At 42.1% G+C, this 71397-nt stretch overlaps 3 protein-coding genes across 6 annotated transcripts in view; 1 reads left to right on the forward strand and 2 right to left on the reverse strand.

Moving 5' to 3' along the window:
- Positions 1 to 600: 600 nt before the first annotated feature.
- RGS10 (regulator of G protein signaling 10) lies at positions 601 to 21405 on the reverse strand. Of its 2 annotated transcripts, none has more exons than XM_021529271.4 (5): positions 21252 to 21405; positions 15627 to 15745; positions 14107 to 14193; positions 7230 to 7373; positions 601 to 3923 (listed from the first exon to the last, which is right to left on the reverse strand). In XM_021529271.4, exons 1-5 carry the CDS (start codon positions 21298 to 21300, stop codon positions 3777 to 3779), a joined length of 546 nt encoding a protein of 181 aa, XP_021384946.1. In that variant the 5' UTR covers positions 21301 to 21405; the 3' UTR covers positions 601 to 3776. The 2 variants fall into 2 exon arrangements, with proteins under 2 accessions (XP_021384946.1, XP_021384947.1); XM_021529272.4 differs by lacking the exon at positions 21252 to 21405 and adding an exon at positions 20194 to 20322.
- An 8247-nt stretch (positions 21406 to 29652) lies between these two features.
- TIAL1 (TIA1 cytotoxic granule associated RNA binding protein like 1) lies at positions 29653 to 49578 on the reverse strand. 3 transcript variants are annotated; one of them, XR_014956192.1, is made up of 13 exons: positions 49325 to 49578; positions 43292 to 43388; positions 39957 to 40106; positions 39578 to 39632; positions 39180 to 39267; positions 37206 to 37281; positions 35188 to 35296; positions 34815 to 34910; positions 34646 to 34730; positions 34231 to 34354; positions 34014 to 34106; positions 33617 to 33756; positions 32384 to 32760 (listed from the first exon to the last, which is right to left on the reverse strand). XR_014956192.1 is itself a non-coding variant. In XM_021529275.4 (12 exons), the coding sequence occupies exons 1-12, from the start codon at positions 49351 to 49353 to the stop codon at positions 32643 to 32645; spliced, it is 1116 nt and encodes a 371-aa protein (XP_021384950.1). In that variant the 5' UTR covers positions 49354 to 49578; the 3' UTR covers positions 29653 to 32642. The 3 variants fall into 3 exon arrangements, 2 of the variants coding, with proteins under 2 accessions (XP_021384950.1, XP_021384949.1); XM_021529275.4 differs by lacking the exon at positions 34014 to 34106 and having other exon boundaries at positions 29653 to 32760; positions 39957 to 40055; XM_021529274.4 differs by lacking the exon at positions 34014 to 34106 and having other exon boundaries at positions 29653 to 32760.
- Positions 49579 to 61560: 11982 nt separating this feature from the next.
- The window catches only part of BAG3 (BAG cochaperone 3), a 16165-nt gene continuing 6328 nt past the window's right edge, over positions 61561 to 71397 (forward strand). Inside the window, exon 1 of the mRNA XM_021529277.3 lies at positions 61561 to 61739. Within this exon, the coding sequence (XP_021384952.3) occupies positions 61569 to 61739 (171 nt within the window). The 5' untranslated portion in view covers positions 61561 to 61568. The remainder of the gene's footprint in view (positions 61740 to 71397) is intronic.

Below are 71397 nucleotides of genomic sequence, written 5' to 3' on the forward strand. Positions count from 1 at the left end.
AAAAAAAAAAAAAAAAAAAAGGTAGGACTTTGTAAGCCTTGCTGTCCTGTTTTAGGATGAAAAGAGTTATAAACAATTTATAAAAAGGAGTATATATATCACTTTTCAGCTTTGGACCAGTCACAGAATTATATCGGACCTCTCTGCATCACCAACCTAATGAGTTTTTAGCCCAGAAGCAGATGCTACCCACTTAAAAAGTCTGAATTGTAGTAAAAACCCAAGAACATCCTAAACCCTTACCCAGACAGGAACATTAAACTCTTTTTCTCTCCCCCACTCTGATTTTTCAAACCCTCCTTCTCCACACCAGTGGGCTGGCAAGTACAATGAAAGAAATGCAGCAGGAACAAAAGAGATGGGAGATGGGGCAGCTACGAGCAGCATCTTCCCCTGTTCAAGTGGCTGACTGCAATTTGTTCAGAGCCCAGTCAGAAGTGAGCCCCACTGTGCCATTCCTTCTTCCAAGGGAAAAAAATCCCTTCACACTAGGGCAGAGTGTAAACTGTGAGAGATGAAAATGGGATAATTATGGGACGGACGTGAAGCCATCTCGACCCAAACTCTGTTCAGAACATAAAAGAGTTGTCAGCACGCAGATTTTGGTGTACTTATAGAATGTTTTTATTTTTTAGCTGAGAAACACAAAATAGGGTAGAGTTTAAGGCATGCAATCAGGCATGAAACTTCTCTTGCTTGTTTTGTGTGCTCATACTTTCAGTGTAAGTTCTGTGAAAGGAAGTAGATCCTATCTTTAATCTCTACTTAAAGCAACTCTGAGCACCCACTTACAGCCTGAGGTTGGATGCAACGTTTACAGTTGTTCCTGGAATGAAGTGCTTGCTCCTACGGGAACAGTTCTTTTTCTGTCTGTGTGATTTGTTCTGTGCCACGTGGAGCAAGTGTCACCAATTTCCAGGAGCAAGTTTATCATAATACCAACTTTCCCCATATATACACAAATTGCAATTACAGACAACTTGAGTGCCCTTCTACTGAAAAATACAGATAATCTAATGAATAGGAAAAACATCTTTGCTTTCTGCACATCGCAAGTCTACTTTGTTGGTGTTGTAGAGAAATAAAACAAACCCAGACACCACAAAGAGAATGGTGCAATCAACTTTTTACCTCTGAGGTAAAAGAACAACTCAAAGATTAAGAATTTTGTGGGTTAAGTTACATCAGGTTAGAAACATAATAGGTATTATTGAAATAAACATCACAGGATTAGAGATGCTGCTAAAACATCCATTTCCATTTCAGTAACTTTCATCTCAGGGTAGTGTAAAGCACCTTTGTGTCTACTCATGTGGGGCATTTGCTCTGAGCAAGAAAAGACAGTACCTGAAAGGGAACATATTGCCAAGGAAAGTGTGGTTCATTAGCAGCTACTAACTTATTTTCCCCCTTTAACACCCTACCTTTGTTCATAAGGCTCCTGGTTTTATTTTCTATTATTACAATTTTAAAACATGATAGTCAAAGACTCTTTTCCCTTGCTCATTTTAAAAATCAATATGATTAAAAATGAATCTACTGTGCATCCATGTGATGAATGTGGTAAGAGCTCGTTCTGCATCTTTCCCATGAATGTCCCCATGCTGAATTGTTCAGTGTCACTGAGACTAACGCATCAAACACTGGGAAAATACAAATCCCAAATTCTAAACTGGTTAAGCTGCCCACTCCCAAGGGCTTCAATGCGATCAGAAGTTCTGTCCTTTGCTGTGGTAGGCATTAAGAGTTTGATATTACAGTGGATTTTCAAAAGGGGTAATCCTGAGATAACAGTTGGCAAGTCCAGAACTGGATGGTCCCATTTCCTAGACCCCAGCAGAGGGGGAAAAAAAAGATTCATGCACATGTTCAGTTCATTCTTATTCAGTAAAACATTGAAATACAGCTTAAGCATGAGGTCAAATACCACTGAAAGTGCCTGAAGTAATATAACTTCATCATTAAATCTTTTGAGAGCATAAAAAGAACATTAACTCAGTGCACAAGAATTACATCTTACAACATGCATGTTATGGAGGCACTGACCTCTTCTTTCTTTGAGTTCCTAAAAATGAACAGGGCATGGAGCTCTAGGGGAAGAATCAGAACTTCCAGCCCCACTTTTAACTAGGGAAAAGCCCACGGAAATAATTTTCTTTACAATACCTACAAGAGTGGCACAGGGTTAAATTAAATAATCAAGTCTACCAAGGGAGTTTGCATTCTCAAAAATGACAAACTAGACTTAAGAGTTTTAAACATTGATTGTGACAGCAATGTATGAAATATATCTGGCCTTTCTGACAAAAAAAAAAAAAGTACAAAATGTTCAAAAGCTAACTGTGCATTTAGATTAGCCAGCACATAAACAAAAGTTCAAGACAAGCACTGCAAAAAATGGAAGAGTAAATAATGAGAGAGTGGGAAACAGCCAGACTACAGCTGCAAAGCTTGTAAATAGAGCAAGCATCTAATGCACTTTCCCAGCTTAAACTGCAATTTAGTAACACTGCAGTGAATTAATCACAAAATACATGAACACATGAAAAACTCCATGTCAAAATGTGCCTGGCAGTGCTGACACATTCCCAGGACAACAAGGAATGCTCATTGGGAATCTCCTTCTCCACCAACCTTTGATGGCACAGGGCATAAATAAATTCCCCTTGCTCTCAAGCTTGATGTGAGAGTGGCTGAACCCCAAACCCAACTCCCCGTTGCACTGCAGCTCTCCAAAATCACAATTAGGACACCCTGAAATATTAGAGTGGGGCAAACAAAATTCAGCAGGAAAAAAAAACATTGAGTAAAACAAAACCAGATTTGGTTTGCTGGTCCTTTGCCAAAGCACTGTTGCTGCACAGAGCAGGATTGTTCAGGAGACCTGGGAGAGACCAGATGCTTCCTGACAGCAGCATCTGATGCCACACTGGTGAGAGGGACAAAGCCAAGCTTTGATGAGATCAGTGTGCCCTGAGAGGGATATTTACTTATTTTCTGTCACATTTCCTAATGGCAGTTAGGAGTTCTTCAGAGATTCTGCCTCTTTTAGAGCCTTTGTCCCCAAGGGAATAGAGGTTATCCCATCCTCTGAAGAAGGTGATTGTCTACTGCAAAAAAAAAAAAAAAAAAAAAAAAAAAAAAAAGAAAAAAGGGGGGGGGAAGAAATTTAGGAGGTATAAAAATGAAAATCATGACTAGGGAAGCGTTTTGATTCAGCAATAAAGGCAAAGCAAAACAGACATCACTCTGAAAGAACAAAGCCACACAGGAAGGGATTGGATTCTACTGAGCTTAACCCTGAAAGATGCTGTCCCTTTATGATTAAATTTGCTATGAATGACTCACCCACAAACTAATGTGAAATGTTCTCCTCAGCTGCTTCTCCCAGCAGTTCAGGATGTAAAAGCTAGTCCCAAATAAAATTACGAGGCAAAAATAAAAACCCAACCACGCTACCTCCCGTTTCTCATCACCAAGATGCTTCAAAAAAGGAAAAGAAAAGAATTGAAAGCATTTTAACTTGTGAAGTATGAAAGGAAATTCATGCTATGGAGGAATACCTCAGCCTTTCAGCTGGGAAACAGCCCTTCCACGGGTGCTTGGTTAATAGCTATCATGCAAAAACAATTAGTCATTCAAGCAATTAAGAAGGTAAGTATCTCCTAAAAAGGTTCTGAGCTTTCCAAGCTCTAAATGCAGCTGCTATAAACCTAGACTGTTCCTGAGTGTAATTTCCTTATTGTAGGGCCTCTCCTGAAGGGATCCATTGTGTCTCATGTGTTGTAAATTCTTGATGCTCTTTTAGCTGCAGTCTGAGCCTCTGGTGAGTTCTCCTCTTGCTCCTCGCTCCTCTTGTGGTTTAGGAAGATGTCTGACTTCAGGAAGCGGCTGTAGCTGTCATATTTCATGAGGTTGAATATCTGGGAAGAGGGGGAAAAAGAATACAAAGCAAATGAGCTCAGTAAAATGAGATTTTTAAATGAGCAGGATGCTTTAATTCCAATGTACTTTCATTCTGTCTGTACTAGAGCATTACTACAGAGATTACATTTTTAAAAATACATTTCCAACTCTCCAAGGGGCAGCATGTAGCCAACAATGCTGTGGGTTCCATGGTCACTGTCTGGCAGTAACACCCACATTAGCTTAAAAATCAAATTATACTTTTCACAATAAATTTGCACAGCTAATACTGAAGGTGAGAGGTGCCATGCCTGGGTCAGGGGGATGATCAGATCCTCCTGGCAGGGTCTGGAAGGCATCCAGAGGGACAAAGCAGAGCTCTGAAGAAAGAGAGGTACCTTTTATGCACCTTGCTGACTGCAATGACTCCTGAATGCTGGAGAGCAACTCAGAGCACTAGAAAACTAAAGAAAGCCTCTGAATAATTTGCATAAATACTGAAACAACTGGTTTAGCCAATATTCCTTAAATCTATGTCAATCTTCCCATCCTTGTTAGACAAAATGCCAAAATTGCTCTAAGGCCAGATGAGAAATGTTGCAGGAACCTGCCACAAAGAGCTGACCTGGTACAGATGTATTTTGCCAGTTAAAATGTGGGTTTAAATTGCCAGTGGATTAAATTTGTGTAATTGCACTTTTCAGTAGGCCAAGAGCTTCTCACAGCCAGCATGGAAACATGAAGTCAGCCCCAAGTAGAGGGCTTGAGCTCAGGCTCATCCCTCAGCAGAGCTTCTGCTCTTCTATTTATACCCACTGCAGACAAAAAAAAAACCCCTACAACACTTTTGGAGTTTTCTGAAAACAAAAGGGTTGGGAGAGGAGCCTGGAATCTGTTCAGGTGTCAAGGTCAGGACTATATTTTGCTTGGTGTTGAAACAGAGGGGAAGGGAAAAAAGTAAACTTCAGAACTATAATTGAGGCAAAACCAAAGCCAGCCTCACTCTCAGCCTATTATTTCACTGGTGGAGCCTCTCTGAGTCATGTGTCAGGACAGATTTTGGTTTTTTTAACACTCAGAATAACTGAATTTCCAAGACAGATTCCTGGATTCTCACCTGCAGATGTGGCTACCTCATCTTTACCTTTACAGGCCTCACTTCTAACTGATAGTATAATCAGGTAACACAATTTTTTGCTAAGACAAAAAACCAACCTCAAATTGCTTCTTCATTTCACATCCACAAGGAACCTGGACAGATACAGGCAACCACCTAAAATTTGACTGTTCTTCTCTGTGCATTTGCTGAAGTAGCTCACTTACAAATAAAAATTACATTAAGGATTTTATTAACCTAAATCTGTGGAAATATTATTCTTTGAGATACATATTGGAATATGAATAAAAATCCCAAAACACCCACTCTGTGTAGAGCCTGATCTTCAGGGTCCGAGCTCTTCCTGAGTTAAGCAAAGTCAAATTATACCTCCTGGCACTGGATAGCTACAATATAATGAAATTTATCCAACCAGCTCAAGGGAAAAAAAATTGTAAGGAAGACATTTCCTGCTAAAACATCATGCCTGTGTTAAGAACTTAGACCCCTCTTGTTTCTGGTATCACTTAAAGCATCTCCCAGAGAGAAAGAGCACTGAAGATCAAGATCTGCAGCGACCAGCCAAATACACAGAGCAGAGTTCACAATCCTGTGCCAAAGCAGAATCCACTTTTCCCCCTCCCTCCCTCCTCCCACTGCCTGTGTGGAGCAGGAACTTTCACCCCACGAGTGTTCTGGAGCCCATGGGTTTCTGTGAACCACTCTCCCCCCACTTCTTTCAGCACAAACAAATGGCCTGGGGGCAGCTAGGGCCACCCCACGGAGCAGCCACATCCCACCAGTGTCCCCAGTTAAACCAGGAGCTCTCTGGAGAGCTGAACTCTCATTACCAGCACTCCTTCCAGCTCTGCCTTTTTCTCCTTCAGACCCACAGTGCCAGCAGTGCTTAATGCTGCTCCTCAGAGAGCAAATTACACCACTCTTCATAACTTTATAAGGATTGAAAACTGGAGAAGACCATAACTCTTCTGAGCCATTATCTAACAGTAATAAACAGTAGCTTCAAGCACTGGAAACATGCAATGACCCATAAATGCTCTGCATTTGTTTTTAAAAGCTCACAGATTTTCTTCCCACACTAGTGGGATTCCTCTACCACTAGTCCAGTATGTTTCCAGTTCAGGTATTACTGAGCCTTGGCTCTCCATGTGCATGCTATTTACAAAATAGCAAATATTTTAACTCCAGTATTCTCTCCAGCTTCACTCTTATAGTCACTCACCCTGACCTGCAGTGCTTAGATCTACCAGAACAGGTCCTTCTCTTTACCCACATCAGAACTTTTTCCATTAAAAACTCTTTTTCTTCACATGGAATTTAGATTTCAGGTATTTCCACTGCTAATGTCTTGGAGTCTGCCTGAAAAACAGCAGAGCCTTTGCTCCTCAGACCCCTCCAAGTGACCCAGCCAGTGCCCAGCCAATATATTCAATACCTGATTGAAATGGGCTGAAAACACTGATTAAATCACTGTGCTGTTTCTCCACAAAAGGAAAGAGCCAAATGGAAAATACAGGTAGTCCTGAGGATGGTACAGGAATTAAAAATAGTACTGCAAGTGCTGGAAAGCTGCAGATAAGAATGACTCACTTCATAACTTATGCTTTGAAATCAGCTGAATATCAAGAAAATTTACCACCTAAAGACATGCCTGCAAAATTTCTAATTTCTGCCAGACCTCCCAGGTTCTTTAGGGAAAGGCAAAGCAGAGACCAAGTCCTCTAAGTCCTGCGCGTTGCAGAAGAGGAGGGTTTTCAGAAAATTGTGCTATATTCATATCAAGATAAATACCAAAGCAAAGTAAAATGAAGAAATTTGAGCCCTCAAGGCAACCAGGGGCAACTACAGAAACAAACATCAGCAATGACTCAGAACAAGTGAATACACAGGAAAACAAAGGCACTGAGTTAGTCAGGGCGATTCTCAAGCTACCCACGCAGGAATTCAGCAGAAAACTCCATCCATTTTTCCAGGAAAGTCCTGAGTTGGAATTAGAATGGTTCTATTGAATCTCTTAATTAATTGGTGGTAGTGTGATGAACCTGGAGTATCTCAGAGCAGCTGCATTAATATCCCCAACATGGAAGCAACCCAGCTCTCTGCTTACCTGTTCAATCATGGCTAGAAAGCAGAGGTCACTAAAACCAAAAATGTTCACTTAAGACAAAAATGAATGAAACTTTGTTATTGAAATTAATAAGTTTACCTGGTCCTGGAGCTTCTGAAACATGAGAGGGTGAGGTGTCTCCAGGATGGTCTCACTCAAACGGGACTGCCCTTCAACATTGACTTGGGAGGAAGCTTTGCTGGACAGGAAAGTCATGTAAATCTCTTTAGCTTTTTCCTGCATCTGCAAAAGGACATTTATTTAAAGAATTATTTGCTGTGGGAACATTCTCTGCATCAGGTTTATCTCACTGGTCGACATTCATTGGTACTGGAAGAGGAACACCCCTGCAGGCCAGAAGTCACACTGGGACCAGTGCAAGCTGCCAGAATTCAGCTCACAGGGCAGGTTGGCATGTTTGAATCCCAGCAGCCAGTGTAAAACTGCTCAGCAGCATCAACTACACCTTGTCTCTGCTCTTAACACAAATGTTTTTCCCAACAGATCCTCAGTATGGACAAGAAACCCAGAGGAAGAAAAACTGGGATCTTGCTACAAGGGAAAATTAAGTGAAGAAAACTCCAACAGCTTGGCTTGTTGGCAAAGATAAGACTCTCAATAGCCTCTGAGAGGTGATGAATAAGGGCCTGACCTGAATAAAGCTGTTTGTTTGTAGGTATTTGCCCTATTTCAGAGCTCTTCCCTTGTCAAACCAGTAGCAGCAATAACATCTTGGCCCCACCAGCATCTTCAAGCTTCAAAGCAGTGAGTGGCCACAATCCCCTGAAGTTCAAGGAAAGGCCCCTTGACAGATGGCTGGATAAGGGGGAGGCAGAGAGGGAAAAGAGAACCACGCCAGGCAAGAGGCAAGCCCCCTGCTGCAATCTGAATTCTGCAAGCTGAGAGCAAGCCAGCAGCAGCTGCTCTGGGCCATCCCCAGCCCTGGGCACTCAGCAGTGTCCCCAGGGTGCCTCTAATGAGCAGCCAGAGCTCCACACCAGCTAAAGGGATGTGCCTTTGATGGGAAGGGGGCTTGAAGAAGGAAGCATTTAAATCCTGCCCATGAAGGAGCCTCAGAATTGCTTCCATGTTTTACAGCTGAGGTACATTTACACTTGGGGGTAATTAGAAGAAAAGCTGTATGTGATTGAGCATTCGGGAGGCCTAAAGAGAGATGAGGCTCTCTCACTGCTGAAGGGGACAGCCATGCTCCAGTGTTCCTTTCTAAGAGTCATTATTCATCTGGTGGGTAGAACATTATGTGTCAAGTGCACTAGGTCACAATGAACGTTTCTCACAATTTCCAACTTGTTTCACAGCTCAGGGAGGACTGGGTCTGCCACTTCTGTTCTAAATGACCAATTAATCCAAGGGATCAAAGGTGTGACTGCTACAAGTGGCAAAGTGAATGTCCTAACGAGGGCACAGCCTTCAGCTATTATTGCATGAGCAATTGCATTGCCAGTCCCACCCAAATGACTTTTGAGCTCGCTGTCCAATTTCAGCCATACTTGAGAGAGGGGCAAAGGACTGAGAAAAAGAAATTACCCTCCTGCTGAGCCAATGGAAAATCAGCAGGAGAGAAGAAAGGGAGAGGAAAAGCAGCACATGCACCAAGGGAAGAGCTGCAGTATGTGCTCAGAAGTTCTCTGCCAGGATGTTCTTTGCTGCTGGCTAATCAAGGCAGATGTGGCTCCTCACCAGCCCCAGCACGAGGGGCTGCTTGCCCAAGGACACAGGAGCAAGCTGGGCACTACAGAGAGACAGCAGAGGGAGGCTTGACAGGGAACACAAAACTAGAAGTGAGCGTGAGGAAGTTTAAAGAGCATGGAGAGGAACAACAGGACTGTGTGGGAGGCTGGTGAAACAGGGAGGATCTTTGGATTTTGTGAGGAAGAATAACAAAGAAAGGAAGTGAAAGAGCTGTGGTAGGGAGAGGAGGCCACTGCAGAGACACAGAGGACCTGGGTTTAAAGCAGTGGGGAAATATGGAAATGCACAGCTGAGCGTTACAGGTTCTGCTGCAAATAGAACTGCTCTGCCACGTCTGTGCTTCAGCAGTACAGCAGCTGATTAACTACAGCTTATAATTTGCTTTAAAAAGAAAGAACAGTTAAAGCTGCCAGTGTGCTCATACACCCCCCAAGTGTCACTCAGCAGAGCCAGGTTCAGGTGGAGGAGGCAGAGATTGTCCCTGTTTGCTCGGTGCCATTCTCTGCTCTGCACCAGCCTGGAACTAAAGCCTCAGCACAGGGGGCTCAGCTCTGGAGCTGGAACAGCTCTCAAACTGGGATCTTGTTCACAGGTGGTTATTAAAGGATTTCTGGCAGTCCCCAGTCCCAGCTGTGTGCTCTCCCCAGTGTCCGTGCCAGATTCCCGTTTGCAGCATGAAGTTCTGCCTAGAGCACCCCCTCGCTATTCCAGAGGATCCAAAATTCCCCCCACTTCCTTTCCTGAGGTCAAGCTCAGCTCCCAGATGAGGTGGCTGGGAGCCCCAGATGCTCACCAGAGCAGGCTCCCAGCACTCAGCAGCTGTGCAGCATTACCCTGCTACATTCCACATGGGAAGCACCAGAGGAAACTCCTGAATGTACAGGGCTTTGTTCTGGAATCATTCACTACAAAACTTCAGTATGGATATTTTGGTGGGTTTTAGCAATAGCTGAAAACATTCCCTGTTGTTGGAAGCTTTTATTACAATCTGTAATTTATTTTTGAAGCTCAGCTGCAAGAGGAGAAACATTTATACCCTGGGAAGCAAGCACGACTGACATGTTGTTTATTTCATTAACAGTCACAAATGCAACAACATATGATTAGCTCCAACAAAATATTTAAAGTTAAATTTTATTCCCTCATCCCCACCACTCCCATTTTAGTAATTAAATATGTGCCCTAGCACAAGGGCCACGTGGGTGGCAGCAGAACTCACTGCTATGAGTGGTCTTGACCCCATTGCTTTCTCAATCTTCACTAAACATTAAATCTGTATTTTAACTTCAATTTTTAAGTAATTTTTTTTTTGAGCTACAGAGATGTGTCTTGAGCTGAGGGGGAGTTTTGTACCTTCCTGTCAGAAGAAGATGGGCTGAACTCTACAACCTGCCTAGGGCAGCAATGCACTCTGCAGCTGCCAAAAATCTCCCCTGAATCATCCCTCTGGTGGAACAGCAGCCTGTACAAAACCAAACACTACCCCAGACTGGCAGAGAAAGGATAACAATATCCCTGGCACAAGGGATGCTTAACCCACTGCTCATGTGGCAACCTTTGGGCAAGTTTAAACTGACCAAGTAGAACCCCAGGCCAGAGCTCTCTTGTCCAGTAATGAAAAGTTTATCTCATCCTTTAAAAATAGGGGGGAAAAATCCCATTCATAGAATCATGGAATAGTTTGGGTTTGAAATGACTTTGAAGTAATTTTGAAATACAGTAAGTTTGAAACTACTTTTTGAAATTATTTATGCAGCTAGTTCCAACCCCCTGCAGGGACAGGGGACATCTCCAACTTGATCAGATTGCTCAGAGTCCCAGCCAGCCTGGCACTGGATGTTTCCAAGGATGAGGCATTGATCACCTCTCTAGGAAACCAGTTCCAGTGTTTCACCATCCTCACATGAAAGAATTTCCTCCTTATGCCTAATCTAAACTTGCTCTCTGTGAGTTTGAAGCCATTTTCCTGTCATGTCACTCCATTCCTTTGTCAAATTCCCTCTGCAGCTCTCTTGAAGCTCCTTTAGGTGCTGGAAATTCTCCCTGGAGCATTCTCTTCCCCAGGCTGAGCTACTTCAGCCCCTGGAGCATCTCCCTGGCTCCTCTGGACCCCCTCCAAGCTGGGTTCAATTGATATCAGCTCCATCTGACCAAGAGCCTCAGTGTCTATGAGCTAATCTCTGTGGAAAACCAGCTTGAAGGAGAAGTGAATTACAAAACAAGCAAAAGACTGTTTTTAGAATACTGTGTGCACAATAGAGAAATGCAAAGGGACTTCTGCAAGAGTCACTTTCAAAAGAAAAATCCACGCTCCACGCTACCATAAACACTGGAAAGATTTCTATTTTTAGTGCTTTTCCTAGCTTTGTAAATTATCTAAACAAAGCCACCCATAAGCAGTAGCTACAAAAATTTATTGTAAGTTTGTGTCATTCTAAAGCATATTTATTCAGCCAGTTATAATAATTTGGGAAACCCCAGACTCCAGGCTGACCATACTTTGGAATGACTGAATAATTAACCCAAATAGAACCTAGTTAAGTCTCTGTCCATTACTTGTCAATTCATTGAAGAATTTACCAAGCTCCTAACCCTGCACATCACTTCAACATTTTCTCTACTGGCATCCTAAATTAGCAATCCTAAATCAGCTAGAAATATGGAAATTATTTAGCAAGGGAAAATACGATTATTATCCCACTGAAAGCGTGGGACTTTACAGAAAAGTCGACTGACTGGTTGTTCTTTCCTCAAGACTTTCTGTATTCCTGGACTTTAATGAAGGAGGGAAGCAGCTGAATACACAAAACTGGAATTACTAAATGTTACAAAGTTCACAGACATATTGAACATTTCCCTCTTCTTGCAAAAAAAAAAAAATAGTGTTGTTGTATTTTTATGGATTTATCACTACCCAAAAATACTCACAGCTAAACCCAGCAAAATTGTTTTGAGGGGAATTTTTTTTCAGTGCAAAACACAGGATATTTATAGAAAGTAGACTCCCCTACCCAAAATACATTGTTTGGAAAGGCAGGGAAGCTTTTGGTTGTTGAAAACCTGCTGGGAAACTGTTTAAGCTGACAATATTTGACTGAAATTAAGAGAGGAATCTGCAGTCTGGACACAGCCCTCTTACACCTGCACTTCATAACACCTCTCCTAGCCCAGCTCTCCTAGCTGATTCCTATCCCTGGTTGTTTCTGGTGTCCCTCCAAGCACACATCATCCCACAGCACACTCCTGGAAAAGCTGCAGCCCAGGCTGGGCCAGGAGCTCTCTGTGCTGGGCTCAGAAATGGCTGCATGGCCAGCCCAAAAGTGCTGGTGAGTGGTGCTGCATCCTGAGGACAGGCACCAGTGGTGTCCCCCAGGGCTCTGTGCTGGGCCAGCTCTGTCCAGGTTTTTATGGATGACATGGATGAGGGGATTGAGTCTTTCATTACTAAACTTTACAAAAAAATAAATTTCATTTGTGAATTTGCAGGTGACACTGAGCTGGGAGCATGTGCCCATCTGTTGGAGGGTAGGAGAGCTCTGCAGGGAGACCTGGAATGGTTGGATGGATGGGCAGGGTTTAACAGGATGAAGTTTAATAAATCCAAGTCCTGCATTTTGGCCACAATAACCCCTGCACTGCTATGGGCTGGACAGTGCCCAGGCAGAAAGGGACCTGGGGGTCCTGGTTGGATCAGGAATGGTGTGGCCAGCAGGAGCAGGGAGCTCATTCTGCCCCTGTACCTGTACAGGTGAGGTCCCACCTCGAGTGCTGTGCCCAGCTCTGCCCCTCAGCTTGTGGGACACTTGAGTGCATCCAGAGGGGACAACGAGGCTGGAGAGGGGCTGGGAACACAAACCCTGTGAGGAACCCCTGAGGGAGCTGGGGGTGCTCAGCCTGAGAAAAGGAGACTCAGGGGTGACCCCATCACTCTCCACAGCTCCTGGAAGGTGCCTGTGCTCAGCTGGGGTTGGGCTCTTTCTCCAGGAACTGACAGAACCAGAGCACACAGCCTCAAGGGAAATCCAGGTTGGATATCAGGAAAAAGTTTTTCACAGAAAGGTGATAAAGTTCTGGAATGGCTGCCCAGGGAGGTGGTGGAGTCACCATCCCTGGGTGTGTTTAACAAAGCCTGGATGTGGCACTGGGTGCCAGGGTTGAGTTGAGGTGTTGGGGCTGGGCTGGACTCAATGATCTTGAAGGTCTCTTCCAACCTGGTCATTCTGTGAATTCTCTGATTCTCTTGGAAGAGGTTCAAGGGGCATTTTCCCACTCTCACATCCTTATGGTGCCAACTGCACCCTTTGGCAACAAGAGCTGCACTCAGGTAAAAAGCATAAAAGTGGGATTTCAGAAAAAAAAAGAGCTTTAGGAGTCTGACTCTCAAGGACAGGGATGCTCACTTGGAGTTTTGATACTAATATCATACTCACAGAATGAGCTCTTAAAGAGCAGATAAATTTGAAATTTCTCAAGAAAACAATAAAACATTAAAAAAAAACCCAGGCACAAAAATATTTTGAGAAACAAGCAAACATAACATGGTACATATTTTAGGCCTGACTCTATGGGCTTCAAAGTCTAAATGTGAAAGTGTATCCTGTGTTCCTGGTGGATCTAAATGTAAGCCAAGATCCAAGCAGTGGGGAAAAAAAAACTTATTGGAGGTGTCTGGTTGAAAATTTTTCCACTAGATTATTTCCTACTAGAAAGGTGGAGCTGCCATCAAAATGAAAAGGCTCTGCAGGTATACATCAATTTGGATAAATATTTAAGCAAAGAAGTTTAAACAGAGCCTTTATGTTTTGTAACTTGTAATTTGATAAGGCAAAATGCTTCATTTTGGTGCTGTAAAATATTTTTGTTTGGGTCATTTGTTATTTTTATGTTCCACTAAGATAGCACAGTGGTGTAAATTTCCAGCTAATCATTGCTATGCTCTAAAAAAGTTCTGAATGAAACATCTTTATATTTGCAAACAAAATGATGCAACATCACTGAATTAATAAAACTTTTGCTACTCCCTAGAAACTACAAAAAAGTTCCATTTTCAAAACATGGGAAACTTGACAATTTCAGTACTTTGTTTTGATTTGAAATAAAACCAGCTTTGTTTCCAAACAATTCCACCAGGATGGTTTTAGTGCCATTTCTTCAAATATATTTATTTGCATTCACGCAAAGGACATTATGCAACAGAGATGTTTTAGCTCCAGCTCTGCTAAGTAAACTTTGTTGACAAGTAGAATTTATTTAGGAAACATACCTGCTTTTTTCCCTGTGTTTTCTTAAATTCTTCACATGCTAGCCAGAACAAAACGTTTTCTTCACTAAATTCTTTCTTTAAAAATTCCTAGGAAAGAGAAAAACAAACACACAGAGGTTAGGATCCAATTTCTCCGTTGTTTTTCCCTCTTCCTACTACAGCTGTTGGAGCTAGAAGCTGCCCACAATTAACTTTACCATGAGTTTACCCAGCCCAGTGTCACAGAACCACTGCATTTGTGCATCTGCAGGACATGGAACACTGATATTCTGCTCTTTGAAAGCACATTCCAGGAGGAGGATGGGCTACATCTAATCTCAGACCATATCAGTAACTAACAGGAACAGCTTCTTCAGCCTCCCTTAAATAACTCGAGCACTTTTACAGCCACTGCTCAAAGGGAAATCCAGAAAGATATGAATTCATCACCACGTGAGCAACATGAACCATTTTAATGAGAGTCACAAATCACTTGGGATTCTCTTGTAGTATCTCTCTGCCTTTTGTAATGAGAAAAGTCTCTACAAATAAAAGTGTTTCTAAATGTGATCGTCAATGGCAATAAATTCACTTAAACAAACTGAAGCAGAAGATGTAACTGTGCTGCTCTCTGTGCTGTTTAAACACAGCACATTCCTCCAAAAGTGAGGCATGCTTTCAAAGGGGAAAAATGAACATTAAATTTATTTATGAAATATAATGACTGAAACTTTTATAGCTCTGAGATCATCAGTTTTCTCTTTCAAGTGTTAAAAAATAGAGACTAAGTAATGCCAGGAATTAAACAGCACCAAGATTACTTTTCTTTTTTTTTTTTAATAATTTAAAATCAGCATTTTGTTATTCTTGTTTACCTCACTTTTCAAACCAGTCTGGCAGGAAACCATTTTATCCCAGTGCATTTTATCAGTACAGTATGGCAGAAGCACGTTGAAGTAGGCAGTTCCTATTCTTACATCCATCATGGCAAGAAGGCCTTGAAACACCAACTCACCACCCTCACCTAATTAAACTTCAAGCCATTTTGAGCTGCACCAGCCCACACTTTGTAGTAAACTGAAAGGGAATATTTTCAGTAGAGCTGCTAAACACAGAGCAAGAGCCGCAGAGTCATCAGATTGCTCCTGGTAGCTCATTGCTTAAGGACAACGTGTGAGAAGTGAGAGCCCAGGATCTCAGTGATAAATAATGCCTGGCAGGAGGGCTCAGTGGCCCAGGGACTGCAGTTTGTCCAACAGCAAATTGTTAATCCTTGCAAGAGAGGGCAGATCCCATTAGGAAGGTGCAGCCAGAAGTTTTGCCCGTGCCTTTTGAGCCCAGGCTGCAGTGGCAGGGGGCAAAAGGAGCCACCTGGGAAGCTCTGCCGGTGGCACAGCTCCAGCTCTGCTCAGGGCACACATCTAGAGGGATGTGTGCCTCTGCTCACAGTGCTGGCACAGCTGCACCCTTCATGCTGGGGCTCCTTCTGCTTCAAAACCTGAATTTTGCTTTATGTAAATATCCATATTTAATATATCGACCCTAAAGCGTTTCACTCCTTCCGGGTCTTCGAGGAGGTTCTCCAGTGACGTGGCCCATTTCGAGGTCCCTTTCAAGGTTTGCTGGCTGCTGCTTGGGTGGCCCTCACCATCATTTATCTCTGGAAAAAGAATAAAATGAACAAAACAGCATCTTCTTTAGAAAAAGACAAGCATCAGGCACGTGGATGTCTCCCCCATGTCCCCTGCACTCCTGATTTCAGCTGCTCTCTGTGAAGGAAACTCCATAAGAATGAAAATGAACACACACACACACACACACACACACACACACACAGACACTTGAATTCTGCTTTGCCTGTAAGGAGGCAAAAAACCCTTACAGCCACATAATTCGTGAGCATGTAAGGAGGCACTGTCACTGCTTTATAGGGCTTCAAGCACCTCCTGCCTGGGGAACACAATGAGCACAGACCAAATTTTGCTCTGGCACTGTCAACAGTGTTGGCTTCTCTAAAGGAATTTCTGGTCAGTCACACACGTGAAATTTATTTTTAAGAAGAGAATCATCACTGGAAGCTAGATGCTCAGCAAAAGCAGAGAGAGAAAGAAAAATAATGGTTTGTTGAGCAGGAGAACCAGTCCAAGATATTAATCCAGTGCAATGGGAGGAAAGACACACAACAGAACAGCATCACTCCAGCTGAGTCAGTCAGGTTTTGGGCAAGAGGGTGATTTTACTCTTTGCTTCCAAGTCCTGAAATTCTTTTATAAGGTGCAGTGGACTGTGCCCACATCTGATCTGCCAGCCAGCCTTCTCACAGACAGGACAGATGGAATGCAATTCCTATTTTCTCTATCCCAGGAACAAGTGCATTTCATTCAAGGCTGGTGATGGCAAAAAGCCCCATTTGCTGGTGACCCTTCAGAAAACCTATTACTTGGCACAACCCCAGGAATGCTATTGCTCATCTGAAAAACTCTAACACAGACATAAAGTGCTCAGCCTCCTCTCCTCTAACACACAAAATGCCCTGGGAACACAGGGGGGAAGTCAGAAGGATAAGAGCTGCACTTCAGGTCACTGTGCACTGGAGAGATGCACAAAACTCTTACTGCAACCAGTAGAGCTTCTATTTTTAACTCCTTCATTTCTCCCTTACCAGCTCACTGGAAATCTGGGTTTTTAAAAGCTCTGCTTTTAAAAACCCTTCTTTCACCATGAAACTAATCCTCACTAGGTATCTCAAAAAACTCTCTATGCAGAAATACATACGTATATATATTTATATATAAATACACACGAGCAGATGCCCTTTCCAGCTGGTGACTGGAAATAAAGCTGAGGTTAAGGCCTTACAGAATATTGGCATGAGAGCAGAGCTTCAGTTGGTCAGGACCTGTGGAGCCTGTTTGTTTTACCAACTGCTCTAAACGAATGAACATCTCTCCTGCCTTGATAGGGAGGGGATTTTGTTTTAGAAACTCTCTGCTAACTTAAAACTCAGGAGCCAGAACCTAAGGATTGTGTTCAAACCACAGCTGAGCCTTCAGATGTGACAGGAGCACAGCGAGCTGACACCGCCTCAGTTTGCCCCCCTTCGTGCAAAAGGATGTGGTTCTTGATTAGCACTTGAAAAAAATTGTTTCAGAAACCTGACTCAAAGTATTTGGGCACTTAATCTCAGTAAAATCTGTGAGATTTGAGTGGGAATGGCCAAGTGTATTGCAGCAGAGTACAAAAGCCTCTGAGGAGCTGGGATGTGTAGCTGTGTCCACGCTCACCTTGGAGCAGGATGCAGCCCTGGGTGTGCAGCTGCTGGAGCTGCAGGACCAGGCCACCCCCTCACTCAGCATGGTTTAGCACACAACACAAGGGGACAACATTTGATTTCCAGTGTTTCTTTCCAGCCAAATCTGAGGTGGACGCTAATGATGACTTTGAAAAGCATGTGTTTCAATGAGCCAATGCAGACCCAGACCCTTGAAAACCTGAAAAAAAATGCTGGTAAGCAAAGGCCAGAATAAATCCTTCCAAAAACCCAGAATCTGCTTATCTTCTGCTGCTTTGACTGATCTCCCATTTTACTGCTGGCCATTCTCTATTCTCCCTGATCATCATTTCCCCCATTTTCCTCTCATTTCCAGCCTACCCAGCACAGCCCAACTCTACTCTTCCCTTTGTGTTTTGTCCCCCCTCCTCCTTGTCAACCTCCAAACCCTGCTCCCTCTATTCCCCTTTTCCCTGCACTCTCCTCCTACAGCCTTAGCTTCAAAACCAAAATTTGCTTTTGAAGGGAGGACCTACATGACATCTTCCTAGTGTCCATTCTGCTGAGCCTTCTGCTGAGATCACTATCACTCAATTTATTTCCTCACTTAACCAGCTCTCCACAACCCAAAGAATACCATGGTACAGAGACAAGGGTTGTCTGTCCACTGCAAGCCTTCCATTTACCCCTTGCCTCATTTATTCCATTTATTCCTTGCCTCATTTATTCCATTTATCCCTTGCCTCATTTATTCCATTTATTCCTTGCCTCATTTATGCCCCCAGAGCAGAGGCTGAGGGATGTCTCAGGTGCTCTGAGGATGTCTCAGGGCAGCTCTGGGTGCCACCAGAGGTGCAATCCCAGCTCAGCCCAGCCCCAGCACTGCCCACCCCAAGGCTGGGGACACCAGGCTAAGCATCATTAATCCCAATGTCCAGAGTTCCTCTGCAACCACCATGAAACATCAACATTCCCCTTCAGCACAAACATAAAATAGGCTGCACGTGATAATTTCAGGAAACACCCTGAAATTTTATGAATTTTATGAGGCTATTAAAACTGCTGGGTATTTTTATTATATCCCATTAAATATGCCATCACTAACATTTATTCTAATACAAAAGTGACCCGACATCCCCTCAGTCAGGATCATAACTTCCCTCTCCACATGCTGGTTTCATGTAGCAGATTTAATATGTGATTTTCACCATTTTTTTAAAAGACAGGAAAGAGGTTTTCCCCACAAATGACTCCAGAAGTGCAAATTAATGAGCCTGAAACAATTCATTTGAGGTGGAAATACAGCAGTGTAGTTACATGAATGATCCTCCTGACACCTATTTATATATTTTTAAAAAGACAACTTTCTCCTGTTAAAATCATCTGCTGACAAAGCTAAGTAATACAGCCTTGGAAACAACAAGCTTGATCCCATTTTTTAACTAGAACCCAAATGTACATATATTTGTATGATCATTTAAATGAGGAAGGCAGACATTTGCTGTTACTAAAAAGTGGGAGATGATTTTGTGCATCACAAAGGGCATTACAAAATGGCAGTTCTCCCACCAATATTTCTGTAAAAGTAACACACAGAATGCGCATCAGATGATAAATAAACCAACTACATTTCTTACATCACAGTACATTTATTACATTATGACACGGTAATTGAATTTCAGAGCTGAGCCTGCTTTTACATGGGTTGGAAAGCAAGAGGAGAGGAAGGCAGCAAGGCACGCACAGCAGAGCACAGCTGTAAGAGTTTGTGCTGAAGCAAACTTTCCACTGAGTTGGAAATCTGCTCCAGAGACACAGCGGCTCGCAGGGCGTGCGGGGAGCAGCCAGCTGCTCCTACCAACGCAGCAAATGATGAAGTGCTTCTTTTAGCAGCACCATTCTTCAGAGGCACTCCGTGCTAAGCCAGCAGACAGGCAGTTGCATTATCTGGAGCATTGTTTTAGGGGGAAACCTCGCAGAAGCTGCCTTCCCATCACACAATGGCACTGCAGCAGCAGGCTGCGGATAAAGGCTCTTTGTGCGGTACGTGCAGCACTAATAACGCCGTAATTATCAGCTGAAGAGTGCTATCAAAAATGCCAAATATTTGTCCCCTCCAAAGAGGAACTTGGACTGACATCCCAGGAGGCATCCATACCATCAATATATACAACTTTGTAGCTCAGAACTCACAATCCTGGCCCTCGTTTCTGACAAGCACGAAGAGAAAAAACCTGCGGGAGCCCATCAAGCTGAGTGATTCAGACACAGCTAATTGAGTTAGCCACGCTGATCACTCTGCCTTCCAAAGCACTGCACGCTCCAGCCGTTTCCCAGGCTGCTGCCACTCTCCAGCTGTTGATACCGTGGCCTTTGTGGCAGCATATCAGGCAGAACAGACTCACACCCTTCAGAGAATCCTGCTGAGCACATCCCTTCCCAGCCGCCTGTCCTGCCCATCTCCTTCCCGCACGCACCTTCTGCACCCTCCCTGACAAACAGCAGCCCCACAATGACAATGCGCCACAATGACAAAAGCGCCATGCAAACAGCACGTTCCTCACTCCGCATTTAAGCATGGATGTACAACAGGAAAAGCCGCTTCCATTTCTTTTTGAAGAACTTCTCACCAGTCGTCCCCTCATCCACCTGGATCATAAATCTGCAAGCCATGAGTCTTTATTATTACTTTAAAAGCACTCTGTATACCTTGCCTTGTCCTACAGTCACCAGAATGCCTACCCAGCAACAATCACCAGTCTGGAATTAATAAATCCAAGGTATGAAGCAGTGGGAAACTTCATAAGCAAGCAGCTGAAAAGGGAAAATTCCCTTACTTTCCATGTATCCAAGCACCAGCGGATGAATCCTCACACAACAATTTTTTCCTAGTATCAGCTGAATTTTAGAGAGCTGTCCTTTGAATGCGTGGGGTGTTCAGAGCACGAGCTTCAACATCCTCTTTTGACTGTCTCTAGCAACAGATGGCTACTGGATTCCACTTTTAACTATAAGGAAGGAAACTAAAGGGACGTTCCTCTTTTGTAGCATCTCTGGAAGTGTTCACCAGACATATAGCCTTTAAAATACCCCCTTGACGCCTCTCCTCCCCCCCTCAAAAAAAAAAAAAACAAAAAAAAAAAAAAAAAAAACCAAACAACTATAGACAAAGATCTCACTTGGCTCTTCTTATAAAGATTGCAACTTCTTCCTGCACACCGTAAAACACAGTGTTATTTTCTAGGATTTGGAGGTTGCAAGAGTTGCCCCAAATGTCTCAGCAGCGACAGATATCACCCCGCGGAAGCGACAGCCTCGCAGCATCGGGGCTACAAAACACAACCGCGTTACACCGCCTGTCTGCGGAGAGAACCGGGATGCCCTACATTATTACTGCCTGGAAATCTCCATTCCAGCTTGAAACCTCCCCAGGCAAACTCCTCAAAGTCAATTTGGAGTTGGAACAGCCGCGCTCTGGCCCCGGTAAGAGCAGCAGCTCCGACTGAAACTTGGCCGCCGAGGCACAAGCCCGAGCAGAGCCCAGTTCCCTCTTCCGCGCTCGGCGGGGCGCGCATCCCGCGGCCCCGCTGCGGGGCGGACGGGCGGCCGAGCAGCCCCGGCCCGGCCCCGAGCTCCGGCGGGGCCCGGGCACAGCCGTGAGCCCCGCGCTTCCCCCGGCGGGCACAGCCGTGAGCCCCGCGCTTCCCGCGGCGGGCACAGCCGTGAGCCCCCGGCGGGCACAGCCGTGAGCCCCGCGCTTCCCCCGGCGGGCACAGCCGTGAGCCCCGCGCTTCCCCCGGCGGGGCTCGGGCAGCGCAGCCCGGCCCGGAGCGCAGCGCGGCCCGGCGCTTCCTCGGCGGGAGCGGCCGCGGGGTCGCCGCCCCGTCCCCGTTACCTGAGGGCGGCCGCTTCCTGCTGAGCCGGCTCACGGCCCGGTTGAACATCCCGGGCGCCGCTCGGCCCCGCTGCCGAGCCCGAGGGCGGCCGCGCTGCCGCGCCCCGCCCCGGCCCGCCCCGGGGAGCGGCGCCAGCCCCGCACCTGCCCCGAGCGCAGCCCCGCGGGGCCCGGCCGGCGGCGCGGCGCCGCCCGGGATTCGCCCCCCGCACCTTCCCCTCCTCAGCCGGGCCGGCCCCGCTCTCACAGCGCCCGCATCCTGCTCACCCGCCCCTCCTCGAACTCTTCCTGCTCCTGACACCGTGCTCGGGGACACGGGGGAGCACTGTGCCCGCCCGGCATTAGCCACCAGCCACCCTCCTGGCTTTGCTTCAGCCACCTCACACGTTGTGAGTGTTTGTGGAGCAGGTGCAAGAAGCAGAAACACTTCCCCAAGATGGGCACCTTGATGAAATTGTGTCCCGGCTTGCACAAGACGCACCAAGCTTTTTTGTGTTGGAGTGACTCCTTTGCTCTTCCAACACTTTGAAGGACAATTATTTCTGAATAGAAAAGCGCAACTGCAATTTTAGCAAACATACTTTCACTTTCAGAAATAATGTTTTTACCAACGTATTTGTTCTAAAATCCAGCATGTGAGAAGTTAGTGTAATTCTGACAAAGCTGTGAGCCATCAAACAGACAATTACCTCAGCAAACAGTAGTGGGAGGCAATGGGAACGCTCAAATCCCACTGGAAATATCACCAATACACAAAAAAATACAGAAACCACTGCTAGCAGACAAGTCAACAGTTGTTTTATTTCCACCTCAGCCAAATCCCATCCTGAATGCACAGTAACACATTGCTAAGAAGCTCCGATCACAGAGGGAACTTGGATGGGCTCCCCATCTCACTGAAAATTATGGATATTTTCCACTTATATGCACAAGGCCAAGATCTCATTCCTGGGAACTGGTGACACCAGAAGACTGAACACAAGAATCAATTGCATCTGTGCTTCCAAAATAAACAACAGCACAATACCTTCCAGCTGAAGGGATTTGGCCTGCACCCCCTGGACCTCTGCCTTCGGCACTGGGGCCAAAGGCTGTATTAGCTGGTAATGATTTCTTGGCTTTTGGGGTGGATTAAAAAAATATAAAAGTTTGCTGCTCTGCTGAGGGAAGTGCTCAACAGCTGCATGTGGTGTTTCCAGGCAGATGTGTGATACAGGCACATCTGGGACACAACTGGAAATTCCATGCAAGCATCAGAAGAGCGGGCAGGGTGTAACACCCCAACAGCAGCAGGGCCCGGGTGGCACAGCTGGGAGAGGTAGAGCAAGTGAAGAGGGCACAAGGGAAGGGAGCAGGGGGCAATGTGGGAGAAGACAGCTTGGACATGCACTTCCCAAAGCTTTTTTTAGTGATATCCACTAGTGCCAGGTATTCCAGGCAGAACATTTACACTGAAGCAGTACAGACATCACCAATTTTATTTTTCTTTCAGAATCAGGTCACAAAGCCCAAAGTTTCTATTTTAAGTCTTAGGAACTCATACTCCTAGGACAACTACATAATCTTTGAGCCAGTGTACTGACAAGTTACCAGATTAGTTTTAAGACTTAACAATAAGGATTCGGGGCTGAGGGAGTACGTAAGAGCTGTGAGAATGTTTGGAGGTCAGATTGTGCTCATGGTGTGTGTGCTGGTGTCCCCAACAGACTCAAGAGACTTCAGCTCCTTGTCCATCCATGTAAAGGGACACCTGACCTACAGATCTGCCACAAACTGACCTCTGGAATCCAAGGTTCCTTTTTCCAAGATTTGTTTCTGCCCCTTTTCCATGAAAATACTGCTGCAGAGGCAGAATCCCAGGTGGGCACACCAGTGCCTGCCCTCTCAGTGTCGTGTTCCCAACGCTGCTCTATGTGTTCTGCTCTCTTGTTCAAGAGCCAGTGCTTCATCAGACAAAACAACTTCAGGAAATTTTCCTTCCAGGTGAATTCAGTGGAGATTTTCAGGCATAGTTCATTTCCTGGTGTTTGTTTGCATCTTTTTCCACAAATAAGCTGCAATACCCATATATAGCAAATTATGATTTAATTCAAATAGTGCCAGTGTCCATATGCCACATCACCACCTTTTCACATTGATTTTTAGACCTTGCATGACTTTTACCAGCTCTTCCTTAATTTCACAAGGCAAAATTTCCCTTACAAATGAACCCACACACGTTTCACAACCTCTGGCTTCAGGCCAGGCAATATAGTGAGGATGATGTACTCTGAGTACTTACCACACCTAATGAACTGGGTACCATTAAAACTGAAATCTGGTCAAATAGTCAAGTGCCCTTAAAAGTGACCCTGAAAGCTTTTGTGAGCCTCCTTCTGCTCCATTCTGCACATGCATGTCTTGTTAGCACACGGTGTGAGAGCAAGCTTTGGGTTGTTCATCATCCCAAACCAGGGCAGCTTTTTGAATTTGGATAAAATTCAGCAAATTTCCCACTGACACCGGTAGGAACAGGTGTGAGTGTATGTAGGGGGAAAGAGAATGTGCAAGACACCCAAAAAGGCAGACACACGCTTGATAATGTGATTTCAGACAAAGATTCTATTTTAAAATTTGACTTGTATTCTGAAGAGTAATTTTACTTACATTTAAATAGCTGGATTTGAAAAGAAATTAAATGAGTTGTGCTTAGCTGTTGCCATTGCAAAAATCTATTCTGGAACATGCTGAGCTATGAATAATACCACAGAAAATTCATAAAATGCACAGCTCATTTCAATGCCAAATTGCGTTGAAAGACGCAAAATTAATCAATAGTCTATGAGAACCCCAACTCATGATTTAAACGTGATTTCATTTACATCCATATAATGCAACTGATTTCAGTAGAGGTGGAACTTACTTATGTGATTATAAGAACTTAAAATTAGAAATGTCAACAATGAAGAGAGGAGGCCTTCAAAGTAGGAAACTCTCTTTTCTCCGCAAAAAAATCCCAGCCCTTTAAAATCAATTATAGACTTTAAAAGGTTAAGAGTAGAAAATAAGACTAGGTGCTGCACTGCAAACTGAACACTGGCCAGAAAATGAGGCATTTTCATCAAGAATTTGTGCACAAAAACCATACACTGTTCAGAGAATCAGAGGTTCAATAAAAGCAGGTTTCAAACTTCTTAAGTGTTCATCTTAATGTCTTGATGTTCATGATGGGCTGGCAAACACGGCTTGAAAGCTTTTCCTTCCACATCAGCCAGTGCTGAAATGCACAGAGTATCACGCAGGGACTCATTTATGGGGTTTTTACCTAAATGCTTCAGCACAGACATTTTCAGTTTCACAACAAAGCAACGAGTGACTGCCTGCTGGAACACAGCAGTGTGATTAACCCTGGTCCTTTCAGAGGAAGCAATGGGACTGGATGCTAAGATCTGGGGTGGTTTTTCACAGTTCAAAGCCAGGGATCACTTCTGAGTTTTATTAACCTTAAATCAACAATTTTTAGATTCAAGCCAAGGTTTGTAAGTCTTAGCTAAATGCGGTCACTGTCTGAAGATTCACAGATACCAGAGTGAAAGAGCAGATAATAAAAGGTTTTAATCTTTTAGTTAGATACACACAAAGTAAATCTAAACATAACCTTCCTGTAAGGTATACAGTATGAAACAGCCTTGAGAATTCTTGAAGAAAATTATATTCTATTTCAGGCTTGCCTAAATAAATCAGGGGAATTCGTCCAGCACTCCTCACTTTGAACTCACAGAAAGCTCTGACTCACTCCTTTGCAATACTTTCTAGTATAAAGAGGTTCACAGGGTCAACTTTTATCCCTAATCTTGTGGAACATTCCTCAGTACCTCCAATCCAGCAGCTTTATGTGTGCCAAAATACAGACTGCAAAACTCTGGCAGTGAATTCAAACACGTAGAAACTGAATTACAGGCTGAATAACTCCAGTAGCGCTCCCAACTTACATTACTTACACAACTTTAATTCTTCATAAATTGCACTCAGAAAAAAACACAAACACATGTTTCAAACCTTGAAATTTAGGTGTGACTGATTTTTTTTTTTACAGTTTTATTCTCTTTGCATCTGTCAGGGAAGAAAATGTTTCATTAGATTAGTAATAAATGCATATTTAAGTTTGATAACAGCCTTACTACTAAACCACTCTTGTTTTCTTCAACTTTATTCTATAAAGAAGAAAGAGTTGTATTTTCCTTTTATACTGCCTTTAAATATCAAAGGCAAATGCCAGTTTTTTTACCTGCAGGACTTAAACCCAGCTTTCAGAAAATAAAGCAGCACTATGAATTAAGTCTTGAGATGAAGAAATATGGTTTTCAATGAGCAATTTCACAACAATAACAATCTTGACTTGGTAAAATATTCATATATTCAAGTAGAAATGAAGTAAGAAATTGTCATCAAAATCTTAAAAGCATTCTAAGGCCTTCTGGACTGCACACAGGTAGAACTGACTGGGAGGTACAGTAAAGAAAACCCAGCTTTTGTGAAATGTTCAGTCTGGTATGGACCTGAAGATGAAAAAAAAAAAAAAAAAAAAGATACTTAACACAAGCTTTCAACACCCATCTATAAATACTAAAACAGGTATAGACAACAGAAATTAAAGATTTTTTTGCATTACAGGGGAATATTAAAAATGATACCTGAGGTCAGTGTTTCTGCTAAGAACCAGATGCAAATACAACAGACTTGTCTCCTGGTGCATGAAAAGCAAGTACAGCTCTGTTGACTAGAAACACAATTAAAGTGAGAAACACAGCAAAACAGGGTGTAGAAAATGAATGAAGCATGGCCCTGACAGTAACTGACTCAGAACTCACAATTCAAGCATCCATAGGCATTTTCAACAGTGAAAATAACTACAGAGGAATGTCTGCTTCTACAGCCTCAGTAAACTCAGACCTACCTGGATCCCTCTAACAAGTATCTTGCATCTTGTCTTCCTTTTACTCAGAAGTCACTGACAGGAGAGACTCCAAAAATAGTTTTCAGTAAGGTTTAGCTGTAGAAGCATTTCAAGGAAACATCAAGTTCTAAGTCATGCAGCTTGTCAGACACTCGGCAATAGACACTGTGACCTTGGAACATGAATTCAAAGTAAAATGTCACATACCTTAGCAAATTTCTATGCACACATCTTGTAGGACAGTTCCTGTGTTCTTCCACAAAAACCCACAGAACAAAAAGGTGCTGGAAGGAACTCTTTCAGAAGTCAATGTGAACACAGCATCACCCCATGTATTTGCCTTAAGTCTTCAAAATGCAGCACACATTCAGCAATGGCTGTTGGTCCTCTAACCTCAGGTTTTGACCATTTCAAAATGTATCAGCAATACATGTGAACAGCTGTTACACTTCTGGAACAAGATCTTGTTATATGCATACTTCAAGTTTATACAGATTTGCTCCCTTATGAAAATATCCATTATAAATGATGTGAGACATGTTTTTGGACCTTCATACCCTTGTTCCATAGAATACATAAATCCAAGTAGGAGGCAAGATTCACTTAGGAATAGTATCCTAGAAACATTCACGTTTTATTTTTCTTAGTCTGAAAAGAGCCACGTTTCTAGCTAATGTCACAAACACAAATTCCTCCTACAAAACCACAGCATGTACCTGTAAATGAAAGAAGCCCCAATTCACACCAAGATAGCAAGAGTTCAGAAAACACTGCACCTCAGCTTTCTGAGTATTTGCAAATATTCAGAAGAAATTTATTCTGTACAGAACACAAGATTTGCAATTTATCAAAGAAAGGAGCAAGGCATAAATATTTCCAGCCTTTGACTGTACAAGATCCAGTGCAGCAGCTGTAGGATGGAACAGCAGCTTGAAGCAGTTGAGTCCAAGGTGCATTTGTGTAGACTCCTTGTGCTTTCTGGTGCAAGTAAAACTCAAACAGAAATGGTTCTACAAAGGTATATTGCAAATTTAAGTAGTCCTATTAAATTAAATAGTCCTGTTAATAACTAAGAGGGTAATTTTTTCCCCAGTCAGTACCTGAGTTGGAAGATTTAGAATCAGCAATAAATATTATCAATCAGTCTTTCCCATCACGCTTGACAACCCAGCATGAAAGGAAACAAATCATTTGTGGAGTGTAAAAGATCTGCCCCATTGAAAGGAACAAAAACCCATGAAGAGCATTTTTCATGGAACAGCAGCCCAGTAATAATTGCCCATTTATTAAGGTCAAAGAACTAGCTACTCAAATGGAGGAGAGCAGCTTTTCATCATCCCCTGTGATATTTACACTTTTACAGAGTTGGCTCTAGTAAGTCAATTTCCATCCAGGAAACGTGAGCATTATCCAGTGTTTCATGTGGTAGACTTAAAATTCTTATTCAGTTCTTATTCATCCCTGTTCCAGAAGTTGTCAAGCATGGGAAGATGTTCAACAAGCAGCTGTGCAGATCTGAAACTACTTCAATTATACAAACAAAAAGGTCAATATAGACATGTAACAGAATGCCAAGCTAAGAGGCCTACCTTAAGAAAAAGTCTACAAATTCAGACACTTAACACAATTTCCTCCTTTGTTTTGTTTAGTCACCTTCAGTGTTCTAAGCTGGCTGCTCAATATGCACCTATTTCTGAGGAACCAAAGAGGCTATGTTGTTTCTACTTTTGTAATTTTAAAGCCACATTATTTTAAGCAAGCTGATAAAGCAAGTTTGTGTCTGAATGGTCACAACCCTTGGGGTACTGCTGCAGTGCCTGTGTAAACCTGTTGTGATCTTAAATTTTGTGTTTGACAGTCTGCCTTGGCACTGCTGTCCCAGACACACTGGGCTGTCCCACAAATTCTCATCATCTTTCCCTTTCCTCCTCCTCCCTTCCACACCAGCAGCTGGGAAGCACAGCTGCTGAGAATCTGGGATCTGAGAGCCACGTTCATGCAAGGAATGGTAACTGAGCCCCTGTTTTAGAAGGGAAACATTCAGACACCATCACCCATCAGTACAGAAAAGTCAGTTTACACTGAATTCCCTAACACCTCCATTAAGTGTTTTTCTTCTAAACAAAAAACAGTCTGTGCAAATCTGATGTCTTATTGACAGCTTCAACATTAAGATAGAAGGCAAAGCCATGTTTCTTTCCACAGCATATCAAGAATACTTTAATAACCAGTAAGATTCAGATCAGCTTTAATCAAAGCATAGGGAGCTGTGTATTTAAGCAAGAATAACTTGTATTCAAATAATCATTACTGATGTCAAATTAACGTTCTGAGTCATTACCCTTGAAATGTCAGTGAGCAGAGCATGTCATTCACACATCCATGATCTACATCAGCACACAGCCTCAGAAGGACAACACAATCAGTGTTCACTTGTCAACATGAAGTCCTGTTTCTTTTTCAAGTAAAACATTCAGTAAACACTTCAGCATTTCCTTTGATTTGAAATTACGGTACAGCAGGATGGGATTTTATCCATGTGATACTGAAAAAGCACAACAACTTTTAAGGGTTTTTTTAAAATAATCAACTGGATTCATAGAAGTCAACTGAAATGAAACCCGATAAACACCTTCCCAGAAGCTACTGCCTTGCATTTGCCTTTTTATGAACAGAAACTTCATTACATAGTGAAACCCTTGAATTTATCAATGTGGGACAGGCACCACACATGATCAGAAAAAATGAATTCTAACTCAACTTTCAAGAGAACTTTCTTTTGCTCTTACAGCCACAATCCAGATCCCAGATTATATCTATATATGAAAATTCAAGTTGGAACAAGGCAGTTCTTCAAAACCCCATCTATTTTTTGGAAGTATATTGAACAAAAGATTGCCTGTATCTTGCAATGTAAGAACAGTGCAACAAAATCTTTTATTGCTGACCAGGAAACAGTTTCACGTGATTAAAACAAACACTTGTGCCCTTGTTCAAAAACAGTCAGATAATTAAGAAGTATCAGACACTAATCATGTCCATACAGTTTAAGTCTGCTTCCTTGTGTACAAACACAAGAAAAACAAATCACTATTTTTTCTGCAAAACTAAGCCTTATTCACTGTGAGACTTTTTTGAGTGAAATGAAGGCAATGGTTCTGGTACAGTGAATTGCTTCTCACGAAATTATCTCAGTAAGAAGAAGGTTCTGCAGGTATGTCTAAAAAGTGTTAGCAAATATACACAAGGAGGCAGGATTGATGAGAAGCTACACGTGACCTTAGATTTACAGCCTTACTACTGCAACTCTGCAAAATACAAAATGGTTTTGTAGGAAAATTTTTTAAATAAAACATCTTTTACATGATTGCAAGTGCATAGTTTACAAGTTCAGCCTTGTCTGCCTGTTGTCAGTTTTACAGCAAAGAGGGACAATGCTTTGACAGATGACAAATACAGGATAAGCCCTTTATCACGTTCCACTTTTATTGAACATTTTCTGCAAATGCAGATTACAACCTTGGTTTAGGTTGCACGCATCAACTTAAGCCATAATATATCAGTGTTTCTGAAATCCAAATCCTAGTGGTAAGGGTTAGGTAGTGGTCGATTTCTGTAGTTAGAGAAATTACAACAGTGTAAGTGTCACTCATAAAAGCAGTATGGTGCAAGAGGCTCTTTGGTGCCAAAAAATTGTCAGTGATGCATTTATGAATGCTACTGAGTAAAAAGCAATCTAATTTACAACTCCTCCTCGCAGTGCTAGAGAAACATTAAAGGACACTGGAGACCCCCACACCTTGAGCAGTCTGCGAAGAAATTATCACCATTACAGAAAAGCTGTATAAAAATCAATGACAAAAGACTTAAATCAGAAGGTATATCCTATCTTTCACCCTGAAATACAGGTCAGGTATGGCCCAGCTCTACAGCAGGCATATTAAATAATCAGATTTAAAGTGATCTACACATTGAGACCTGAAAGATCACTGCCTTAATCTCACACCCATTTATATGGGCATTTATCTGGCAATGTACTTGCATCATCTAAATCTTCAGTAGCGCCTAAAGAACAAACTGCCTCCACTCCAGCATGCACCCAGAACAGCCATATGGCAAACACCTAGAAGGATGTAGAAAACCCAGATTTCAAGTGAAGCCTAAGAAATCCTAAAGGAACTCACATTTCGTATCTCTACTGACTCGTGACTTATTAAAACCAGCTGAGTGTAAGAAAAACATAGACTTACTCGTGAGGTTTTTTCCAAACTACAATGTATAGGCCGATCCTCGCGTAGATATACACATATGTACAAAATGTATAGAAAAACAAGAGTCCTGTAGGCAAGATTCCTATCTTGAGTGGAAAGACACAACATATACCATAAAGGAGAAAAGGAGATAAAGGGCCAATTCTGCCAGCACGAGCACTCGTGGTTCCACACTAACTTCAGCCATTATTGCATGCATTAGATGCCCAGAGTCACAAGTACCTCTGGTGCAGATGAGCCAACTGACTAAACTGCTCTTCCAGTACATCTCACTCTCAACCTGATCTAAAAGTCAAGGTACTACTTCACACATCAATAAAAAGAGGGGGAAAGAAAACCCTCATGTGATTTTGCTACAGCAATAAGTGTAGTTATTTGCACAACCTGGCTGGGTTTAACACAACTGCAAATCGCCATTTCAAAACAGACTACTCCACCTCGCAACACCTGCATGGTCAGAAACAGAAAAGAGAAAATACACAGCTTCTCAGACACTCACTTAGAACTACCATCTCTAAAAACCAAATTCTCTGTTTCTTTTAAAATACAAGTTTGCTTCACTGAGCTACCACTGCAAATCCTACTCTTTCCCTTCCAACCCTGCCTGCCTCAGCATTCCAGATGACAGCTGAGGCATTTGCACCCTCTAGCTGTCACAGGGAGGACACATTACTTATATCTAACTTACATTCATTTTCAACTTCAGATTTATTGAGGCAGTTTATATCAATGTATCCATAAAATAATTCAGAAATAACCCAAGTATACCATTTAAACATCTTCATGGTTTATCCATTTACACACTCAGTACACAAACAACCCAGCCTCTGTACAAGTTCATCACATGCAAACCACCCATAAAGACAAAAACTTTAATTAAAAATAAGTCACAACTCAGTGTACTGTTTCAACTGCATCTCCATTTACCAAATGGCACATTGAATATTCTCTAAAATAAGATGTTTTTAACAATCTTGTTAAAAAATTCTTGGGCAAAATATTTCTAGACTTAAAAAACATCAAGATTTTTCAAAACACTCAAGATACTATACAACTTATAATAACCTTGAAATAGGTTTACAAGGTTGTTAACCAAGGTATTTACATACCAAATAATGTAAAGCAAAAAATTTGTATTTCTAATGACAAAAAGGTGATGCATTAAAGATTTATGAAATTAAAATTAAGGCTCTTTGTTATAGTTCTTTATGTAACTTTACATAATAGCCAACTTTGGAAATGTCAGTCTTGCACATTCTTGTCAATCTACTGCATTTAAAGCAGTAGGGTATATTAAGTATTACTTTGAATAATTACATTGCTACTTCTATGTTTGAGCATGCTTTTGAAACACTGTAATTATGAAATATTTACAATGTGTAGCCTTCAAACTTTATGTAAAAGCTCAAGTATGACTGTCTGATTTGAATACAAACAACATACTTGTAAAAACACTTTTACTTCTCAAAATTAAATGTAAACTACAAGAGTTTTAACAAGCAAACCAGGTCTGAAAAGTTCCAACGTGTGCCTGAATGTGGACAGTAAAAGTTATGTGAAATTTCTCAGACAGTACTGTTTTTCATTTCAGACTGAACTATTCATTGTATCAACTGTTTTCTGTAAGCATGTAGAAAAATTAAATATTTTTTTAAAAAAATTATTCCAAGACCTACATATACTTTGAGCTATGTCCATAGGTTTCTTGAAAACTCAATACTGTCTCGCAGGTTGTAGTGATTGGTCCACAGTTTGTTTCAGGATGTGTGTTCAACTAAAAGCAACTCCCTGTTTTTCAACGTCATTTCTTTTGAAAGCACAACGATATAAAACACTGAAGACAAAACAAAAAAAAAAAGGAATGGTAACTTCAAGATCAAATTCATTAGCCATTTCTCCTACTATATCAAAATTTGTAGTCAGAATTGTCTTTATTGACTTTATTTTTCATTTTTGTACACAAAGAAAAACATGTTCATATCCATCATGAACAAAAACTTAAAAAGGCAGAACTAGAAGACATTTGTGTCCTTCACCAAAGCAAAGCTGTGCTAAAGGTTCCAAACATTTCCATTTTTAAAATAAATATTTTCTTTTTTTTTCATTGTCTACATTCCAGTCTTCAGAATGTCACTGGAAACTGCAGCCTATCATGAAATACACACTTTTGAACAGAGTCCCAGCTCACTGCGTTTGGTAGCTTGCCATACCATATCCAGCTTGGTTAGGTATTACAGGAGCACCTTGTCCCTGGGCAGGCTGAGCACCAAATCCACCCATCCAGGCAGCAGATGGAGATTGGCTTAAAAAGAAACAGGATAGTTAAAAAAAGTGGGGAAAAGCAACTTCAAAAATATATATAAAAACATACTTCCTACACAACTACTTGTATCAAAGTAGAACAATTTCTTCTTCTTTTTAATGAGTAATTCAGGTTAAGCTCTGCAACATGTGATTCCTGAAAATATGATGAGCTTTTTAAGAACAAAAGATAAAAAACCCCACAAACCTTGGGTACCAGTTGGATATGGCATCTGCCTCCCAAGGCATGAACACACACAGGTGTCTGGAACTCAACATCAGTGATGCAGAAATGCAAGAAATACCCAATACCTCATGGCCATGAACACCAGTGATAGGTCTATCAGGGCTTAATATGTTTAACTGGCACCAGATAATGAAGAACTAGGCAAACAAGTTATTTCAAAATTATGTTAAAACGAAGAGTTCTTTTGAAGACTTCAGCCTTCAAGAGATCCATTATTAAAAGCCCACCCAAATTCTGAAACTGCACAAGTTAAAGTGTCTGTGTGTAGTTCCTTCTCTCCCTGTAGGCAAATACCCAAGGCTCCTGGCTCAGACTCACCACCTTAAGTCAGAACCCAGAACAGATTTAGATACCAGACAAGACCACCACCCAAAACCTTTCCACACTGGGTGGTCTTTGTACCTATATCACACACAAAATGTGCCATCAGGTACAAGTCTGAGCAACTCACCCCAGCATCTGCTCACGGCAATCACTGAACATAAACTTTAAGCACACAGAAGCCCCTCTAAAGTTTGAAACCTTGTGCAATCCTTGACCCAAATAAGCCTGAAACTTAAGCTACAGCATTCTTGGAATATGCTAAAAAAAATTAAATATAATTACTCACTCTACTCCAAAACCCTGTTGATTCCATGCTTGGCCATACATTCCATACGATGGTACCTGCCACCCATTAGCCATATATTGCCCATACTGTTGTGGGTTTCCATATACTTGGCTCCATTGCCCCCATTGACTGTAATCCACCTGCAGAAAGAATAATCCATTGTACTTCAGATTCTAGAGATGGTTTATATTGCATTTGTGCTGCTGAAGGCAAAGTTTTGGCTATATCAATCAGAGAGCTAAAACAAGCAATAATGAGATCTGAAAAATAAGATGTCACTATGACTTAATTAGATCCTTGTACTGAAAAATATATTTGTGTGCTTGAAACCCCAAAGACTATTTGGTTGGACAGCCACCTAATCTGCAGTTAGCAAAACAGCAAGAATTAAAATTACCTCAAAGTTTCTCCCTATCTTGGATCATATCCAGAAGACAGTAACAGATATTCCATCAAAATCACTAGCCCAATTTGATGAACTGGAACATAACTGAGACAGAACATGGAATTTCATAAGAACTCCACCACAAAATTTAGCCATTATAACTGGGAAGTCATTACAGGTATAAACACAATTGCTTTTGTAATACAAAGAAAAGGTTAAGTGTAGTTACCTGTTGGAAGTTCTTAGTCATATCAGGGGATTCTTTACCCCAATAACATTTAACAACATGTCCTTCAATTGTGGTTCCATTAACTGAAACAATAGCATGTGCTGCACTTTCATGGGTTGAAAACCTAAAAAATGTAAAAACAAACTAATGTTATGTTTTACAGTACTTCCACCTGATTACTTAAAAAACAAGGACTCCATACATACAGAAAATCCAGAGAAAAACATCTGCTTTCACAAACATTCATCTTCTCAGGTAAAAATGTTGGTGGCCCTTTTTACAAGTTCCAAATTATTCTACGAGTATATGGTGACAGCTTTTATTGTATCAGAACAAGTTCAATCAAGTAACATTACAGGGAAATGAAGTATTAGTACATACACAGACACAGAGATTTTGCTTTCTCTGTCCATACCTGACAAATGAGTAACCTTTTTCTGGAAACACCCTTATTTCCATAATCTGTCCGAACGGTGAAAAAGTCTGTCTCATAAGCTGATCTACAACATAAGATGTTTTGGAATTAGCAATCATCCTGGTGTCCAAAAAGTTTCAATTATAAAAAATAAGAGAACACTTCATACCTGTTAGCCCTGAGGCAATTCCTCCACAGTACACAGTACAATTTTTAGGACTTGACTGATTTACTACATCTTCAAATCTCAACTGTTTTGTATTATCTATAAAGAGAGAAGGCGGGTTTTCAGCAGTGGGCTGACAGTAACCTAGACACTTACCTCACACACAAGCATGAATTTCACATTTAACAAACACATTATTAACAAACATTAAAATTTTATGACTATGTTGATACAACATACCAAAAAAAAATCTAATCAAGATCTGGAAGGCAAGCTAATATGTGATTTAAGTGACATGATTTTGGCTAATGTTTTATTCCCCCACTGAACAGTGGAAAGACAACAAACACAACACAGCATGACATGAAGCTCTTACTTTCTTGTGTACTTTTAGGGGCTGGTGGTTTCCTTGTTGCCCAGTTAGTTCTGATCTGGCGGCCTCCCAACCACTGGCCTCCCATGTGTACAATAGCATTTTCTGCATCCTGAAGACATTAAAACAGAGATTGTAGCACTTCCACAGAAACCATGTACAAATCTACTCCCAAGATTTGGTTATCAGTTAATTCCACTGACAAAATCAGTAACAGTACTAAGAAGAGTATGAAATTCTGAACAGTCATAGCAAGCAGACAAACATTAATTAACATGAAGGCAACTGGTTATGGAGAAGGCCCTCAGAAGTAATTTGGTAAAGACTTCCTCCCACCCATCTTCTACACAGGATAAAAGCCAGATGCAGTCATACATATACTACCTGTATACATACATGTATACACACATTTATACCATATCCACGTATACTATACAAGCATCTGCATTAAAATGTTCAAAAGTTGCCAGAAAAAGTGGAAAGGTCACACAGATGCCAGGACTAATCATTGAAATAAAACAGCTATGCTAAATATTTCTTTTGCTTCCTGCAGGTGTGCAACAGATGCTTTTTAAGTTCTCCACACGTTAAAGTCATTGTATGAACACACATGAGAATCCATGGCTCACTTTTTATCTTGAACATGAAAATGAAGACAATCTTTAAGTTCCCAGTGTAAGCAGAAGCATCTGGTAAGCAAGGGTAAGTTTGGTAACAGCTGCAAGAAGCAATTTGTCTCCCAATTGCTTTGGAAGAAGACAGGCAAATAGGCACGTTTAAAATGCTTTTCGAAGGGCATAAAGCTTAAGGAAAAAAACTTCCAAGCACAAGGGACAAAAAAAACCCAAGTGGACAAGTTAAAGGTGAGCTGCTCTCAGCTAGAATTCTGTTCTCAAACTCAGGACCTTGATCTTTCTAGGTTTCAATTCTGGATACTCATTTTGAAAACACATAAATACAAAAATGAAATTGCAAAACATAACCAATAAGAAAAGAAAAATCCAATCTAAATGATAAAAACAAACCACTAGATAATTAAACATCCCAATTGATTCAAGCACCTTTGGCTCCTAAAACATGGTGAACACATAAAGAATTGACTAGGAAAGGAAACACTCTCTGATGAATCTTGCTGCTATCCTGCTTGAGGATCACAGCTGAGACAAAAATGGAACAGAGCCCAAGCCATAACTGATCCAGTCCAATGCAGGAGTTCCATTTTCTCTTAACTGTGTTATGCATTAAGAGCTCAGGCTGGAGTACCTGAAGTCTGGTATACATCCCATTTCCCCAAATATAGCAGAATGATACAGTCTAAAAAACAGGCCTTAAAGGACCAGCTCAGGACAGTCACACCATAACTCTACAGGTGCAGCTGCTGTGGGAGTGAACAGCAATCAGGACAGGAAATTTAAGACTACTTTTTAGTACTGTGTCTAGAATTCATCCATTAATTTTGTAGAATTAGTAGAAATTTCAAATTGGAGTTTTTATTGCTCAGTCTCAAAAGAATTCACTAACTTTAATTCCATGACTGTTACAGTTCCCCTCTGGTCACAGGAACCAAACAACTGTATGATAAGGGAAGAGGGGTACAAGGAAATAACAATTATTCCTTGCTTTTTCAGCTGAAACACAGAATAAAGAAAGTGTAACTGGAAAAACACACTAAATTAAGGCATTAAATTGCAGTATCTTATGGCACTGGCAAATTTGAAGAAATGAAAACTTTTTCTCTAATTATGACAGCTCTAGATAACTGTTACAGAACCATCAAAAGAGATCTGACATGTAGGATTTCTGACCACACAAACAGGCTTTATATGCCTAAAATCCTGAAACTGTGAGTTTTTCCTATACAAAATGATTCAGTTCCCCTATGTTGTCCTAAAGACACATACAGTTCCTGTACATGCAAATTTGCTTCCCTGGGTGAAGTCTAATAAACAGTAAATATATAAACAGGCAAAACTAAAAGTGGGAAATAGGAAGTATTTTAAACCTGCATTGTGATTACTCACCAGTTTGTTATAAAAAGATACAAAACCATAGCCTTTTGACTTTCCAGTTGCCATATCTTTAACTACCCGTGCATCCCTGTGAAAAGAAGCACAGCTATATGAGGGTAGTATTGATAACCTGCAAAATAAAAACTAAAAGGAACCACACACACTGTATTGTGAGCATAATTTTTTCTTATAAATTCAGTTAGCCCTAAAACTACAGTCATTCCTGAACTCTCCCTATTGCTTCTTTACCTGTTAGAAAAAAGCAGTAGGACAAAAAAAATAACATGTAATAAACATGCAACCTATGCACATAACCTATACTGGCTATAACTAGAATGTTCAAATTTGAAGTATAAGAGAAACAAAGTTTCCTTTTCTAATATTCTAATGGCTAGGGTCCTCTAAGGTTTACTGTTCTATAAATTACTGTAACAATTCTATCTAATTTACCATGCATTTTCTAAATAGTTAAATGTCTTCTGCCTAGTGATACAAAATATATGAAATATTAAAAAAATCGAAAAAGAGGAAAAAATAGGAATTAAAAGGCATACATGGCCTGTTAACAGATTTCTTTATTTTTCTTGGTCAATTCTCTACCATCATTTTGGAGTTTGGGTAGCTGTAAATTTTGAAAAATTGACATTTTCAGAAATTTAAGAAAGGAGAATAAAACTAACAACAATGCTAAGCACACCAGTACGAAAACAACAAATTTACACAGAAATTTTAGTGAGTAAGTTAAAATGATTGGAAATATAGAACTGCACTGAATATAGAATGTTAAAATGTAAATACTAAAATATGTATATATAAATAATGTATAATAAGAATAAATAGAAATGAGAAAAAATCTACAACTGAGTTCCAGTGTGCACAGTTCCTTGCAGTTAGCCTTCAAGATCCTGTCCATTCTTATGAGCAATTCTGCAAAATAACCAGAATGCTATTACTTTTAATTGTGACTTGGACTTTAGAAAAACTGCAGGTCTCAGGTATAAATATAGATTGAGAAACAGAAACCTGAATTATTCTTTTTAAATTGATTTTTAAAACAGTACTACTTACCACATTAAGAGACAAAAAGCAAAGTAAACAAAACAGCAGAGGTAAGAAATAAGATTTATGATTCATTTAAAAATATGCGTACAGAACAAGAGAAAAATAAGAATTTTGTTCTTAGAAATATATTCCTGTAAAGTAGTACAAAACCATTCATGTGCAACTTTGATTTTTATAAAGATAAATTGATAAAATATAAACCAGACTTTTTTTGTAGCAGTACTCTTTAGGACATATATTTACTTTAGCACTCTCAAGGATTTTGTAATGCTAAATATGTTCAATTAGAACACCAGGTGATTTAGTATCACCTGAATTGTCCAAGAGAAGTTTAAAGAAACATTCTCTTAACTGGCAGAAATGTGCACATATTGTAAAGCCACCGTTCTTTCATTTAAGATATTATAATTGTAATTCATCCCATTATCATCCAAAAAACCAGATTTCATTCTCATAAATATTAGCTTTTTCAACACATTCCCAAGGTATTAACTAGCTGCTTTATAGAATTATATTTCAATTGCCCAGTTTTCCACACTGCCTATGAAATGCAGCAAAAATGCACATAAAACACACCCAGGATACAACATAAACCACTTGTCAAGTCACTACTCTGTACACATTCTCAATACCAAAAAATCACACTTAGAGCAGTAATTAAATTTTAATAAAAGGTTGAAAGACATTAGCATATAAATTAGGTTAAAAGCACATTTTTTTCAGCAAACCAGAGCACAATTACATTATTGTATTTACATTGTAAAACACACTGAGATACAACCCCTCTTTACTACCCACCCACCACAAGGTAATGAACAGCAGAAAAGTTATCTCAATATATTAGAAATAGCATTTCAACTTAGAAACACATTTTCACTATCACATTTTCTGACTGATAATGGAAATGTTTATGATGATACTTACGATATTTTACCAAAAGGAGCAAATGCTGACTTGATGTCTTCTGTTGTTATTTCTGGACTTAAATCCCCAACGAACACATGGAAGTGATCTGAAAATAAATAATTTACTAATCAAATATTTAACTGCTATCTAAAGTTTCAACTCCTGAGAAAGTGATGCTCTGCACACAGCTCTGGGAACCAGGAACGCTCAGGATTCCATGTGAAGAGCAGCAGCAATTTAATCTGTCCACTCCGGTTTCCCCAGGTGTAAAGCAGAAACAGAAGAATTAGTTTGCAAAATTCTATTAAACACTAGATGAAAAGGAGAGAAGTTATGTTTAAATGCATTTATGATAAATTATTACCACTTTGTGAGGTATTTGTGTAGAAGTGATACTGTGGCATTACATTACTTACTGGATGTATCTTTTTTCTGGCTACTTGGTGTTGTTGCCCAGTTTACTTTGACCTCCTGAAAACAAGTATAAGATTTAGTACAAATTCACAAAATTCTTACATTTTATAAGTTCATTCAAGGGTGGGTTACAATTGTCAATGTTTAAAAATCATCATTTAATATAAAACACCATCATAAATAGAAAATGTAATATATAACACCATTATAAACAGAACATCACAAATAATAAATTTCCTAAACAAGACTTACTTTTTATATCAAAACTTTTAAAATATGCTATCGATATTTAATCTTGGTAAAACATTGTCAACCATTTTATTAATATTTTCACACAAATCTATATTCTTTAAATCTAAGATTACCATGTGAGCAACTTACCTTTCCCAAAATTTTTCTCCCATTCATAGCAGCTAATGCAGCAGCTGCATCTCTGTGTTCATAAAATTCCACAAAGCAATAAGGGTCATTGCTTGTATGCTGCAAAACAGAAAATCCAACAGAAGAGTTGACCCTTCTGCTATCGGGTTGCTGAGAAGAAAATCCAGGAAAATATATTACTTATAGCTAGAAACTTTCAGAATGATTTGCATCAGATTTATGAAATAGCCTTTGACATTAAAGTTAAATGCAAGAATTCTTAAGATGGATTTTTTATTAAAGGTCTAGCAGTTTCTGAAGGATAGCTTATTTTGAACGAGGACTGAAGTTTACTGAACTAAAAATAACTGATCAGAAAAGTGATCTGCATACTGGATGGAAAGGGGGGAAAAAGGGGAAGAATGGAGAGAAGAACAAAACTGCCTCATGCATATACTCAAAGCTAGAAAGGCTTATTCCCTGGACACATTTTCACCAATTTTCTCCTGCCCTACTTAAGAAATCTTTCCTTTAATTTGACTGAAAACCACCAGCAGGCAGCAACCTGTAATCTGCAGTGTCAGTCTCAAGTGAAAAATGCCATAGCAAACAACTGGGAAATAGCCTTTTAAAAGAACTCAAAATAGTTTGAGGGAAAAGGATATTAACCAATTGACTGTTAACTCTGTTAACCTTGAGTACAACCTGTTTTTGTAGGATGGCCTATCAAATCACCTTTAAAAATACTCACTGACAGAGGTCACTGAAGTAATACATGTACCAGAGTATAAAGTGCAAAGAACAGAAGAGTTTTTTGAAAAGCTGATCAAGTGAAAAGGATGTCGAGAATGCCAACATGAACACTGGATTTGATCTACCTCCAAGATGTAATGAGCACAAAAACTCTAACCAAAACATTTCCATTAACCATTCAGCACATGCATGGACCAGAAGATGATAAACACTAATATTACCCTCAACATGGATAGGGAAGGGTCTAGCATAGAGGAACTGCTCTGGCATCAGTATTCTCACTAACAACCTCCCCCAGTGCAACTAGAACACAGTTGTAACACAAGTGAAGAGAAGCCTTTTCCAGCATTCCTATTTAACTTCTGACAACCCATACACACTTACACTGATGAACAATTCCAGTTCTTCCCCCTAAAACTGGATTGTACAGCTTAAACATAGCTCTGTCTACTTCTGAAGCTGTTAAGATGCAACAGTTGAACAGACCATAAGACTCCTACAGTGATCATGGAGTCTGAAGTCATCCTCCTGAACACTCTCAGTACTTGGGGCCTCTAACTGATGCACAATGAACAGATGAGGAATTGCACCTGAGATCATAAAAAAAGCTTCAGTCACAAAGTTCTCCACAAGCACACTCACCTCAGATGCCCCAAAAAAGAAAACCTTAATTCACCCCTCTTCCCACACGACTTTGGGAAACCCATAAGGCTTCTTTAAAAAATTTGGTGGAGTTTATGCTTCAGCTGAAGTGCAGCCTTACTTTTACATTGTAGGGAGGTCCTCTTTAGTACTGAGAACTTGTCTGAATGTGAGAAGAATCTGTTTTGCAGACACTCAGATCTTTAGGTGTTCAAACTATCTATCAATATTGTGCCAGCAGCCTGAGTATTATATACCCCCAAAATAAATACCTGAAATTTTTCAACACTTTATATGCTCATGTCATATACTCTACAAAAGAAAAATAATTACTTGATATGACTTAATGACCTGGCTAAAATGGAAAAATCTCAGGTTTTTAAAAGGTGATGGTGGTACTAACAATGGTAAGAACCACCTAACATGATACAGTTCCTAGGACAGGTTTACCACATGCTGTAGAAGGACAGACACCATGGACAGGTCCTGCGACAGCTGCAGGCCAGTGCCAGTCTAGAATCCCTCCTGTACTCCTGTGACTGCTTATTGGCAGGTGCTGAGGTCAGCCCAGTGCAGTCACCTCTGTGTGACTGAATACAGCAGTTGTTGTTTATCTACTTGTTTCATGAAGATGTCTCACTTACGGAAAGATCTTAAAACCACAAAGTCTTAACCAAGGTAAAAATGTTGGAATTTCTCATCTAATTCCTCAAGAAACCAAACTGCTGCTAACAGCTCTCATCCAGCCAAAGGTGGGAGCAGCAACACCTTATGTCTGTAGAGCACATGACAATCATGTCAGAGATTCAGAGAAGAACTAACAACTGTGATCTATCGGCCTTCTGTTACTTTTCTCCAATAAACTTAAAGCAAATCCAGCTGAGAAAAGTGTCACATGGGAAATTAGTAGTCCAGACAAAGATGACAGTGATTAAACAAGCAGCAAATTCATACAAACAAGCTGTGTGACACACTGAAAGGAAAAGAAGCCCACAGGGGAGTTTCTGGTAACACTCCTAAAGAAGGCAGGTCACAAGACTTGCCTTTTAATACCTTCATTACCAATCTTGACAAAAAACTAATGTAACTGTCCTTAAAAAATCTGTAATTACAAGTTAGTAAGAAGCATAAGATGTAGTAAAGAGTATGAATATTATACAGAAACCAGAGATGAAGAACCAAAGCTTAAACCTGGCAGAAGCTCAGATTAGTCCCTGCCTGCTCAAAGCTTACCAGTTACAAATGTAGAAGGAAGGAAAAATACCAGGGAAAGAGAAGGTTTGTAGGATGTATCAAAAAGCTCACAGAAGTGGCTGCCAACTGTAAAGGTGCCAGAGTATTTACAATGGAGATAAGAAAGAATTGATACTTACCAACACTCTGTACAAAATACTTTATCTGGAATACTATGGAAATTTTGTCACTTTGTTTCAAGGAAAAATTAATTTAAGAACAGACAGGTGCAGACAAGAACTATTTATACTGGTGCAGACTATTTGAACTAATGCAGAAAAAGCTGAGGAAGAATCAAACTTATTTTGAAGGATTTCTTACTTTTCATCTATAGAAAAGAACCATTTATTCAAGAGGAACAAGAATTACTGAGGCTCATGTTCAAATAAAGTGAAAAATGTACCAAATAGCCATGAATTACACTTGAAATATTAAGGTTTCTGATCAACAGAACAATGTGATTCTGCAAAGAGGGGGTAACAATTCTTTTAAATAAGTGGAAACTCATCACCAGCAGATAAAGCTATGTCAGGGCTACAGGCAAAAGCACAGGATTGCACACACCAGGTCTCCTCTCCAAAGATTTATCCCCCAAAGCCAAATACAATCAACCCAAAGAAACCCATTGCCAGTAAAGTCAAAAGAAGCCCTCAACTTCATTTGTTTTAGACATATCTTAGGATAAAGCTACATTACATATGCTACCCCCCAGATGTGGAAGGCCTTACCTCTGTTATCATTTTACAGCTTTTGCATGGTCCAATCTGGCTGAATAACTGAAGTATGAGAACCTCAGTCACATCTCTGGAGAGGTTTCCTACATAGCTACACAAGGAAACAAAAAAAATCAAGATTTTAAAACAGAAATTGTCATCTTTTAAAATATAATAATGCTTTTAAAAACTTAAACAACTATAAAGAATCTCCCTTTAAAATATCTCAGGTATCTTAAAGACAATATTTACTAATTATTTCATAGTTTTAATGCAGTACTCATGTGGTTTCTATATTATAATGTTGGCCATACAACTGACAAGTGAAGCTCGATGCAGACAGAGCTGGACACCCAGACCCAGTGCCAATCATTTCCTTGGCACAGAGATGTCAAAAGCACAAAGAACATTGCTCAAGAATGTTGTGCAGAACAAGCAACCAACTGGGCAATGATATTTTAAGTTTCACTTCCCACTGAGTAGCTCATCAAGGATACTTCTGAATTTGGGTACAAACATCTAACTCCCATGAGCTCGGGAGCAGCTCTGGGACAAGTTGTGCTGCCTTGCAATCAACCAACTCAACTTTTCTGTTTTCCTGAACATTTGGAAAGCCAGCCCACTCACCAACAGAGAAGGCAATTTATGCAGCATTCTGCCATAGGAATGCACTGTACAGCATCTATCTCAATAGCTCCCACCTTTGTAATACCCCCCAAAATTCTGGCAGTGTTATTTTAATATCAGACTTGATTTTTTTTTTAGTTTGTAAATCTTGAGAAATAATTCCAAGTTTTGAAATACTTATCAAGTTTAGATGAGAGTCCTAGATTAAGCAGGTCACAATAATGGCTGAGAAAGTCATAAATGCAAAACAAAATTCTTTTTAACAATGTGACATACGTGTAATCAAATTGTAAACAAAGTGATCAGTTAAGAGCAAGGCTTGTCACAGTAACAGATGTCAAAAGCCATCAGCAGAGGGACATTCAACACCTTTACAAACAAGCCTGTCAAGGCATAAAGAATTCAACTGAGACCAAGAAGATGAGCAGAACCTTCTGTGATTTAGAAGTTGAAACAATAGACATTTTACTCATTTTCCTCTGGTCAGTTACAGAACATCATAAAACTGCAAACTAAAGTCAGCCTAACCTGTTTATACAGTGATCATAAATGTGAAAAAGCCTTTCTTATTGCTCACAGACAAAGTTGAATTAACTAAAGGTGTGCTCTGAAATTGCTCTGAGAGGCGACCCTTAAAAATTTTTTGAAAGCAAATTGTGTTTGACAGCTGGACTTTCATCTGGATCAGCAAAATTAAAATGGACACTGTTTGTTTTCATCAGAACACCACACAATGTTATCAACAGATGTTTGTTTATGTTGTTCTTTCAGCAACTATGAGGCAATTCTGCACTTTCTCAGCAGGACTTCAATGTTACAAGATCCAGAGCGACTTTCTGAAGTACCAACTGAATATAAAACATCCAATAAAATCCTTCAGGTACTCATCGGTTTCTTATTAAATATGTATGAATTAACACAAGTCATTAACAGAAGTCTGTATTCTTATAAAGCTTTTCAGCAGAGAAGTTAAAAACTGCAGAACTCTAAGACCCCTTACAGGACAAACTGTCCATCTCACTGAATTTTCAGTTCTATCCTGAAAACTTAGTAGTTAAACATTTATCCATACCTTCTTTCTGAAATATTAACTAAATTTTTGTTAATCATTCACCAAGAATAAATTGTAAATCACTAATAGCTTTCAGTGGAAATATTAACCTTTGAAGATCCTACTAAAATCAGATGGGAAATGTATATCCCAGTAGGAATTCCAACATAAAGGGTCAGTTTATTGCCAGTACTGGTTTCCTCTGTATGCACGCTGATACAGTAACACTGATATGAAATTAACACATTATTTCTACTGCAAATCAGATACAATAAGAAATACAATTAATGCTAGCAAAAAACAAGTATCATCCTCTTCTGCATAGTATCAACATGTATTTGGAAAAAAGGCCAGGGAAAGCCATTCCTCAGCAATCTATTCAACTATGGTAAGAAAATTTACACTAACTGCTAGAATATTTAAGATATACTAAGTGTTTTTTTTGACACCACCATGTCTTCAGCAAGATAGAATGTTGCATCATAAACCTTAGCTTTGCTATGCTAAAAAGTAAGACTTGATGGTTACTTTCATGTTTTTAAGCAGACTGCAGTAACATCACCTCCATCAGTACATTTAAAGAGGACTTCAAAAAAAAAACATACAAGCAAACATCTCCAGTGTCAATGTCTGAATACTTCAGAACTAAAGAAATCAATATATTCACCACATTAGTAGCAGACACCTTACCTTTCTGGAAACACAAAATTTGGCTCAGCTGATGCTAATCACTACACATGGCCAGCCTATGGTCAGCTTTCCCCTTTCTAGCCCCATTTCCACGTGATGTAACACAACAGCAGCTTCTATTCTACTTCATGAAATCAAAATTATCACAACCACACCTCAAGAAACCAAAAGACTCCTAACATGCTATTGCACTGTATTTCAATCTTTTTGGAGTAATACATTCTAAAGGATATATGATGCAAACTTTTTAAAAATTATAAAACCCAGCAAGGCAGAAGCACTTACTAAACTCTTATAGGTGGTCTTGGATGATGTGACAGGGCAGCAAAAGTTGTGGCTTTTTGCACATAGGCAATAGTGTTTGCTCCCTTCTGCAAGCCTGAAGCACTTAAACACTAATTAATAAGCAGCAACAAAAAAATCCCAACAACCTATAGATAGATAGATGTCCTGACATACATTTTCATCTATTACACTTCTGAGTGCTGCTGACAACACAAAGAATGACAAACTACTTGAAATTCAGAGACTTGTAGAACTATCTAAGGAACACAAGAGGCATACATCAGTCCACAATGAGTTTTGGAACTCAACTCTGGCTTGAGCAGCAAAACTCTCTTGTTGAAGGTAAACAGATTTGTATTGCATCCTAGACAGGGAGGTAAGAAAGGGGTATTTACAGCCACTACTTTGAGGTACACAAAACTCCTTTACACTCTTTTTTTGGAGGAAAGATAGTAAATCTGATTTCTCTGTCACACAGGTAACATGCAAAAAAATGGCAGTTTCCATATTTAAAAGAGGAAATTATGATAAGCAATAAGGTAACTGATGTGCTCAAGAACCCATGGAAATTCTAGCAACTCTGCCTAGTGCTTGTGAGCTACTGGAAATAAAATGATACCAAGAATAATCCACACTGTAGCCTCCTCCAGGAGACAACATTCCTAAACAAGAGCTGGACTGAAAGGAAGTTCAAGAGAAGTGAATCTGGGTGAAGCTTTACTCCTGCACCTTATCCACATTCCAGACTTGGAACACATCATGGCAAGGCTGATGAGATAACAGCTATAGGCATGCACTGACTTCAGAGCAGTCACTGAACACCTACAAACCATACAAAACATTTCTAAAAACTTTAACAATATACAACTTTGCAATTTTTCTGGATGCCTGCGAGAGCTGATAACATTAGCAGCACATCAGGTTTCTGATAGTTTAGTTTTCACTTTAAAGTAGAAGCAGGACTTTGATACAGCCTGTGAAATCTAACAGTACTCACAGAGAACAGAGCTTTCAAGTGTTCTACCAAAACAAAAAAACAACAAATAAATCAGAAGCTCACAGCTCATTTTAGAACAAATCATGCAGAAAGGCCCCCATCTCTGGAAAGTTTTTTGGCAGAAAGTATCTAAGGTTATTCTCCACATTTCTATAAAGTCAAGAAATATAAGAAAGAAAAATGCAAACAGTGTCAGTGTTCTATATTAAACCTCAGAAAATATTCTGAATTCTTAAGAGGTTTATGACTGTCCTATCATGACTGGAACAAACATAACAGCCCTATAAGCAGTGCAAATTGAAACAATCCTTATTGCTGAGCTGGATAAGATGGGCATAAATGTTGAGTGAAGGTTTTGCTTTTTATAAGTAAAAAAAAAAAAAAAAAAAGCCTGCAACTATTAAGAAAAATCCTTCCCAATTTACAGATTTTGGATTTCATTTATTCCTTCAGGAGAGAAAAACTGAGATATTAATAAAGTTCTGCTTACACCATCAATCAAGTGCTTTTGTACATGGTGAAATAGCTACTGAAACAATTTGTTCTTCACTTTCTCCCCCTTCCCCCTCCCCAAATAAACCAAACAATGAAAACTTACAAGTTCAATTAACAATATTTTTATTTGTTGTTCTTGTTGTCCTCTTTATTCATGAGATCACAACCGCTCTATATGAAAAGCAGTGTGCTCAGGAAAATAATCTTTAAAACATGCCTTGCTATTCTGAATTTAAAGATATTTCAGATAAAAGTAGGGACAGGAAGGTAAAATGTAAAAAAATGCTTCAGCAAAATTTTTGTCTTCCATGCAAAAAGCCTACAGATAATTACAGGAAAGTAACCCTTTGTGTTTGTGGTTACTACAGAACTACTAGGAAATTAATGGGCATGCTGTTTATTAGTTTAACACATGAAACAGTCACACGTGTGCAATAAACCATTTGGGGCAGCTGCAGAGATGCTAGTTCAGACATCTTCGTACAAATTTATTTGTTTCTCATTAGTAACTAAGTGGGTTAAATCAGGTCCTTGATGGATGTGTTCCTGGGAAGGACCCATGGCCAGTGTGGTACCCAAAGTTGCTAGCACTAAAAGAACATCTTACAACTTAGTGGGAATATAGCAGTTCTTAAAAAGAAAGAAAAAGAGCCAATAATGAAGAAAGGAGGTTTGAAAATAAAACTGAATAAACCACTGTGTGACTCTGCTTTTTTCTCTCCTCCTATTCTAAAACAACAGTAAAAGCTAGGTCCACTCTGAGGGCCAAGCAAACTCAGATCATTTGGGTAATCAACACAAAAAGCATTTCAGATCTGCTTACTTAAACTATGCACCTCAGGGAGCAAGGCCTAAGTACTTATACTGCATTATAAACTACTTTAAAGAACTTTTGCAAACCTAGAAAGGAGAAAAAACAAATTGCCTTGCGAAGCCTTAAATGCCAAGTCATCATTTTGGTAGCGAGAACAGTATGATGAGACATTTTACTCTGTTTCAGTAGCTTCTTAACAGTGGCTTTCAGTCCAGGCTATCTTGGAGAGTTTTTCTGAAGGCTACTGTCCTGAAAGCTAAATAGACAAAGATTTCATTTGCACTGTCCTGAGCTGTGTTTGTCATCTGGGCAGCCCTAGCATGAGCCTGCCTTTCTCGCAGGGACAGCCCGAACGCTGCACCGCTCACAGAGCCCGAAACACCCTCTGGCAGCTGCTCTGCAAATCTGGGAGCTGGTTAAAATCAGCAGCAGCACAAAACCCTGCTCTCAAGTGCCCCAACCACAAGTGCGAGCCTCCCTCGTTTAAACCAACGGGACAAAGAAAATTCATCAAAACCACATCTGCAAAGATGAAAAGAACTCAACAGCAACCCCAAAACGCTCAGATTTGTATTTTCAAGCAGAAAACGGATGACAGCCACCAAGTGAGCAAACAGCGCGGGGAGACACGGGCAGCACACAGTTATTTCGTTCTGCTGGGCCCGACACGCTGTTAGTGAAGCACAGTGACACGCTGGAGGGAAAAGCGATCCCCGCCGCTTTCCCGGCGCTCCCCATCCCACCCAGCGCCGGCGGAGCACAAAGAACTTTCCCAGCGCCGGGACCGCCGGGCAGGGGGGGCCGGGGGGCGGCCGCAGCCCCCCGGGGAAGGCTCGGGACCCCCGCCCGCACCTCCACACCGGCGGGGCCGGGCCCGGAGGCTCCGGGGATGGGCCCCGCTAGACGGCGGGCCCAGCGCGGCTCGCCCGTGCTCTCCGTGCACGGGCGCAGCGCCGGATCCGCGCGGGCCGCCGCGCCGCCCCCTGCCCGGGCCCCGCTCCCGGCCGCTCCGTCCCGCCCGGCCCCGCCGCTGCCCCGGCCCCGCGCCCCGGGAGCGCATCCCCGCCCCGCCGCCCCCTCCCCACTCACAGCGTCCGGGGCTGCCCGTCGTCTTCCATGATGGTGGGCGAGCGCCGCTCTCCGCAGCCGCGCCCGGGGGCAGCGCCGGAGGGGCTGGGCGGCGCACGGAGGCGAAGGGAAGGTGAGGAGGGTGCGGGCGGCCCCGGCTGCCCCCGCTCCGCGTCGCCCCCGCTCCAGGTCCCGCGGCCGCAGATCCCGAGCGGGAGAGGGAAGCGGCACCACAAAATGGCGGCCGCCACCAGACGCTCAGGAAGCCGCGCTCTGCGCAGGCGCCGCCCCGCGCGCTCCCGGACCCGCTTCTCCTTCCAGGCCCCGCGGGGCGCGATGGGGATGGTAGGCACGGCCGGGCACCGCGCGGCGGGGCCTCGCGGGCTGCTGGGAGTTGTAGTTCGCTTGGCTGCGCACAGAACGGCGGCAGCGCAGGAAGAGAACTACAATTCCCGGCATGCCCAGCGGCAGAGGGGGCCGCGATTGGCCGCCGGCAGCCCGGGAAGATTCGCTTCATCCCCATCCCGGTGCCGGTCCCGATCCCGGTCCCGTCCCTGATCCCGGCTCCAGCCCCGGCCCCACGGAGCGGGACGGGAGTGGGACCAGGTGGTTTGTTAATGTTCCTTACAGCCCAAAGCGCTGTGATGCCGCGAGTGCAGATAATTCCGATTTAATGTGGCACATACGTGTGTGTGTGGGTGTGCCGCCACAGGCTGGCTGTGCATGAGCACCGCCTCATCTCATGGGGAGAAAAAGAGATGTGTGATGCTTAGGGAACCAAGATAGGAATTGTCAGTGGGAAATGGATCAGGTTGTTTTAGTGTTGTTTTAGAATAGGAGGAGAGAGAAAAGCAGAGTCACACAGTGGTTTATTCAGTTTTATTTTCAAACCTCCTTTCTTCATTATTGGCTCTTTTTCGTTCTTTTTAAGAACTACTATATTCCCACTAAGTTGTAAGATGTTCTTTTAGTGCTAGCAGCTTTGGGTACCACACTGGCCATGGGTCCTTCCCAGGAACACATCCATCAAGGACCTGATTTAACCCACTTAGTTACTAATGAGAAACAAATAAATTTGTACGAAGATGTCTGAACTAGCATCTCTGCAGCTGCCCCAAATGGTTTATTGCACACGTGTGACTGTTTCATGTGTTAAACTAATAAACAGCATGCCCATTAATTTCCTAGTAGTTCTGTAGTAACCACAAACACAAAGGGTTACTTTCCTGTAATTATCTGTAGGCTTTTTGCATGGAAGACAAAAATTTTGCTGAAGCATTTTCTTACATTTTACCTTCCTGTCCCTACTTTTATCTGAAATATCTTTAAATTCAGAATAGCAAGGCATGTTTTAAAGATTATTATCCTGAGCGCACTGCTTTTCATATAGAGCAGTTGTGATCTCAAAAATAAAACTCACTGTCCCCCAAGCTCTGGAGAGGCAGAGGATGAGCACCTTCACATGCAGCTCCTGCAGAATAATCACAGCACTCTCATTCTGGAAAAAAATCCATTTGTACACATAGTGAATATTCAAGTACTCTTAAATCCCCCCCACCCCGTTCCAAAATAGTAATACCACAGAGAAAGCTGCTTATATAGTTATCAAAGTTGGTATTTTTGTGTCTGCTGCTCTCACAGTAGTGTTTTCATCTCTTTAATTCAAACATGCAAGACTGTTGCCAGGCACACATTTGTGGTAGAAGCTTTTCTAGCACACGGATGCAGAGAGAGGTGGCTTAAGCAACTCTTAAAAATGTATTAAAACCAAAGCAGTTTGGATATGTAAGGAATTATTGGAGTACTCTAAGCATAGATTTTGAATAGCCAGAGATCTGCAGGTAAGAAATCTGTGTCCAGCAGCCATCAAAGACTTTTTTTGTTTCACATTTTGGTCTACAGGCAGTAAATGCCAGGAATTCTCGGAGTGTTGTGACATTTTCCAGTGCCTGCAGCTCCAGGAATGATGCAGCAGGACTGGTGTGAGACAGAATGGAGTTGTGGAGGATGTGCCCACTGCCTGAACTGCCAAGTCCCTGCCAACATGTTTTTGTCTAATGCAGCAATAAGAAAAAAAAAAAATAAAGGTTTGTTTCAGTTTCAGAGATACTCAAAATCCCTGCAAAAACTGGGTATAAATATATAAATTGCTTTATAAAGATAAAGCAATTATACACTGACTGAGTCTTCTCCAAGCATGTGCTGAGGGTGAAGTTTTTCTGCTGGGTTTAGGATTTGCAGTATTCAGAGTGTTTGATAGCACTGATCTCAGGAGAAATTCTCTGGGGAATAAAAACTCCATTGTGCAACTATGTTTTCCCACTAACCAGTACCTCTTTTCACATTTGTTAACCTAGGCAACACGAGATTAGGAAAACGTAAAATCTGCTTCTCCTCCTGTGAGAGGGAGACCCACGTGGTGGATGAGGAAAGGCTGTGGATGTGTCTGTCTGGACTTTAGGAAAGAATTTAACACCATTTTCCACAGCATCCTCCTGGAGAAACTGGCTGTCCATGGCTTGATAGGAGCTCTGTTTGCTGGGTAAAAGTCTGGTTGGATGGCTGAGCCCAGAGAGTTGCCCAGATGCTACAACAACATTACAGTGAAAACTTAGTGGGAATATAGCAGTTCTTAAAAAGAAAGAAAAAGAGCCAATAATGAAGATAATGAGCCAATAATGACTCCAGCAAAGGAATTGTTTTGGACTTGCCCCTTGATTTCTCTCTGTCAGAGCAGCCAAGCTACTGGGAATTGTCAGCCTGCATACCTTATTCTTAATTCCAAGTCTGACAGCTCTGCTGTGGCAGTGAAATCTTGCAGAGATGGTTTGCTGGCTGGTCTTCACCTCAGCTCTAAAATCAAAGCACTTCTAATTTTTTTTTTTTCCCTACACAGAACCCACATTTTACAGATTTATGAAGAAAATCAAGACACAAGAAAGGCTGGAGTTCTTAATCATTACCTGAGGATTCTGTAGGTCCACCTGGGAGGTAGCACAAGCATTGTGGAATTAGGAACAGGGATGCCTTGGGAGGCAGAAGCCAGTGCTGCCTCTGGCTCTGCTGCTTCCCCAGAAGGGAGGAGGAAGGGATGGGGCAGGAGGGGATCTGGGAGAGCATCTCTGAGGAGCTGCTCTCACCCAGCAGAGACTCTGCAGGATGTGGGACAGTGAGGTCAGAGCCCTGATGGGAAGCAGGCAGAAGGAAACTAGCCTTAAATACATTTTCTTGCTCTTTATCATCTTTACTTCAATAGCAAGAGGGTTAGTCTTGATATCCAGCCTCTTTTAAATCTAATTACTTTGATTTTTTTTTTCTTTCTTTACAGATAAAATTATCCTTCTGAAGAACAGCAGGTGTGGTGAGACTTAAAATAACTCTTCAAATATGGACGATTTCAGACATGTAACAGAAATTCCTGGGGCAAAATTTGGAGATCTCCTCACAGCTGCTACTCAGCCCTTGGTCAGACTGGGCAGATTCCTGTGAGCTAAGTGGGAAGTAGCACAGAATTATGGAATGCAACCAGAAAAGGAGCCTGAATTTAAACCATGTCCTGAAAACATGCTTTCCACTCCTGACTTTGATTTCTTTTCTTTATTTTATATATTTATTCTCACCCCAAAACCTAATGGTTCATCTAAATGGAATGTCTTTAGTTTTACCTGACTTAGCTAGGAGGCTGACATTTACAAGGAGACAGGGTTTATAGTCTGGGCTATTTGAATTTTGCAATACAGACACAGCCAAAGCTCTTCCCTCACAGAAAACAGGTAGGAAACCATACCTAGGACAGGATGGGAGCTGAGTAAAGTAAAATAATTAAATAATAATTCATAAGGAAACAGAAAAGGAATTATCAAATAACTAAAACTTCTAAAAATCAGAAAACATGAAGAAGGATCAGTTTCCTGCATCAAAATACACTTTTATTTTGATATCAGTTACCTTTTACTAAGAGGAAGAAATCTTACCTGTAGGTCAAAACTAGAAGAGTCATTTATGTTTTTTCATAGTTCATCAAGCCCATCAACTCTTCTAAAAATCTGGTTGTAAAAATTGACAGCAACCAAAAGAAAAAAAAAACAAGAAAAAGCAAATTTCATTACAAACTTGTGTTTCAAGGGAACATCCTTTTTCTTAAAATTTCACCTAATTCCTCTGAGCTGAAAGTTTCTCATGTGGAAGTATAACTTAATCAGAAAGCATCTAAAGCCTTTACACGTGGAAAGGTCATTCCACCAAAAATAAACATAAAGACGCTGCCAGTCTACTGGAAGTTTAGTTCAAATGCCATCCAGAATTTGTCATCTGTCAGCTTCCTTGTTTGCAGGAAGAAAAGACACATGTATTCTAAACTACAAGGAAACTTTCTGTGGTGTCACACTGCTCCTATCTGATTATAGTCTAAACTCTGAAAAAGCACTGGATGGGATCCCAGAGAGCCAGCAGCAGAAAATGTGTCTGGCAAAACCAGGGAGTTAAATACACAGACAAACTGATGCAGTGTTGCTTTGCTGAGGTTCACAAAAAGAAACGTTGAAGGCTGACCTCTGTCTCAACTGGAGCTGCTTCAAAAAGCCAGAAACTTCACAGCATCTTTATATGAAACTGAAGAAAAATATTCCAAGAGAACATGACTCCCTGGACATCTTAACAGGAGACATCTGCTTATCACAATTACCCCAAACTTTGATTCTTGCAGCTCAAGAGTTTGTTATACCAAAACCATGAAGCAGAACTGTGTAAGACATGTCTTTATTTGACTGCTTAGAAGCAAAAGAGATGTTGTTCCAAACCTATTTGTTTTTAAAATGTATTTCTGTGCATTATGCATACTTCATAATCACTCAACATCTTTGTTTAATTATGCTAAATAATGGTGAACAAGAACATTCCCATTGATTGTACATTAAAACGTAATTCACTGACACATAAATGCATCATATTACAAATGCACAACCTTCCTTGCACAACCTCTTACAAAGATTTTATTTCTGAGACTTTAACCCTGGAACAAGCAAAAGGGGGAACCATGCACACAGATGAATTGTAAAAACATGGTGGGGATTCTGTGCAAAAGTCACCTGGAATTCTTTGACTAGTGAGGCTGGAAACCTGAAATTTTCTTCCTGTATTTTCTTTTTGGAAACTTCTGGCTGTATTCATGTTTGAGAGAAAAGAAAGTTATGTAGGATATTATTGTCTAGACACTACTAGATCACAGCATCCCACACTGTGTGCTCAGTACAAGGGCTCAGACATGCAAGATTCTTTTAATCTGTTTATTGCTCTGCTGAGTCTTGCTGCCTGCTTGATATTACTTCAGACTACTCAGCTCCCTCTCTTGCAAGTTCTTCCTGGATGTTCAGACCTGGCATTGCTCCCAGTGAAGATGTGGAGCTAAAAACCCATGGTGAAACACAGAGGACTTCAGTCCCAGAACTGGGTTCTGCTCCTGTTGATTAAAGCAGCAGAGAGTAAAGGCTTAAAATAGAATTCTCAAGGCAAAAATTTGCACCTAATGCAGGATGGGCTTCAGGAAACACAGACATGGAGCGAGAAAAATTCTCAGACAAAAGACAAAAAAACCCACATGCAGTGATCTTGTGGTATAGAGCTGAACTAGGCTGCAAGAAATAAAGGTTAAAGGCTTTGATGTGGGTGAGAGCCACAAGACTTAAACCACAATCCAGTGCCTGCCCTAAACATGGGGTTATTCTGGGATGATATTGAAATTTTTCTACACAATGGCAAAAAAAGGAAAAGATTTTTTCCTTCTCAGTGAAGATCACTGGCAATTAAGAAATCTCCAAGTATTTTCTTTGAATGGAAGAAGAAACCAGGGCAGCACTCTGCTGCTTCTCAGACTGCTCTGGCTCTCTCACCTTGCCAAGGCAGACTATTTTGGCAACTTGGGATGTGCTGAAGAGTGGAAGTGATCTGCTCCATTTAACTGCCAGGCCACATTCCCAGGGAACACAAGGAGGGCTGTGCTGTCCCAAAGCTTAGCAAAGATCTTTCCATGCCAGTATAAACCTCTAGAAATCAGATCCACTGGTTTTGTGTTTTGCACCACCTGTATTTTTTTCCTGATACATAAACCACAGTGCAGATAATGTTCAGCCAAAGGAAAAAAAACAAAACCAAACAAAACAAAACAAAAACAAAATAATAAAAAAAAACACCAAAAAAACTCCACCACAACAAAATATGAGACTTCAGAAAAATATGAGAAAATTTGCAATATGCCCTTAGAACAAAAATCTAGTTTTTCAGTGCCCTGGACTATTTAGAAATATAAGCAGTGGGAAAGGAAAACAGCTTTGTTCCAGGTAAAATCAGCCAAAGATTGAAAAAAATCCTTTTAGGTACTACAGACCAAAATTACAGTTCTGTAAACACAGATAAGCATCACCTAATCTTCTGTTTCAGAAAATTGATTAAATTTGGAAAGTATTTCCCTGCAGCTGCTCTGAACTGCAGGTTTTATGCATTATCCAGGTTTGTCTTCCTCTGAATCCATGGAGATGCAGTCATGACTCAGCCCCTGGAGCAGCCCCTGCAGCAGAAGTGGAGTCCCCAATTTCCTGCCCCTCTGCCCTCTCAGGTGACCCTCGAGCAAGGAGGGCAGAAAATAAATTGTGATCAGGAGCTGCAGATTGCAGTTTTCAGTTCTAATTTAAGAAGGAAGTTAGTGGCATTCCAGTTTGACCTGCAGGTTTTCCCTCTGTAGTCCTGCTGCAGGAACCCCTGAGCCATCCAATCCATCATAAACCATGTGTGAACACCAGACAGAGACACTGCTAGAGATGGGATTTTTAACTCTGTTAGCAAGGAAATTAGAGGAAAATTATTATAACAAGTAGTCTTTTATAAATGCATCCTCTGGCTGTTGTTTTGTTTTTATCAGGAGTATGCAGAGTAGGATTTTCCACTTGGATTTCTTTACTGCTGAAGACTGTATTAAAATTCACCATGGCATAACTCACTTTTGCAGGAGGATACCTGCAAGCATGGTTTTGTTTATAACTCCATCTCCTGAAGGTTATTGTGCCAGTGAAGATTTGTCCTGACTTCGTGGCTGCTTCAAATTTCAGCAGAGGCACAGGGATATTCCCCATTAAAGGAATGTGTGGGTTCTGTGCCACCACAGGGTTTAAGTTTTCAGATTTTAGTTTTAGTTTTTGGTTTTTCTGACTGGTTTGCAGCATTGAGTGGATGGTTAAATGCCTCCATGGATAAGACAGCTGATGCTCTGAGGAGTAACACTGTCCAGAAACCCTCCTCACCTCTGCCCATCCTGCTGATCCAGCTGTCCTGTGTGATGGATTCCCTAGGTAGGCAAACAGTAATTATGGCACTGCAGCTGTGGGATATCTTTGGAGGGGGCCTGGGGTGAGAGCTCAGCAGCAAACAGCTCCAGGAGAAAGGAGGGGAGGCATTAAAGCTCCTTCCAAGCCTTGTCACTGCTCTTATCAGCGAGCCAGCCTTGAGCAGCCAACCACACTCTGAAGAAGTGGAGGGGTTGCATTCCTGGCACGGACCCGAAGAGCTCTTTGTATGGCTAGGAAATGCAGGCACTTCCAGAGCTGAATTCCCAGGCAGATGCTGCTCCAAGGAGAGCCAGAAGGAGCAGAGAATAAAGGACATGCATTTGTTTCTTTCTTTTCAGTCTGTTGCCTCCTTTGAGACTCCACTGTGCCAGGGTGAGAGCCAGAGATGCTATCAGCTCTGCATCTGCTTCTTCAATTCAAGGGAATAAAAATATTTGGAAGGGATGGTTAGGGACAGAGCACCAATATAATTAAATCAGCTGCAGTACCCACAGAAACTGGAGAAATACTTCTGCCTTTACATGTGCAACATTCTGCTCATAAAAGGATCGATTTGCTCATCAAAGAGGGTTTTTAAACTCCCTTTTCAGTTGTTTTTTCCAAACTCTGTACTGTTTCTGCTATTGGGCACCCTCAGGTCTGGAAATGATACTGTTTTGGACCAAGATTTGCCAGTAAACTTTGGAAAAATGACTCAAGATGTTCCCAAGCACATTTGGACCGTGGCAGCCCGGAGTACAGCAGGGCAGATTATCCACTAGGTGGGAGCCTCTCAATTCTAATGGGTGCTGGCCACTGTGGCAATTAAAGCACCGGCTCAGACCGACTCTCCTTCATCCTCCTGATGTCCAAGGAAGACAAAGTTCTGTTCCCTGGTTAGACCCAGACACTCCTAAACCAAAGAGCTGCCTCCTTAGGCTTCTATCTGACAGACACTGGAAGAACAGAGAATGAGCAGCCCAATAATGCCTATTTTGGAAACATTAATTCACTTGGCATGTGCCATATCATGACATATTAAGAGAATGAGTAGCTCTAAACATTCAAGTTGTCTTATGCTGCCTATGCTTGGAATTGAATTTTGCTTTTGTTGCATACAGGTCACAGAAATTAAAGCTGGTTTTGCAGTGTTCACAGCCAGATTTGCTCCCTGGTTTATGACAAATTCATTCCAGGTGGAAATAAAGAGGGAAAAGAAAGTAAAAATTGTGCTGGGATTAGCTCCTGCAGTATTTTTCAAAAAATCTGAAAATTTGTAATCAGAGTACGTGCTTTGGGAATGCAGAGCTTTAGTGTAGTTGCAGTGTGATTCCAACACGTACATTTAAAAAGCTTTTCTCCATTTAAACAGTACAATTAGCACTCTAATTTCTTATTTATACTTTGAATTTTCTATTAAAGTTCATAGGAAATATATTTATCTATCAAATGACTTGCCAGTTACTGTGACTCCAACAAGCAGATGGCATGATCAAGCTCTAAGAGCCAAGCAATGTCAGCACCATGCAGCAATCAGAGTGAGATCAGACCATTTGTGGATGGCTTCATTCACCTACTTCTGTTCTCCACTTCACCACCAGTTACACTAAATTGTGTACCAAATACTAGAGATCAAATCTGAAGTGTCTGTAGCAGAAGTGGCAGATTAGTAAAAGATTAGCAATCACTTTGCATCTTTAATTTTCTCAAAGGCAGGCCCCAATTGTTTCAGTGGCCCAACAAACAGTTCCATGATTGTGAACAAACCATGAAGCCAAACATCTGTACAGCTCTGGTTATATCAAGTCATAAGTGGGACCTGTTTGCTTGTAGCTTAAAAAGTTCATGCACCTGGAGCTATTCATACACCTGGATATTCAAAATATAATCAGTGAAGCCCTGGGCTACTCAGTGATACTCTGCATGAAACATCAAGAGATGGAAATCATGCAGGTCAAATTCATCATGTCTCTTGAATCTGAGGATTGAGAAAGTCTGTGCTTGTTGGATTTATTAGGATTGTTTATATGACTCAAATGCACCCAGCAGAGGACTTGGACTGGAGCCTGCTTCACAGCACAGCACTCGACACGTGCCAGGCACGTCACTCACCCAGGTTCATCAATGCCAGCTCTCTGCAATGCTCACCCAGAACAAACACCTGAACTCCCAGTGCTGCTTAACAGAGCCTTTCCTGCTCAGGTGACCTGTGAAAGTGCTGCAGGTACTCAGGAGGTAGAAAGCTGATCTGGATCTCACTGCAAGAAGTGTTGTTTCCTGACACACCAGAGAGATCTGCTTGATTAATGCAGTGAATAACAATTCTATTGCAACAGTGCTGCCCTGTACAACCTGAGCTAGAGCTGCTGTGCAGCTGGGAGGGAGCTCTGCAGCCCGTGTTCAAGTCAGAGAAACGTGGGTGACCCTGTAGAGTAAACCCACTCTGGGTAACTACAAGTACATGGTTTCTAGTTGTAGTGGAAGGCCCTGGAGCAAATGTTTAGTTTGGTACTCCTGGGTGTGTGAAGCGCTGTGCAGATAGGAACCTGGACAAGTCAGGAGTGCTGTGTTTGCACTTACATGAAGAACACAAAAAGTAGAAAATGCCTCTTGAGCATTCTCCCTTCTGAAATAGAGCACAAAGACCTTGAGCCTGGAGTCTCATCTGAGATTAGCCAGACACTACAGAGACTCACTTATCTTAATAACAGATTTTCCTGAAGCCAAGATTTTTGCTTGGCAGTATTTCCTACATGGACATTTTCATAAATCATTCTGATCTGAAGGATGGCTAATGACAACATGAACTAGAAGCCACATTGCCTCAGGGTCACAGCTATGGCCCAGTGACACCCCATCACCAGAGAGCAAACAGTGAGTCCCTGTGTAGATATCCTGTGTAACCTGCCTCACTGGCAGTGCTTTCACCTGCACAGGAAACCAGGCTAAATCCTACCTGTCAGGAAAGACAATTTCATTAACAGAAAAAGCGTGATGTCTTGCCAACTAAATTCAATCACTAAAAGGCTTTTCCCTGTCAGCCCAGACTGTTCTGTTTCCAGCTGGATGCTTGTCGACCCTGCAGCAGCTCGAATGAATTTTGAATCACTAGCCCATGATAATTTCTGTGAAATTATCATGGGCTAGTTTCTTTGTTTCTTCGTAGGGTATGCCCCCACAAAAATGTCCAACTTAAGTTAGATATCCCTTTGAAATTTCCTTTAATTAATTTTTCATCTACTTGCTGACCGTATTCATTAGCTCTGCTGAGTATATGGTTGGCTGCCAGCTGCAGCAAAATAAAAGGACCCCCCCCATTCTTCGTGCCTTTGTTTACATTCCCTCAGCTACAAACCCCATTTGTATCACTTCCTCAACTTACAAAAGTAATTTTCCTGCAGGACCTTTTTAACATCTGTGTCCCCTGTGTCTGAATCAGCTGCTTTTGTTGATTTGGAAGAGACTCTGGCATATGCTACAGGGAACATATGGTCTAAGTGTGCCTTTTTGTTGCAAAACCGGGAGTGAAATTCCTCTGCACATTGGAAGCAGAATAAATCGCTGATATTACTCCATTTGAGGCTACTGCTGACATTGCTGAGGCTGAGCAGAGGTTTTATACCAGACAGCATAAGAGGCAGCAGAGGTAGAAAACATGGCCAGGGACAGGCACCAGTTCAGGACTTTGAGATCAGCAAAGTTTGGGCTTTGTTGCTTAGAAAATAGGTAAGTCAGGAAAGGTGATGGCAATACAGACATCTGCAAGTAAATGCTCTGGGAAAAAAATTATCCATTTATAATACTTAGGAGTCAAAGGCACACAACAGTGGGAACAGAAAAATGGGTCTGTGATGGAGCAGTGCGGTCCTGACAGCAAGGGACACGCAGGATGGAAGAGCTGCAGGAGTGAAGGAGCAAGTGTCAGCAATTCTTTGGTTTGTCAGTGTGATAAACAAAACCTCCTGTCAAAAAATGAATGACCATCAGTGGCAAGCAGTATCAGGAGATCTTTGATCCTGCCTCGAGCAGGAGGAGATCCTGGTCTTTTTGAAATAAGAGATACTTCAATAATAAGCATGTATCTCCGAGGAATCCATACTTTGAATTCCTCGAAGCAAAGTTTTGCAGAAGGTAACTTCTGCGTTTGAGGGACACTGTGCATTCACTCTTCTACTTAGAGTGACTATCAACAGGCATCTGCGGCTGCTCCTGTGACTGTCAGATGACTGAAGTGGTGCAGTTGAGAAGCACAGTTACCTCCAACCAAACCCACTGAGTGCATGACCTGCTGATAGAGCACCCATCAGAGAGCCACTGTTTTAAACCGCACAGACACACTCTTTGCCTTCAGGTGTATTTCTACGGGAAACTGAGAACTGAGACACGCATTTGCAAAGTGCTGAGAAAGTTCAAGCCAGTTGAATCCGAAGAACAACGCTTGCCCACACCCTCACTTAAGAAGCATTATTTTTGTTGTTTATCTGCCATAACCCCGAATTATCAGTCACGGGGCAGGGCGTTTTGGGGAGGAGCGTTGATCTTTCGCTCAGAGCACGGGGCAGTAGGTCGGAGCTGCCTTGCCAGAGCGCCGGCGGGCTGCGGGCTGCCCAAGGACGGCTCGGGGCGCGGCAGGGACCGGCCGGAGCGGGAGCGCAGCCGGGCTGGGCGCTCACCGCGCGGCGCCGGCGGCGAGCAGAGCCGGCCACGCCGCCCCGGGGCGTTCCCAGCCAGCCCTCCCCGCTGCCCCGGGGGGCTGCCGAGCCGCGCTGGACACAGCCAGAAGTTTCCAGCCGGCGGCTCCTCCGCCGTCCCCCGCCCTCCTCCTCCTCCTCCGCGTCCCGCCCCTCGTCCCGCCCCCGCCGCCGTTTCCAGACAGTTCCAGCCCCGCGCCCCCGCCCCCCGGCCCGCGGCGGATAAAGCGGCCGGCGCGGCCCGCGCTCTGCCCCGCCATGAGCGCCGCCGCGCAGAGCCCGCCGCCGCCGCAGATGGAGGGCAGCGCCGAGCCGCTGCCCCCCGGCTGGGAGATCAAGATCGACCCGCAGACCGGCTGGCCCTTCTTCGTGGATCACAACAGCCGCACCACGACCTGGAGCGACCCGCGCCTGCGGGCGGCGCCGCAGGTGGGGCGGGCGGGGGTGGCCGGGCCGGGGTCCCGCGGGGCGAGGGGGGTCGGGGCCGTGCGGGGAGGGCGGGAGCTGCCTTTTGGCTCTGACGCACTGCAGTCCCTTTTTTGTGCATTCGATACCTCGGCCCTGTAATGTTTATTTAAAGTTGGTTAAGTCCGCCCGGCCTCCCGGGGAGAGGCGAAGCTGATTTATTTTTCAGCTGTGAACTGCCCGAACGCTGGATGCCTTAAAAAAAAATGAGAGATCCGGCTCGGGCTCCAACTTATTTTTTCTTTTCCCGTTTTCTTTTCCCTGGTCCCACACTGCCGGCAGCTGCCGCTCCGGTTTTGTTCCGAAGCACGCTCGGGGAAAAGCCGCATCTCAGTCCAAATATGTCCATGGAAGGAGAGGCGCGGAGGGGAGAGCGGCCGGGGCCCTGCGGAGTGACCCTTTCGGGTCAGGTTCCGCGGCTTTTGGGGAATACAGCCCGTTCCTTGGCGGAATACAGCCCTCGGCCCAACGGCGCGGCGGCTGGGGGCAGAAAGCGCTGGAAACTTGAGCCTGGTGGGATTTGCCTGGTGGGAAAGCGATTCCCCGGGGTCTCGGCGCTCTTCTCCGCGCGGAGCATCGCGTAACCGCGGGCTGACCGCTCCGCCGCGCTCCCGGCCGGGGGCTCGGGCACGTCCCGGGCGCGGAGCTCCGCGGGCTGCACCGGAGCCCCGGGGGGAGCCCCGGGGTCGGGCTCTGTGTCCCCGCAGCAGCGGGGAAGGGGCCGCTGGATGCGGCATGCGGCTGCTCCGGATCTCTGTTTTCTCCCCTACAACGAGAGGAGCGACGCGCTCAAGGAGTGTTAATTATTTTATGAACTTGCCGTTTCTTAAAATAGTAATTGCCCGGTTCGCGAGCGCGGGCCGTGACTGAAAGCTCGGTGTGAGAGCAGCTGGCCTCGGCAAGGAAGGGATGTGTTTCTCTATCACAAATTAACCCCCTTTGCAGCTCTCTAAGTGCTAGTTCGTTTGGTCTATAAATAAATTATAGTAATAATATACAAAGGTCTTAGAAAAATGGAATTTGAAAGTAAGAATATTGAGAGTAGCATAGGAAAAAGTGCTTTCTCTCCTTTATGGAGGCACCTGCTAACACTCGCTGTTGTGGTAGTAAAAATAAAGATGGTGTGGTTTTTATAGCCATAGAACGTACTTGAAAAGAAAAGTGTGCTGTTTCCTGAAAGGGTTTTGTTCCAGGAATACCACTTGAGACTAACCTATTTAACAGAATAGTCAAATTCAAGCTGCTTTCAATAATGGTGTGAAGAGAGTTGGAAGCTGTCTGGTGGATCAGCCCTCTGCTTGAGTGGGTGCCTGAAACAAAACAAATTTTCACCCCTATCTCGTGTGAAATCTGTGGTGATGAGAAGTGCCTCTTCTATTGCAAGGGCTGTCACAGGTAGAAAAAGCTGTATTTGCTTTTGAACAGCTTTTGTGGGACACACTCTTTTCCAAACAGGAAAATCTGTTACTCCTGGCTGCAAGCTGGAACGTGTGCTTTGGGTTTGTTCACTGTGAGACAGGGAAATGCCTCCAGAGATGAGCTGTTGTTTTTTGGGAGTTCCTAGCTAAAAAAAGTCTTCCAGTTTATGGTGGTAGAAGTTGTGTGTAACTGCTCTCACATGGGCATTTATCAGAGCCTCGAGTTAAATGTGTCTGCTGGAATTCATGGACAGCTGCTGAAATCATCAGTTTGTTGAGTACCAGTGTATTCCACAAGGACAGGTACTAGTTAGCAAAAGAATCTTAGAATCAGGCCCAAGGGAAATACGTCCTTTTCTAAATATTCTCTTAGCTGGGCAATGGCAATGAAAGCAAATTACCCATTGACATTGACTTCCAAATCCAACAAGGATTTTTGAAGATGCCAGACTTCTGTTAATACCTAAACAGGTAGGAAGGACATAACCACAGATGAAAGCAAAAACCAGATTTGATGGGTAGAGCTTTCTGATTTCCTTCATTATTCTCAGCCTAGCTCAAATGAGAACTTGGGGTTTCTAGAAGTGATCTGAGAATGACAAAAGCTGACTGCATGTGTCAGACTTCATGCACCTTTTCAAGAATGATTATACGAAGGTCAAACTTGTGCTGACTTCATCACTGCATTGCTTTCACTGAAATATGACAGTGAAACTAGAAAATTTTTGACCACCTTTGAGGTGGTCTTGCAGTAAATCCACCAATATTCTGTCTGTGAATTTTTGTTCCCTTTCAGAAAAGATTAGGCAATGAAATGTGGTATTGCACACTAAGTGGACAATGACTGGAGCACAGATCTAGGGCTAACTGAGCTTTTCTAGCTAGGTAAGAATATGGCTGAGACAGTGTCATAACAAAGTCCTGTTGTTCCCGAGTGCTTGATCTTGGCCTTCTCACTTACCCTGGGCTTAACATCAGTGTAGCCATGCTGGCTGCAGTAATCTGTGCCAGATACATAATCGGGTAAAAGTTGAAGTGGCTCCTTTGAAATTGTAACCCATGTCAAAGCCTTTTTAAAGCAACGAAACCAGACCTTGATTTTGCATTTAACTCTGTATTTTAGGTGCATTTGTGAATTCAGATGGCTCTTGGTTATTTCCCACTCAGTCTGGCCTTTTTTTTTTTTTGTTTTTTACTGACGTGAAGGATGGGTATTCTTCTGCACGTTTGTTTCTGTTACATATAAGAAATCATGGCAGCATAAGGATGGCTTGGGGAGCCCTTCATGAGAAAGAGGGAAAAATCTCATGTTGTTTCAGTGAGAAATAAGGGATGAATTTTCAAATGACAGAAAAATATTTATTCATGAAGCTTCTTGGTAGACTAATGATTTTCTTTTAAGGATCTGATCAGTTAACAGTAATTTAAGGAAAGGTATAATCAATACTGTGAAGATGTATATACATCTAGTAAAAAATGTGTTTATTAGCAGTGTCACTTGTCCTTTTATTTGATAGAATTGCTCATTTCCTATGCTTATTTGTTGTAGTTATTTTCTGTGCTGAGGGCATCACAGCTCTGCATACTTCCTGCAGGATTGCCTTATGACACTAAATTGTTAACTTGGTGTTCCCCAAAGTGTCAATAAAAATAGATTACATTTAAAGAAGAAAACAAGGTTTGTATAGGTATTTATCAATGCCCCTTCTATGTGTTGTTTCCACATGCAGTAAACCCCCTGGGAAATAATGCAGCTAAAAATAAACCAAAGGAATTGACTGTGCTGAGCTCCACTGGTGGATATTGGAGCGATCAATAGCTCACTGGTGCCTTGGGTTTGAGATAAAAGCTGCAGCAGCTGGGCACAAGTCGGGGAGCAGCCATAAAAGTGATCTATGATAAGTATTGGCTGCAGCAATGACTGCACAGGCTAAACAAAGGAAGAAGAAGCCATCTCACCCTGCTGCTGATGCTTCACTGGGGAACAGCTGACTACACCTAAGTTTCCATCCTCTCCCTTCATGGCTGTTGCATCTCTTTTTCTCTCTGCTTCCCCAAATAAGTCTGAAGTCACTCAATTCACAGCTCTTTAGCAGAAGGCTTATTTTTGAGCACTGACTTCTTGTGGTCAGGTTGACTGAAAAATCCTTGGTAGACCAAATTAGAAATTACATTGAGGGGTCAGAACAGCCTCTCTGAAGCTGTACCTCTCACAGTGGTTCTCCTCAAGGGAAGGGAGTGTGAGGTCAGCTTAGTAACAGTTAAGGTCTCTTCCACCTGCAGTGTTTTTACATTCCTAATGCTGATGTGCATTCTGTCAGGCTAACAAGTTAGTTACTGGATTAAAAAGGTACTATATAGAAAAGGCTTAATAGGTAGGAGTGGTACAATTACCAGTGGGGATATTTGGAGGGTTGTGTCCTGGCTTTGCCCAGATTCCCTGAAGCTGCTGGGTGTGGTTATTTAAAGCCCCCCCTGACAGAACATGGTGAGCAGGGAGTTAACTTATGGATGCATCAATCAACCTGAAAACATGGGGTGGGGCTAATCGGAAATAAGAGACAGGAGCAGGAGGAAATGACACTGGAGATAATGCAAGAGGAAAAGCAGAGAAGGTGTTCCAGGGTTCTGTGTAACTCCTACACAGAGGCACCTGTGCCCCTTATCTAAAGGACAAAGGAAGAAAGAATACTTGTGCCAGGTGGTAGCATTCTTACCTGGGAGCTGGGTTTTTAACACTTGTATGCACAGGCAGAACTTTTCCACGACTACAACGTGGCAGAAACAGAATTGTTCCCACTTGAACTATGATAAGGCCAGGTAACAATCCATTGTACCTTAGGGTGTGCAGGCATTATCACTCTGTAAGCAAGCTGTGCTCTCTCTGCTAAAGGTAAATGTAAATGAGAAGAAATGGCTTGTTCACACAGATCACATTACTTAATTACAGGCAAAAAGAAATGCTGTCTCTTAAATATGTCGCAGAAGCTGTTGGTTTGATTATTTTTATTTTTCCTTCTTGGTTTTACAGACAGGAAAATTAGGCATAGGGTGGGGAAGAGACTTGTCAGACATTACCCAGTAGGCTGTGTAGCACAAAAGTGTGTTTTTTATGGCTGATGGTAAAGCCTCTAAATTAATAAAAGAGGTGCAATGTACGAGTGCTTTCATAGTGCTGGAGAATTGCTCTTTAAGGAAGTGAAGTCAGAAAACTGCTGTGTTCAAAATGAAGTTTTAGATGAAAATGTGAAGCCTGACAATAAACTGAAATTCACAGCCTACTCTTCAACCATTATCTACTTATTTTCCTTTTTTTTTTTTTATGGGGCATTGTTTTGCAAATCTTTGAGAGTTGTGCTTTCTGATGTTTTCCAGATTCCTGGGTCATAACTAATAGGAAAGCAACAGTTTGACCACCTGCTTCTTAGGTAATGAGGCAGTGGACAGAAATAACTGAATAAAGTGTCATTCTCATCCCCCTTGGCAAGGATATTTGCTAGCACTCTGAAGGGCTTTTCTCTAACTCCATCCACTAAAGCTGGTGGGGTGGGTGGTGATCCCAGCTCTCGAAGAGCACTCATTGTTTCTTTCTCAGACATGTTCAGTTTGGCCCATGGGGTGCTTTCAGTGCCAACTTCCACTCATGGGTACATGGGGCAGGTGTTGTCATGTCTGCTCAAGGCATTTCAGCTCAAGACAGAATCTCCTAGTGATTAAAAGAGGACAGGTTTTGTTCCTGGAACAAGATTGATCTACAAGATAGCCAACATATTTCCTCCATTAAGGCTCTCTGTTCTGAAGAGTTTAGGATTAGTTTTCTCCTTCAGTTTTTAATGATGTTTATTTATTTCTAATGGCATCAGTTAGAGCAAATGTTAGTGTAATGCTTGTATAATACAACTTGATAATTACAAGAGAGAACAAAAGGCCTGTGTGCCTACACATGTGTATGTTGGGAAATAAAAGTCAGCATTCAGCAAGTAGAACATCAAAAGCAGCTTGGCCTGTAATTGGGTTACATGATGCGACTGACACGAAGTCCTACTGAGACAGCTCATGCAACTAAGCTTATTCATGGTTCCCTTCAGTCATTAGCTAATGATATCTTGCTCAAATGCCTATGTGCTCAGTCTATATATTTAAGCACAAATTATGAGTAAAAGGGTGAGAATGCAAATGTCTCCAGCAGCTGAGGCAGGGCTGTAAGAAGTTTGGAGTCAGCACTGAGAGTAAATCACTGGGTACCCTGCAACTCGTGTAGTTCTCTGGGAAGTGTTAGTAAAACCCAGCTCATGCTGGTGTTGTGCTATCAGCGTGTTCAAACACACAGCAGCCATGAGGAACTTCTGAGAAATACTTGGGATATGTTGATTTCTATTGGTAGCAAAGGTTCTGTAGTACTTCTGTAGTTTGTGCAACAAAGAAGGAGAGGAGATCTGGCCAGAAGTGAAGTACAAGTGGATGTGGAATCTAATTCCAGCATTTCTATGACAAAAACTGTATTTTCTTTATTAAATAGAATAGTTACTTCATTCTTAATTCGAATAATGGGTGACACTGGCTTTTTTTGTTATTCATGGCAATTTCTGGTAAAATGTGGATTTGAGCATGTGTGTGACTGAAACTGGGTTGTTTTGTCACTCATTTTGGTTATATTGCTGTATTTGATGATGAAAGAACAGAATCATGTACTCCTTTCTTCCTAAATAGATGGGATTTAGGCTTAAAGTTAGGAAAGGTGTGTTCTCAAGTAAGATTTTGTCAAGTACGGGTAATTTCTCAGTCATTTGAGCAACCAGAATAATTGTTTGCATGGTACTCTGTAGCAGCAGCTTAAAAGTTCAGAACGACACTGGAGTCAGTGGACCATCTGTTTGCATCCTGAGAAGTTGTTTGATCTCTTGGCAGTCTTGGTAAATTTTGTTTTCCCCTTGCTAGATAATATTTACAAAACCAGTACAATTTAAATACTTGCACTGCTGCTCTGCAAGAGCTGCAGGGGTGCTACATGTGTGAATTACATGTGCTTTAGAGACTGATTTGACTGTACTGCAAATAACACCAGTACAGGTTAAGAAAAATGCAGGAGTGCAATGGCAACAAAGGAGGTTTTTAGACTTTATTCTGTCGAATATTTCAGTATTGGAGGAATGACAAATGTGTTATGTAAGATGTCTCAAAAGGGAGATTCTGAATTTGATACAACTATTGAAGTCATTTAACATGAATACAGAATATTTTGACAAATTTAATTTGAACAGTAGACCTGTCTTGGAAGACTCCAGTTGCAATTTGCTGGCATCAGCAGTGACTGAATTTGCAGGTTTCTGTGTTTGGGTCTGGAAGAACACTTGAGCAGACTTGGGGCACATTAGGATTTATCCATTATCCACTCCAGATAGTAAAGCTCTGCTGGGAACCCTGGTGCAGGGTTGTGCTTTTGCTCTTGCTGTCACTTTTTTTATTCCAGTGGCTCATGGCTTCAAGTCATTTATAAATGGGAGCAAGTTGGAGGATTTTAGTGTCTGTCCTGACAGTGCCCTTCCCACGGGAAGCCAGCAGTAGGATGTGGGGGTATGAAGTGTTTTTTCCACTTGCACAACTCGTGCTGGCTGCACCTTTATTTATCCTGGTGATGGCCTCACAACAGAAACGCTCGTCCTGAGAGCTGTGAGCACTGTCCCTGCTCCTGAGCAGATCTTCAGGCACAGCTCCTCTGTCCCTCCTGCAGCTGGGCCAAACCTCTCATTTGCCTGGATGGGATGGCTTACCTCAGCATCTCCCAGAGTGCTGGATCAGGTTTGAGTTCCTGCATGTATTTCAGGCTACCTGAAATGTCAATTGGAACTGTCGTGAAAATTTCTGAGCTGCTCAAGGCAGTTTTTGCATTTTTGTGCTCCCTCCTTTTGAGGGATTCTCTCTTCAAGGTAAATTGGGTGTGGGATTGCTGATAGTCAGTCCTGGTACTTACTGAAAATTAGTTGATACTCTGCTGCTTGTAGCTATTCTCAATTTTAAGGAGTGTCTTATTGCCTTAGATGAGGGCAGGAGAAATTTTGCTTCAATTTGTTTTAATGCAGAAACCTGAGTTTGGTTCCTGTTTTTGTATGCTTAAACCAGGAAGGATGATGGAATAAGACTTGTCATTCATTTGTTGGTCATTCTCTTTGTGCAGATTTGAATTATACGTGAGCTCTGGACTTCTTTCAAGTAACAGGTTTGTTAATGTAGCAAGCAAGAACTGTATGTGATAGAAGGCAAATAAAACCAAAAAATGGCTACTTTTTGTTGTGCTGGCTGTTCTGTGGAATTAAAGCATTAGGAAGGAATCTGTGAATGTCTTTATAGTAGTGTGAAGGTGAGTTTTCCAGAGCTTGATTCCATTCCTCCTCATGGGCACAGTGTCCCCAGGCACACCTGAGCTTTTCCTGAACTCTTCCAGAACCTGTTTGCCCAGGCTGGAAACACAGGCTCTCCTGCATGGAACAGAATGCTGTGGCCAGAAGTTTGGAGACAGGTACACTGGGATCTGCACGCACTTGCTGCTGTGTCAGATTCTCACTAAATACAGAGCTGGACCACTGGCAGCATCTCCCCAAACCCAGGGCCTCCTCAGTGCTGCCATTCCCCTGTGATGGGACTTTCAGAATACCTGGATTGTCCCTGTTTGTGATTGTACCACAGTGGGAAGAAAAGAAACATGGAAGAAAGAATGCTAAAGACGTGGTGATACAAACAGGCTAATGTAGGCAACTGTTTGCAGAGTTAAGTATTAATTAAGTGTTGAAGGGGACAGTGTGGATCAGGAAGTGCAGTTGTGATGAGAGCACCTTTCCTAAACCTGATCTGTGCCTCGGAGCCACTGATGGTAGGAAAAACAAGGATGCTGCATTTGCTCTTTCACCAAGGGCTGTCCCAGTATGACTGCACAGCTGTGGGTAGACCTGACTACAGGGGAAAAAAGCCTGCAACAAAGGACCAGTTTAAAATCCTACTTTCCACAGGAGCAGCACAGGTTGTCTGAAGTTGTAAGAATACATGAGAAATCATGGGAGTGTAGTCTATTAAAAGAAATAGAAAACAACAAAACAAAAACCCCTTAAGTATTGACAGAAGCTCTACTTAACTTTTAAACTGGATGCTTTGAAAAAGCAGTCCAACCTGATTTATGCTTTGGTTTTGCGCTGACTCTTTTGTATTTCCTAGCAGGGTTTAAGTTGCAGTGGCAGATTTCTCAGATTGCCGGGAAGGTTCAAAACAAGGGCAGCCCTACGGGTCTGAACATGCAGACAAGGGAGGGGAAGCCCATGGCTTGACTCTTTGGGGGGTTCATGGAGGGTGGGGGGAGTGGGACACTGTCCATTTTGAATGATTTATCATTGTGGGGCATGCCAGAAAACTGCAGATCTTCTCTGCAAATGGAGCCATCAAAGACAATGCAGACCCCAAAACAGCTGCTCCCTTTGGGATGTTCTCCCCCTCCTCAAGTGGGGCAGAGCAGCTTTGGCTGACACCACCTTCTCCTGCCAGAGCACCTGTAGCTGCTGCTGGCCCACCCGGCTCCTGAACCCTTCCCGCAGAGCCGCTGGAAGTGAGGGAATCTCCTTTTTATAGCGGTGGGAGCCGTGGCTGTAGGTGGGGAGGCTGCTCAGGTTACTGTGGTGGGGACACTGGCGAGCACTCGCAGAATGCCCGGAGTCAGCGCAGCACCAAGGTGCTGCTTCCCGCTGGGAATCATCACCTCTGACACACGCTTGGCTCCAGCACGGCCTCACATTGTTGTCAGCTGAGCACACCTCTGATTTATTTTTTTTTTTTATTTTCCGGCAAATGCAGTTTGCTGCAGATCCTGGCAGAGCTGCGGGGCCGGGGTTGTGCTGGTGGTGGAAGGTGAAAGAGCGAGTGTGTGTTGGTGTGGGGGGTTCTGAAAGCCCCCGACAGCCCGTGTGCAGCAGAGGAATGTGGTTTCCTGGTAGGGTGAATTGGAAATGACTCATCCGTGGATCCCGGTGGTGCAGACGTTGGCATGAGATCATCCTTGTTCTGCAGCTGGGAAAGCCAACTTCAGACTGCTGCTCTCCGCGAACTTTCTAGGCCTGGCTCTCCTCTGTGTCTCTTCTAGAATTCTTCCTTTGTGGAGGATTTTTTTTTTTTTTTTTAAATTAAATGAGTAAAAGGAAATGGAATGGTGGCGCTCAGACTTT

This window comes from Lonchura striata, chromosome 6 (genome assembly GCF_050655825.1).
Source record: "Lonchura striata isolate lonStrDom1 chromosome 6, ASM5065582v1, whole genome shotgun sequence".
Classification (NCBI taxonomy): domain Eukaryota; kingdom Metazoa; phylum Chordata; class Aves; order Passeriformes; family Estrildidae; genus Lonchura; species Lonchura striata.

What these genes read in the sequence shown, in the direction of transcription:
- RGS10 (XM_021529271.4), bottom strand. Translation starts at nt 21,300, where the DNA reads ATGTTCAACCGGGCCGTGAGCCGGCTCAGCAGGAAGCGGCCGCCCTCA. An exon ending in AAACACAGGGAAAAAAGCAG is followed by an intron (nt 7,374 to 14,106) that starts GTATGTTTCCTA and finishes GTCCTTTTGCAG; the next exon opens with ATGCAGGAAAAAGCTAAAGA. An exon ending in TTCAGAAGCTCCAGGACCAG is followed by an intron (nt 3,924 to 7,229) that starts GTAAACTTATTA and finishes CCCTCTTCCCAG; the next exon opens with ATATTCAACCTCATGAAATA.
- TIAL1 (XM_021529274.4), bottom strand. Translation starts at nt 49,353, where the DNA reads ATGGAAGACGACGGGCAGCCCCGGACGCT. An exon ending in CCAGAAAAAAGATACATCCA is followed by an intron (nt 39,268 to 39,577) that starts GTAAGTAATGTA and finishes ATTTATTTTCAG; the next exon opens with ATCACTTCCATGTGTTCGTT. An exon ending in CAACAGGGTTTTGGAGTAGA is followed by an intron (nt 32,761 to 33,616) that starts GTGAGTAATTAT and finishes TTTCTTTTTAAG; the next exon opens with CCAATCTCCATCTGCTGCCT.